This window comes from Ranitomeya imitator, chromosome 6, assembly GCF_032444005.1.
Source record: "Ranitomeya imitator isolate aRanImi1 chromosome 6, aRanImi1.pri, whole genome shotgun sequence".
Classification (NCBI taxonomy): Eukaryota; Metazoa; Chordata; class Amphibia; order Anura; family Dendrobatidae; genus Ranitomeya; species Ranitomeya imitator.
The window spans coordinates 325,727,970-325,797,280 of record NC_091287.1 but is presented as its reverse complement, the minus strand read 5'-3'; the positions used below and the strand labels follow the sequence as shown (position 1 = coordinate 325,797,280).

General features: G+C 43.6%; 1 protein-coding gene across 1 annotated transcript; it reads right to left on the bottom strand.

Moving 5' to 3' along the window:
• Positions 1-20,688: 20,688 nt before the first annotated feature.
• Positions 20,689-50,960, bottom strand: FAM8A1 (family with sequence similarity 8 member A1). Its single transcript, XM_069730836.1, has 5 exons — positions 50,618-50,960; positions 41,024-41,144; positions 37,906-38,029; positions 32,374-32,513; positions 20,689-21,296 (listed from the first exon to the last, which is right to left on the bottom strand). The coding sequence occupies exons 1-5, from the start codon at positions 50,877-50,879 to the stop codon at positions 21,155-21,157; spliced, it is 789 nt and encodes a 262-aa protein (XP_069586937.1). The 5' UTR covers positions 50,880-50,960; the 3' UTR covers positions 20,689-21,154.
• Positions 50,961-69,311: the final 18,351 nt, after the last annotated feature.

The following is a 69,311-nucleotide window of genomic DNA, read 5'->3' as shown; positions in this document are numbered from 1 at the left end:
TAGTAAAAGAAAACATGTACAATAAACTTCACATAAAGCACTGATTATATATCTCACATATTTATAGATATCTTTTAGTAGTTATCCATCTAATCTCTCTCTCTGTATATATATATATATATATATATATATACACATATATATATATATATATATATATATATACACATATATATATATATATATACACATATATATATATATAGCTTGAAGAATATTTCCTTGCTCTGCTGCTCTATGTAAAAGCTCATGTTAAAATCGCATTGCAATCGCATTTAAATATGATGCTTTGTGTTAAAAATCGGATTGTACAAGAAAAAAAACAAAGAAACATACTTTATTCCAGGGATCACCAATAAATGTACACAATTTACAAATTTTATTACAGTCAACATAACACCAAAAAATTAAAAACAATTAAAATAAAATCATATTGTACATACCCCATACTGGGGTCAGTATTCTGGACATGAGAGCACCTGATGCACAACATCTGTGAACCAACAGTGAAATACAGATACTATAAAATTCTATTGCAATAATTCTGGTCACTAATCACTAAGATCTTAACAATGGAATGTATGACTGAAATACACTGTGTGCAGAATTATTAGGCAAGTTGTATTTTAGAGGATTATTTTTATTATTGATCAACAACTATGTTCTCAATCAACCCAAAAGACTCATAAATATCAAAGCTTAATATTTTTAGAAGTTGGATTTTTTTTTTTTTGTTTTTTTTTAGATTTGGCAATTTTAGGAGGATATAGGTTTGTGCAGGTAACTATTACTATGCAGAATTATTAGGCAACTTAATAAAAACCAAATATATTCCCATCTCACTTGTTTATTTTCACCGGTAACCAATATCACTGCACAAAACTTAGAACTAAACATTTCTGACATGCAAAAACAAACCCCCCCAAAATAGTGACCAATATAGCCACCTTTCTTTATGATGACACCCAACAGCCTTCCATCCATAGATTCTGACAGTTGCTTGATCTGTTTACGATCAACATTGTGTGCAGCAGCCACCACAGACTTCCAGACACTGTTCCGAGAGGTGTACTGTTTTCCCTCCCTGGAGATCTCACATTTTTTGAGGGACCACAGGTTCTCTATGTGGTTCAGATCAGGTGAACAAGGGGGCCATGTCATTATGTTTTCTTCTTTGAGACCTTAACTGGCCACCCACGCTGTGGAGTAGTTGGAGGCATGTGATGGAGCATTGTCCTGCATGAAAATCATGTTTTTCTTGAACGATACCAACTTCTTCCTGTACCACTGCTTGAAGAAGTTGTCTTCCAGAAACTGGCAGTAGGTCTGGAAGTTGAGCTTCACTCCATCCTCAACCCGAAAAGGTCCCACAAGTTCATCTTTGATGATACCAGCCCATACCAATACCCCACCTCCACCTTGCTGGCGTCTGAGTCGAAGTGGAGCTCTCTGCCCTTTACTGATCCAGGCTCTGGCCCATCAAGAGTCACTCTCATTTCATCAGTCCATAAAACCTTTGAAAAGTCAGTCTTAAGATATTTCTTGGCCCAGTCTTGACGTTTTAGCTTATGTTTCTTGTTCAAAGGTGGTCGTTTTTCAGCCTTCCTTACCTTTGGCCATGTCCGTGAGTATCGCACACCTTGTGCCTTTTGTTACTCCAGTAACGTTGTAGCTCTGAAATAAGGCAAAACTGGTGGCAAATGGCATCTTCACGCTTGATTTTCCTCAATTCATGGGCAGTTATTTTTGGCCTTTTTTGCCTAATAAGCTTCTTGCGACCCTGTTGGCTATTTGCCATGAAACGCTTGATTGTTCGGTGATCACTAGTGATGAGCGAATATACTCGTTACTCGATATTTCCCGAGCACGCTCGGGTGTCGTCCTAGTATTTTTTAGTGCTCGGAGATTCAGTTTTCTTTGCTGCAGCTGAATGATTTACATCTGTTAGCCAGCATAAGTACATGAGGGGGTTGCCTGGTTGTTAGGGAATCCCCACATGTAATTAAGCTGGCTAACAGATGTAAATCATTCAGCTGCGGCGAAGAAAACTAAATCTCTCAGCACTAAAAAATACTCGGAGGACACCCGAGCGTGCTTGTGAAATCTCGAGTAACGAGTATATTCGCTCATCACTAGTGATCACACTTCAAGTTTGGCAATTTCAAGACATCTCACAATTTTGGACTTTTCAGAGCCCGTCAAATCTCTGTTCTGACCCATTTTGCCAATGGAAAGGAAGTTGCCTAATAATTAAGCACACCTTACATAGGGTTTTGATGTCATTAGACAACACCCCTTCACAATACAGAGATGCACATCACCCGATTTACTTAATTGGTAGTTGGCTCTCAAGCCTGAACAGCTTGGAGTAGGACAATATGTATAAAAAGTATGTGATCAAAATACAACTTGCCTAATAATTCTGCACACAGTGTAGAACCAAACCATAAAGAAATGTGTACAATATTACTCGTGACATGTCAATACAGGGATAGAGAAGGGTATCAACAATATGGTAATAACAATGATTATAATATTCACCTTATGTATTGCCAACGGAACATGTAATGGTATGTTTCCACCTGCCGGATTACATTAGGATTTGCTACGGATTGGACGCTGCGTACAGCCGCTGCGTCCAATCCGCAGCATCCAGATGTTACAGCATAGTGGAGGGGATTTTATGAAATCCCGTCCCCACTATGTGCACAGGGCCGCATCTGGCGGCCCTGCGTAACTGGACATGCAGCGCGTCTTTATAGACTGCAGCATGTCTATTTATCTTGTGGAGTCAATGAATACGATGCGGTGATTCCGCATGTGCTCAATGAACACATCCTGAATCACGTGTACAACAGGGAGCGGCACTTTGGGCGGAGCGGGGGTATCCGAAGCGTCCAAAGCGCTAGTTTTCCTGAATATGAAAACATACCCTGTGAAAATACTCTTTCAAATATGTACAAAACCAATCGCAAATGAGGCATAGAATGTGCCTAAATTGTCATACACAAAGGGCTACTAGTGGCCTATAGCTGTCACACCTAAATGCACAGGTTCCCAAAGGCCTTAAGTGAAGACAGAGACCTGGTGAAAAAAAATACACTATAAGCTAACCACTAAGGTAAAATGGCAATATCTCTATGTAATCTTAACATCTAAATAACAATAAGACAGAAGTCAGAAAGCAGAAAGTAATTCACAACTTATTGAAGCCATAAGTGGATCAAAAACAGGTTCCCAACCGATTTACATGCAGACTGAACCTGGCTGTTAGACGCTGTGAGTGACCATAAACAGCGGAATTAGCGGCACCTATAGAACATGACCTGAGTGAGTGCAAACCCATAGTCCAGGAGGTATGAGAAGCCCAACGCATGTCGCCACAAGAGTGGCTTCATCGGGGCAGATGTGGCAATATAATCAAACTTGTAACATATATACCATACAAAATTAGCAGGATCTCCATCAGCTGTGCAATGTGAGCATTGGAGAACCGGAAGTAACAAGGCACTGAGTAAAACGGAAGTCACATGCTCGGAGCAGTAAGTATCCATGGGTAAAGAAAGATGGCGGTTGTAAGGGATCTCACAGGGGAAGGGGGCGTCGTCTTCGTTCACCTCAGAGGAGGGGAGAGAAGGACCCAACAGGGGTTGGCTCTCTGACAACACCACTTGCCTCAGGTCAGTCAGGGAACTGCACCAAAGGCAAATAGTCGCCGGAAATGCCTCCCTTATAGGTACAAGTTAGTGAGGCGCTCCAAATGAGGGGGAATATATATCTCCAGTCCAGCCTGGGGATGTATATCTAAACCTCCCAGCCGTCACTGCCAGAGCGCCTCACTAAAACAGTATGGTATTCTGCCACCAGTTCATCATTTAAAACAAGCCGTGTCCGACAGCAGGCTTATATCGGGTCAGGAACCAACTCTGGGGTAGCGCATAATATGACCAACAGAGCGTGCGGATGTGGGGATTCGAGATAAAAGAGCAGCCCAAGATTAATTTTATATTTAATCGCCGAAGAGGCGCACTAGAAACTACAGCTATGCATACAAGAGCAAATATTTAGTCAGGAGTGTAGTACAAGGATAGGGTATAGATAGCTTGCAATTACCACTCTACTCTCAACATCGCATCTCACCACCTGTGCACTTGACCAGATCCCTTCTCACTTCATCCCAAACCTCGCCAGTCTTCATCCCAACCCTAACCCATTTCTTCAACCTATCACTAACAACTAGTGTTTTCCCCTCAAGCTTTAAACATGCCTCAATCACACATATCCTCAAAAAGCCCTCTCTTGACCCATCCTTTGTATCTAGCTCCCTATTCGACCTCTTACAATCAGACTTCCGGTCACACCACTCCACTGAAACAGCCCTAAGGTCACCAATGACTTATTAACTGCCAAGAGCAAGCGACACTACTCTATCCTCCTCCTCCTCCTCCTGGACTTGTCCTCTGCCTTTGACACAGTGGACCATTCCCTGTTGCTGCGGACCCTCTCATCCCTTGGCATCACAGACTTGGCCCTATCCTGGATCTCGTCATACCTAACTAACAGGACATTCAGTGTCCTCACTCACATACCACCTCCTCCTCACCTTGCCCCCGATCTGTTGGAATCCCGCAAGGTTCAGTTCTAGGGCCCCTGCTCTTCTCCATTTACACTTTCGGCCTGGGACAGCTCCTAGAATCTCCCCCCCCCCCCAAATGAACCTATCCATTACAGTAAATGGCCACTCTCCCCAGTCCCACAAGCTCGCTGTCTCGGGGTAATCCTTGACACTGATCTCTCCTTCAAACCACATATCCAAGCCCTTTCCACTTCCTGCCGCCTTCAACTCAAAAATATTTCACGGATCCGTACATTCCTAAACCAAGAATCTGCAAAAACCCTAGTCCATGCCCTCATCATCTCCCGCCTCGACTACTGTAACCTCCTGCTATGTGGCCTCCCCTCTAACACTCTTGCATCCCTCCAATCTATTCTAAACTCAGCTGCCCGACTAATCCACCTGTCCCCCGCTATTCCCCGGCCTCTCCCCTATCAATCCCTTCACTGGCTCCCCATTAACCAGAGACTCCAGTACAAAAGCCTAACCACGACATACAAAGCCATCCACAAGCTGTCTCCTCCATACATCTGTGACCTCGTCTCCCGGTACTTTCCTGCATGCAACCTCCGATACTCACAAGATCTCCTTCTCTACTCCCCTCTTCCCACAATCGCATGCAAGATTTCTCTCGCGCATCACCCCTACTCTGGAACTCTCTACCACAACATATCAGACTCTCACCTACCATCGAAACCTTCAAAAAGAACCTGAAGACCCACCTCTTCCGACAAGCCTACAACCTGCAGTAACCACCGATCAACCAAACCACCACACGACCAGCTCTATCCTCACCTACTGTATCCTCACCCATCCCTTGTAGATTGTGAGCCCTCGCGGGCAGGGTCCTCTCCTCCTGTACCAGTTGTGACTTGTATTGTTCAAGATTATTGTACTTGTTTTTATGTATACCCCTCCTCACATGTAAAGCGCCATGGAATAAATGGCACTATAATAAGTAATAATAATTTTGCACGTGACCAAATGGAGGCGCTGATGGATAACAGGTCCAAATCTTAGTCACAGGCTTTCCAGGCTACATCAGCAAATGTATCCTCCAGCCATCAGAAAACTCAGACCAAAATGAGGGGCTGCCTTATATCTCCTAGGCTGCTACCTCACACATCTGCTCCCACCCCTGGGTGGTGCAGCCTCTCTCCTCCCATGTCTGAGAATGATTTTGTGCCTAGAACTGTGATTGGCCCATATCTTTGCGCCCAAAGCTCTGGTTTGGTTGTACTGGATTCCGCTGGATTTTATCTGTGCAGAGACTAGATATGACTACCGTACGTAATTATTGGTAGCTATGCTTTAGAACTCCATAATCCTGAGTTCTACAGGTGGTTAACTAATATGTGCACGTGGGAAAAGGAACGCTGATTTAGAATATGTGCTATGTTCATCTGAGACATATTGCATTGTTATTATAAGTCATTTTCCATATTCAACACCTCATAGCCTTGCTGAGCCATGTGCTTGGTCACACAAAGAGGTTCAGGTTGCTATAGCTGCAGAAGAGTTTGCACTCTTGTGTTAACAGCTTCAAAAGAGCTTCTCCTAGCTTGTTTAATTAAAAGAAAATAATGAGCTTGTGGAATCCCAAGGGTGGGGGCACATTTCAGGAGGGAAGATGTCCTGAACTTAAAATCCAAAATGGATTCTCACCTTGTACCTCACAGCTGTATATCAGTGAACAGCGCATGCGTGCATGCCAGATGTCACACATCAAGTACACCATGGGAGGAAAAAGAGGAGGCAACAAAGGATGGCACGTGTGCCAAGCATGAATGCACACAAAGAATGCGAATTAAAAAAACATACTGCGCTTGTACAAGTGGCCACAAAAACAAATAATTGCTGTGATGTGGTCCCTAAAAAAAAAAAAAAAAATCACTGGTCAACCCTTATAACTTCCTATAAAAAAATAGTTGCAAAAAACTGGTGGTGGGGATGATAAAGGTATCCCCCGCATGAACCGTGACATAGGGTTCTTTTTATTTTGCCATTGGAGTGGTGTCGCTAAGTTCCCTGCCCCTATTATTATACTCACCAGCTGCTGTCTTCATCTGTTATCGGAACCTCTATGGGATTCTTTATGGGGTTAAGGTCAGATGAGTTTGCTGGCCAATCAAGCACAGTCATACTGTTATTTTTAAACCAGGTATTGGTACTTTTGGCAGTGAACAGGTACCAAATCCTGCTGAAGAATTAAATTTCCATCTCCAAAAAGCTTGTAGACAGAGGGAAGCATGAAGTGCTCTAAAATTTCCTGGCAGACGGCTGTGCTGACTTTGGTCTTGATAAAACACAGTGGACCTACACCTGCTGATGACTTGGCTCTCAAAACCAATTGATTGTGGATAGTTCACACTAGACCTTGGAAATCAAGATCCCAGAGTCTGGATGAACAGTGGAGAGACAGACAATCCAAGCTCCTTGATGACTAGGGTGAAATTTCCACAATCAGTGATGGTTTGTTGAGCCATGTCATCTGCTGGTGTAGGTCCACTGTGTTTTATCAAGACCAAAGTCAGCGCAGTCGTCTACCAGGACATTTTTGATGACTTCAATCTGCCGACAAGTTTTTTGGAGATGTAAATTTAATTCTCCAGCAGGACTTGGTACCTGTCCACACTGCCAAAAGTACCAATACCTTATTTAAAAACAACAGTATCACTGTGCTTGATTGGCCAGCAAACTCACCTGACCTTAACCCCATAGAGAATCTATGGGGTATTGTCAAGAGGAAAATGAGACACCAGACCCAACAATTCAGACAAGCTGAAGGCTGCTATCAAAGCAACCTGGGCTTCCATAACACCTCAGCAGTGCCACAGACTGATCGCCTCCATGCCACACCACATTGATGCAGTAATTGATGCAAAAGGAGCCCCGACCAAGTATTGAGTGCAGTTGCTGAACATACATTTCAGTAGGCAAACATTTGGGATGTTAAAATAATTTTTTCAAGCTGGTATGATAAAGTATTCTAATTTACTGGGATGACTTTTGTGTTTTCATTGACTGTAAGCCATAATCATCAACATTAACAAAAATAAACACTTGAAATACACCACTCTGTTTGTATGGACTCTATGTAATATGTGAGTTTCACTTTTTGTATTGAAGAATTGAAATAAATTAACTTTTTGATATTCTAATTTTGTGAGATGCACCTGTATGTGGACTAAAGATAGAAAATGAAGGGGAGGGACTAGAAGGTACGACTAATAGTGGATATAAAAGAGTAAATCAATGAAATTGTACTTGTGGCCTCTTGCTCATCCACAACCTGGAAGATTTGACATCTGTCCACCATAGGATTTAAAAAAATAAATGGATAAATGGTCTTTGATTTTGTTTTGTCTGCAGTGACCATCTATATAGAAAAGTGCATTGTATTGTATTTTCCTACATAGTTAAGCAACAAGAATACAGATGCATGCCAGCCTGACCAAGGCCAAAAGGACATATTTTCAGTCTCCATTTGCATAGGGGCCTATTGGCCTATTAATAGGGTGTGACTGGTTGTGTAGCCGCTACATCACAGAGTAATTCAGGTGAAAGGGGAGCGTCGCCACAAAGTCACAAAATGACAGAACCAGTTGGATGTTATGTGACCTGCTTATCAAGTAATATAGCGACCCCATTACACTGATGTAGCAGTACATAGTGGTCTTTTGCTGCACAATCTGGGTGCGGTCAAAATCACTGCCTAACGGCAGCCTAAAGTACACCGTGGGTGTTTATCCTGACGCATGCTTTTGGCTGTGTACACCTTGTCTGGGGCCAAAGCAATAGGAAACAAGGCAGTTTTTGGTCTTGGGGTGGGGGGAAAAAAAAATAAGCAGGAGCTGCTCCTCTTCCGAATCTGATTCAATATCACATTAACCAGTCTAGACACCTAAACACATCAAAGAGACAAAAGGATTTAACGCTTTTATTTCAGTTTGAGAGGAGAAATTACAAACTCTGCTAAAATGTATAAATGTGTCCAATAGTACATGGATTGTCTTATACCAAAATACTGCACGTGGCAATACCATAAAAACTACTTAATGCTGAACAATCTCATTTACTCAACATCATGGAATATTCATGCAAATAAATCGAGACTCATGAAGGAACTGCAGCCTGCATTAAGAGAAAAACTGGGCAAATACTTGTAGACCTGGCAAGCGGAAGCCAGCACAGTTCTGTGTGGCTTTATAGGATGGCAGGTTTTATGTAATATGTGCTGGTACCGGGTTTCCCAAAAAATAAGACAGGTTCTGATATTTTTTTTTGGTCTGAAAAGTATGCTAGATCTTATTTTCAAAGGATGTCTTATTTTTCCATGAACAACAATTCACTTTTATTTTTTAGCAAAATTTCAACATTTCAAATTTAATCAGGTTATCACATTCAGGAGCATCATCATAACTAGTGATGGGCGAATCTTTGGATGTTCGGGTCTGGCAGGTTCAGCTGAACAGTTAAAGTTCGGTTCGGGCACCAGAAAAGTACTCGAACTCAGACCCCAGTCAGATGAATGGGGGTGCCTGAACATCCATTGTTTGCCACACTGTCATCTACATGACAGTGGCAAACACTGTCTCTGATTGGTGGTTAGCTTATTACCACCGGTCAGAGAGCTGTGGCTCCCAAGCTGTCAGAGGACAGCATGAGCCAGCAGCTGAGACCAGAGGTAAAAAGTCTACCTCTGGTCACAGGCGTTGGCTGATGGGACTACTACTTCCATTAGCCTACACCTGCATTATTAATAAGTAAATAAAAAAAAAACAGCATGGGTTCCCCTCTATTTTTGATAACCAGACTGGCAAAACTGACAGCTGCGGACTGCAACCCTCAGCTGTCAGCTTTATCATGGCTGGTCATCAAGAATAGGAGTCCCCACGTGTTTTTTTCCCCAACCATTGACTTTCCAGCTGTTGTGCAGAACTACAGCTTTGAGCATGGTCTGACAACTGCAGGCTGCTAATGCAAGCTGGAAGTTGTAGTTTTGAGATCATAGAAGACGATTAGAACATTTTAAGATTCAGAGAAGCCATTCTTAGAACATTGGCTAGAACTGCAGATTTCATGTAACTTTTTGGCCAGCACCGACGAGTATTTTCCACCTTATCACAGTATTTCTCAAAAGCATTTGGAGAAATTTGCTAAATATAAGTACAGGTGTATCTCACAAAATTAGAATATCATCAAAAAGTTAATTTATTTCAGTTCTTCAATACAAAAACCGAAACTCATTATACAGAGTCATTACAAACGGAGTGATTTATTTCTAGTGTTTATTTCTGTTAATGTTGATGATTATGGCTTACAGCCAATGAAAATCTAAAAGTAATTATCCCAGAAATTTAGAATACTTTATAATACCAGCTTGAAAAAATGATTTTAAAATCCGAAATGTTGCCCTACTGAAATATATATTCAGTAAATGCACTCAATACTTGGTCAGGGCTCCTTTGGCATCGATTACGTCATCAATGTGGCGTGGCATGGAGGCGATCAGCGCACTGCTGAGGTGTTATGGAGGCCCAGGTTGCTTTGATAGCAGCCTTCAGTTTGTCTGCATTGTGGGGTCTGGTGTTGCTCATCTTCCTCTTTACAATATTCCAAAGATGATTATGGGGTTAAGGTCAGGCGAGTTTGCTGGCCAATCAAGCACAGTGATATTGTTGTTTTTAAACCAGGTATTGGTACTTTTGGCAGTGTGGACAGGTGCCTAGTCCTTCTGGAAATTGAAATTTCCATCTCCAAAAATCTTGTCTGCAGAGGGAAGCAGCATGAAGTGCTCTAAAATTTCCTGGTAGACGGCTGTGCTGACTTTGGCCTTGATAAAACACAGTGTACCGATACCAGCAGATGACATAGCTCCTCAAACCATCACTGATTGTGGAAACTTCACAATAGACCTCAAGCAGCTTGGATTGTCTGTCTCTCCATCCTTCCTCTAGACCAGTGTTCCCCAAGTCCGGTCCTCAAGAGCCACCAACAGGTCATGTTTTCAGGATATCCTTAGTATTGCACAGGTGATAATTGCATCACCTGCACAGGCAAGCATTCACTGACCTGTGTAATACTAAAGAAAACCTCAAACCATGACCTGTTGGTGGTTCTTGAGGACCAGAGTTGGGGAACACTGCTCTAGACTCTGGGACCTTGATTTCCAAGGTCTAGTGTGAACTATCCACAATCAATGATGGTTTCGGGAGCCATGTCATCTGCTGGTGTAGGTCCACTGTGTTTTTTCAAGACCAAAGTCAGCGCGGCCGTCTACCAGGAAATTTTAGAGCACTTCATGCTTCCCTCTGCCGACAAGCTTTTTGGAGATGGAAATTTCATTCTCCAGCAGGACTTGGCACCTGTCCACACAGCCAAAAGTACCAATTCTTGGTTTAAAAACAACAGTATCACTGTGCTTGATTGTCCAGCAAACTCGACTGACCTTAACCTCAGAGAATCTATGGGGTATTGTCAAGAGGAAGATGAGAGACACTAGACCCAACAACGCAGACGAGCTGAAGGCTGCTATCAAAGCAACCTGGGCTTCCATAACACCTCAGCAGTGCCACAGGCTGATCGTCTCCATGCCACGCTGCATTAATGCAGTAATTCAAGTACTGAGTGCATTTACTGAACATACATTTCAGTAGGCCAACATTTCATATTTTAAAATCATTTATTCATTATGGTGTCAAAGTATTCTAACTTTCTGAGATAATGACTTTGGGGTTTTCATTGGATGTAAGCCATAATCATCAACATTAACAGAAATAAACACTTGAAATAGATCACTATGTTTATAATGACTATATAATATATTGTATAAGTTTCACTTTTTGTATTGAAGGACTGAAAAAAGTTAACTTTTTGATGATATTCTAATTTTGTGAGGTGCACCTGTACATGGGTAAAATAAAATATATAACAAATCGTTGAAATTTTGCGCTGCACAATGTTTGCGTGGGTTTTCTCCAGGTACTCTAGTTTCCTCTTACACTCCAAAGACATTCTGGTACGGAATTTAGGTTGTGAGTCTCAATGGAGACAGTGATAATGGTGTCTGTAAAGCGCTGTGGACATTACTGGTGCTATGTGAGCGAGTGAAAAAAAAAAAATGAACTGGATAGAGAAAAAGTTGAATTTAAGATAATTTTAGAAAATTTACTCTTAATTTGAAAAATTGATATAGGCAAGTTTATCATTGCTGCAGGTAATTAATATAAGGGCTCAACTTATGACACTGATTTATAGGTACCTGGATGGGTGGAGTGTTGGGCCGCTACTACCATAATATGCAAATATCACAATGTTGGCTGGACCTCTGAATATAATGGGGAGATTTACTCATACAAATTATTATTTTTTCATTATATAACATCTAACATTTACTGTATAAATGGAAAGTGTCCCCCTTTCATAAAGAAAAAGGCTAAATAGTCTGTGGTACGGTATTGTATAATTTGACAAGGTTCTCCCCCTCTTCCTCTCTTTATACACTCAGAGCTTTTATTTTTCCTGAAGTGGCCGCTTGACATTGTGTACTGCTGGAACCAAACCGATAACAAGAACGTGTGAATAGAGCGGTAGTTAATCATACACACTGCCGCACCTTTCATTAGTGGGACTGCCAGAGAGAGCAAAGCGCTTCGCTCAGCACTAGTGATGAGTTCAAGTGCTTGTTATTCTAGTTTGCCTAGGGTGCTCGGGTATGCACAGAGTATCGCTGGTGCTCAAGTGACATGTTCAAGTCCCCGCGCCCACATTTTTCCTGGCTGTTGGACAGCCACAAAAATTGCAGGAATTGCTTGACAAACACCGGCAATCCTTGCATGTTTTGTGGTTGTTTAACAGCCACAAAACATGTCGCCACAGAGACTCCAAACACGTCACTTGAGCACCCACGATACTCGGTGCATATCCAAGCACCCTAGGCAAACTAGAATAACAAGCACTTGAACTCAGCAGTACTCAGCACATCTTTGGCACACACATAAGAGTGAATGGGTCTCGGGATCAATGGGGTTCCCAGCAGTAGGACTCAGTGATTGGAAAGTTATCTCCTATACCATGACTAGGGAATAATTTCCAAAGGTATGAATGTCCCTCTAAGCTGTGCTTCTGTACATATGATGTACTCGGTTCTGCCTCACTACAGGTTTATCAGGCCCACAATGTGCAGAGGAAATGCTGAATGGGACCAATTCTCATTAGTTCTAGGGGCTGGTTGGAGTTTCAAATAAAGGACTCCACTCATCACAATGACTGTTACATGTCACCAAACTATGGAGTGCAATACAAAATCTAAGCCTACTAAACCAAACCATTCAACTACAAGCATTTTTACAGCCATGACCTCCGAGAACACTTGTGCATCTTTATCATAGCTAAATAATGTATAAGTTGTTAGCATTATGATCATCTGTACCAATGCTGCATTTCTTTAAATCTAAAGATCCTATGGCAAGTCTTTGTATTCTTAATGTTTTATTTAGAGCTGTATCCACCAGGGATGTCTGTGTGCAAAGTGACATACAGGCACAATTTCAGCCAGTTACATAATCTGTCAAATAAAGGCTGATGCAATGAGAGGAAAACCTGAAAGAACAGCAACTGGAGAGCAACATTTCACAGCAATGAACAATTCTCTGATCATCACTGCCCACAGGGGCATGAAAGTGGGAGCTATTAGAAGCAATAAATACTAAAGGGGTTGTCCCATTAAATGGGCAAATCTGCAAAATTATCGTAAAAATAATTACAACTTTCCAAGTTATTAAAAATAATCTCCATTTTCAAGAATGGAGGGATTTTTAATACAGTGTCTTGATCCAAGGTGGCTGATTTCTTAGGCACATTCCACACTGTCAGGTTTCAGCAATCGGCGGTCACAGGGTAGTTACGAAAATTTAGCTGAAGGCCAGAGAACTCCTTTAACGTAAAACCTGTCATATCACCAAACACTTAACCTGCAGGTATAGGGTTAATCTGCAGGTTCCAGTGTGGTCCCGTCACCTTTCTAAGGGCCCCTTTCCACTTGTGTGAGAAAAAAACGGTCCGATTTACGGACCGAAAAAACTGATGTAACGTCTGCGAGTGCCATGAGAGCGTCATGCGATTTTTTTATCGCAACATCCGTATGACATCCGTATTGCTGTCCGATTTTTACGCACGGGTCTCCTTTGAAAAGCCGGTAATTCAGCGCAGAGTACCGTAAAATCACAGTGACAGGTTAGATTAGAGTAGATATATATACATAGAATAGGTATATATACATATATATATATGTCAGGGAGACACCTATATATATATATATTTATATTTAATGCAGCGCTAGATAGCTTTAAAGCTGGTAATTCAATTACCGGCTTTTGCTTTCTCCTTCACAAACCCGACATGATATGAGACCTGGTTTACATACAGTAAACCATCTCATATCACCATTTTTTTTGCATATTCCACACTACTAATGTTAGTAGTGTGTATATGCAAAATTTGGGCGTTCTAGCTATTATATTTAAGGGTTAAATGGCGGAAAAAATTGGCGTGGGCTCCCGCACAATTTTCTCCGCCAGAGTAGTAAAGCCACGATCTATGAACAGCCAGCAGAGGGCGCCTCACCGCAAATGAAGCTAAATATAGCTCATTGATCTATATTTAGACTCATTCCCCGGGGTTTTGCAGCGAGGAGTAGCATTGCATTAGCAAAGCTCCTGGCTGCAAAATGTTTTAACCCCTTCAGAAGGATTTACATCGTTGGACTTTACAGATCTGTGGAAGGTAAGTATATTGTTGGTTTATTATTTTTTTTTTGTCACAGAACGAGGGTCTTCACTGAGTGGATTGGGCGTTAAATAAAAAATTACAACAACCTTTGTTTTTATTTCATTAAAATAATTTTTAATAATGTGTGTGTATTTTTTTAACCCTTTCTTTCAATTGGATTAATAATGGATAGGTGTCATAATTGACGCCTCTCCATTATTAATTAGGCTTAATGTCACCTTACAATTGCAAGGTGGCATTAACCCTTCATTACCCCATATCCCACCGCTACACGGGAATGGGAAGAGAGTGGCCAAGTGCCAGAATAGGCGCATCTTCCAGATGTGCCTTTTCTGGGGTGGCTGGGGGCAGGTGTTTTTAGCCAGGGGGGGGCCAATAACCATGGACCCTCTCCAGGCTATTAATATCTGCCCTCAGTCACTGGCTTTACTACTCTGGCGGAGAAAATTGTGCGGGAGCCCACGCCAATTTTTTCCGCCATTTAACCCTTAAATATAATAGCTAGAACGCCCAAATTTTGCATATACACACTACTAACATTAGTAGTGTGGAATATGCAAAAAAAATGGTGATATGAGATGGTTTACTGTATGTAAACCAGGTCTCATATCATGTCGGGTTTGTGAAGGAGAAAGCAAAAGCCGGTAATTGAATTACCAGCTTTAAAGCTATCTCGCGCTGCATTAAATATAAATATATATACAGTGGGGCAAAAAAGTATTTAGTCAGTCAGCAATAGTGCAAGTTCCACCACTTAAAAAGATGAGAGGCGTCTGTAATTTACATCATAGGTAGACCTCAACTATGGGAGACAAACTGAGAAAAAAAAATCCAGAAAATCACATTGTCTGTTTTTTTAACATTTTATTTAGTTTGCATCTCGGCTTTGGGAAAATGGCCGCCGCGATCTCTAATGCGCACGCGCGGCATCCCGCGGCCATTTTCCTGAAGCCCCGTGCAGCAGAGCACTCGATCTGCGCACGCGCGGCCCCAGGAAGATGGCCGCCCCCACCGATGCAAGGGATTACAGCGCAGATCGCGCGCTGCTTGTTCACCACTACGCCACCAACGTAAAGCTGAGGAAGAACCACCGATGTCACCACGCCCTCCCGACCTGACCAGCCTGATTGACAGGCGAAAACGGCGACTTTGGTAAGTTATTTCTCAGCATACATGGGGAATCGGGGTACACTACATACACTATAGGAACACACAGCGCAGGCCCTATTTAACAGTATTTATAGCTCAATCTCAAAAAACGGGGTGACAGGTTCCCTTTAACATTTTATTTGCATATTATGGTGGAAAATAAGTATTTGGTCAGAAACAAACAATCAAGATTTCTGGCTCTCACAGACCTGTAACTTCTTCTTTAAGAGTCTCCTCTCTCCTCCACTCATTACCTGTAGTAATGGCACCTGTTTAAACTTGTTATCAGTATAAAAAGACACCTGTGCACACCCTCAAACAGTCTGACTCCAAACTCCACTATGGTGAAGACCAAAGAGCTGTCAAAGGACACCAGAAACAAAATTGTAGCCCTGCACCAGGCTGGGAAGACTGAATCTGCAATAGCCAACCAGCTTGGAGTGAAGAAATCAACAGTGGGAGCAATAATTAGAAAATGGAAGACATACAAGACCACTGATAATCTCCCTCGATCTGGGGCTCCACGCAAAATCCCACCCCGTGGGGTCAGAATGATCACAAGAACGGTGAGCAAAAATCCCAGAACCACGCGGGGGGACCTAGTGAATGAACTGCAGAGAGCTGGGACCAATGTAACAAGGCCTACCATAAGTAACACAATATGCCACCATGGACTCAGATCCTGCAGTGCCAGACGTGTCCCACTGCTTAAGCCAGTACATGTCCGGGCCCGTCTGAAGTTTGCTAGAGAGCATTTGGATGATCCAGAGGAGTTTTGGGAGAATGTCCTATGGTCTGATGAAACCAAACTGGAACTGTTTGGTAGAAACACAACTTGTGTTTGGAGGAAAAAGAATACTGAGTTGCATCCATCAAACACCATACCTACTGTAAAGCATGGTGGTGGAAACATCATGCTTTGGGGCTGTTTCTCTGCAAAGGGGCCAGGACGACTGATCCGGGTACATGAAAGAATGAATGGGGCCATGTATCGTGAGATTTTGAGTGCAAACCTCCTTCCATCAGCAAGGGCATTGAAGATGAAACGTGGCTGGGTCTTTCAACATGACAATGATCCAAAGCACACCGCCAGGGCAACGAAGGAGAGGCTTCGTAAGAAGCATTTCAAGGTCCTGGAGTGGCCTAGCCAGTCTCCAGATCTCAACCCTATAGAAAATCTTTGGAGGGAGTTGAAAGTCCGTGTTGCCAAGCGAAAAGCCAAAAACATCACTGCTCTAGAGGAGATCTGCATGGAGGAATGGGCCAACATACCAACAACAGTGTGTGGCAACCTTGTGAAGACTTACAGAAAACGTTTGACCTCTGTCATTGCCAACAAAGGATATATTACAAAGTATTGAGATGAAATTTTGTTTCTGACCAAATACTTATTTTCCACCATAATATGCAAATAAAATGTTAAAAAAACAATGTGACAATGTGATTTTCTGGATTTTTTTTCCTCAGTTTGTCTCCCATAGTTGAGGTCTACCTATGATGTAAATTACAGACACCTCTCATCTTTTTAAGTGGTGGAACTTGCACTATTGCTGACTGACTAAATACTTTTTTGCCACACTGTATTTTCCCGAGGGTAACAGGAGAAATTGGACCCCAAAATTTGTTGTCCAATTTGTCCCGAGTACGCTGATACCCCATATGTTGGGGGGAACCACCGTTTGGGCGCATGGAAGGGCTCGGAAGGGAAGGAGTGCCATTTGGAATGCAGACTTAAGGTACCGTCACACTTAGCGACGCTGCAGCGATACCGACAACGATCCGGATCGCTGCAGCGTCGCTGTTTGGTCGCTGGAGAGCTGTCACACAGACAGCTCTCCAGCGACCAACGATCCCGAGGTCCCCGGTAACCAGGGTAAACATCGGGTAACTAAGCGCAGGGCCGCGCTTAGTAACCCGATGTTTACCCTGGTTACCAGCGTAAAAAAACAAACAGTACATACTTACATTCAGCTGTCTGTCCCTTGCCGTCTGGTTCCTGCACTGACTGCTGGCCGTAAAGTGAAAGTGAAAGCACAGCACAGCGATGAGTCACACAGCGGTGACTCACCGCTGTGGCTGTGCTCTGCTTTCACTTTACGGCCAGCAGTCAGTGCAGGAACCAGACGGCAAGGGACAGACAGCTGAATGTAAGTATGTACTGTTTGTTTTTTTACGCTGGTAACCAGGGTAAACATCGGGTTACTAAGCGCGGCCCTGCGCTTAGTTACCCGATGTTTACCCTGGTTACCAGTGAAGACATCGCTGAATCGGTGTCACACACGCCGATTCAGCGATGTCTACGGGGAGTCCAGCGACGAAATAAAGTTCTGGACTTTCTTCCCCGACCAGCGATCTCCCAGCAGGGGCCTGATCGCTGCTGCCTGTCACACTGGACGATATCGCTAGCGAGGACGCTGCAACGTCACGGATCGCTAGCGATATCGTCTGGTGTGACAGTACCTTTAGATGGAATGGTCTGCAGGCGTCACATTGCGTTTGCAGAACCCCTAATGTACCTAAACAGTAGAAACCCCCCACAAGTGACCCCATATTGGAAACTAGACCCCCCAGGGAACTTATCTAGATGTGTTGTGAGAACTTTGAACCCCCAAGTGTTTCACTACAGTTTATAACGCAGAGCCGTAAAAATAAAATCTTTTTTTTTTTCCCACAAAAATTATTTTTTAGCCCCCAGTTTTGTATTTTCCCAAGGGTAACAGGAGAAATTGGACCCCAACAGTTGTTGTCCTATTTGTCCTGAGTACGCTGATACCCCATATGTTGGGGTAAACCCCTGTTTGGGCACACGGGAGAGCTCGAAAGGGAAGAAGCACTGTTTTACTTTTTCAACGCAGAATTGGCTGGAATTGAGATCGGACGCCATGTCGCGTTTGGAGAGCCCCTGATGTGCCTAAACAGTGGAAACTCCCCAATTATAACTGAAACCCTAATCCAAACACACCCCTAACCCTAATTCCAATGGTAACCCTAACCACACCTCTAACCCTGACACACCCCTAACCCTAGTCCCAACTGTAAATGTAATCTAAACCCTAACTGTATCTTTAGCCCCAACCCAAACTGTAACCCTAGCCCTAGCCCTAACCCTAATGGGAAAATGGAAATAAATACATTTTTTTAATTTTTCCCTAACTAAGGGGGTGATGAAGTGGGGTTTGATTTACTTTTATAGTGGGTTTTTTAGCGGATTTTTATGATTGGCAGCCGTCACACACTGAAAGACGCTTTTTATTGCAAAAAATATTTTTTGCGTTACCACATTTTGAGAGCTATAATTTTTCCATATTTTGGTCCACAGAGTCATGTAAGGTCTTATTTTTTGCGGGACGAGTTGACATTTTTATTGGTAACATTTTCGGGCACGTGACATTTTTTGATCGCTTTTTATTCCGATTTTTGTGAGGCAGAATGACCAAAAACCAGCTATTCATGAATTTCTTTTGGGGGAGGCGTTTATACCGTTCCGCGTTTGGTAAAATTGATAAAGCAGTTTTATTCTTCGGGTCAGTTCGATTACAGCGACACCTCATTTATATCATTTTTTTATGTTTTGGCGCTTTTATACGATAAAAACTATTTTATAGAAAAAATAATTATTTTTGCATCGCTTTATTCTCAGGACTATAACTTTTATTTTTTTGCTGATGATGCTGTATGGCGGCTCGTTTTTTGCTGGACAAGATGACGTTTTCAGCGGTACCATGGTTATTTATATCTGTCTTTTTGATCGCGTGTTATTCCACTTTTTGTTCGGCGGTATGATAATAAAGCGTTGTTTTTTGCCTCTTTTTTTTTTCTTACGGTGTTTACTGAAGGGGTTAACTAGTGGGCCAGTTTTATAGGTCGGGCCGTTACGGACGCGGCGATACTAAATATGTGTACTTTTATTGTTTTTTTTAATTTATTTAGATAAAGAAATGTATTTATGGGAATAATATATATATTTTTTTCATTATTTAGGAATATTTTTTTTTTTTTTTTTTTTTTTTTACACATTTGGAAATTTTTTTTTTTACTTTTTTACTTTGTACCAGGGGGGGACATCACAGATCGGTGATCTGACAGTGTGCACAGCACTCTGTCAGATCACTGATCTCACTTAGAGCAGTACAGCCTTCACAGTGCCTGCTCTGAGCAGGCGCTGTGAAGCCACCTCCCTCCCTGCAGGACCCGGATCCGCGGCCATCTTGGATCCAGGTCTGGAGCAGGCAGGGAGGGAGGTAAGACCCTCGCAGCAACGCGATCACATCGCGTTGCTGCGGGGGGCTCAGGGAAGCCCGCAGGGAGCCCCCTCCCTGCGCGATGCTTCCCTGCACTGCCGGCACATCGCGATCATCTTTGATCGCGGTGTGCCAGGGGTTAATGTGCCGGGGGGCGGTCCGTGACCGCTCCTGGCACATAGTGCCGGATGTCAGCTGCGATAGGCAGCTGACACCCGGCCGCGCTCCCCCCGTGAGCGCGGCCGATCGCGCTGGACGTACTATCCCATCCGTGGTCATAGGGGCCCACCCCACCTCGACGGGATAGTACGTCCAATGTCAGAAAGGGGTTAAGAGTGTGTCAGCATTAAATGGCTGTTCAAACCAAGCACAAGCGCTCAGTGCACACTTGGCATGGTCAAACAGTTTCTTGCACCTTCCTCCTCCCTCCTGTAAAGCCAGAGCTGTCAAGGAGATGGATGAAATACATGTAGGCGGAAAGGTGAACTGAACTGTTTGGCTACACCAAGGGTGCGCTGAGCGCCTTTGCTTGGTTTGATCAGTTATTTTGTGTCCCTTTAAAGCAGGGATAGGGAAACTCAGGCCCATTTACGGCCCTCGATGACCTTTCATCAGGCCCCCGAGCAGATTCTCAGGGACCGCATTCTTGGGCAGGGAGGTGAATTTTGATTACAATCAGCTCATTAATTTCTTCTTGCTCTGTTAGCACACACGCAGTGTTCACTACTGAACACTGAAGGTCATGCAATGAAAGATTACGTCCTAAAACCAGTGCGAGAGTCAGAATGTATTTTGTGGGTGGGGTAGTAAAGTTTAAAGACTTGGCCCGACAGCCAACAAGTATTAGAGATGAAAAATAGTGATTTTCCCTGCAGATAAGTTACACACATGTGTTTAAAATAATCTTTATTATTAGATAATTTACACTTAATATTACTGCAATGTGGTGGAGATTACATATGAAATATATGTGCATTATATCGAAAAAAAAAATCAAAAACCATTGAGTTTTTTTTTTTTTTATAACAACAAAATATGCAGTATTTTCTCCTCCATACTACATGCTGTCTGTAAAAACCCTGAGAAGGTCCTTAATGTGAAAGCATTACATGGGTCATATAGTTCATAGTACTTTTCCCACTTCACAATACTGATCATCCGAAGAGATTGGTGACAATGATGAAGATCATTCTTCATGTATTTGTATGAAGATTACCTTGTGTGTGACCAATCAATAACACCGCTGTTAGCAAAGATTTAGAAAAGCCCTTGACAATAATTAGCCTCTCAGAGGAATTCAGCAGTAAATGATCCAATCGTACGTAGTGTTGGGAACACACGTTTTCAATCGTTTGCATCATCTCATGTTCCGTCTTACAACTATGGTGCCTGCTACAATGTCGTAAGCTGTTCTGTTATGCTGAAAGAATAGCAAGGTGATGAACGCAGGGAAGAAGAACGCTATGGAGAAGTTCTTAATCACAGCTCGCACAGTCGACCTACAGAAAAATATAAAATAAAGTCAATTCAAAACCAAGATCTACACCCCAGCATCACAGCTTGGTTAACAAGGAGCAATTAAGAGAAGCATCTATATAATTAATGAGGATGGCCAATTTACATTCCGAACCAAAGTTTACTAATAGCCCCTACATAGAAAAATTAGCAAAACCAGGATCAAAAGTAAAATTCATTTTATTAGACAATCACAAAACAATGCATACATAATACTACTGTGGGATTCAATGATGGGTACAACTACTCAGGAGCCACAGGTCACAGGCAAACGCTATGCAATTTAATCATATTCGCACCCTATATTAACCTTGGAGCGTATATACAGCAGGTCCATAACATAAGGACACAATATCACTGTGCTGGTAAATAACATCCAACAAAAAGAACACCATAAGGGTTAAAAGGGAAACACCAAAGATATTTGCTGCATATTTACCTAGGACCAGCGGCGCCACCACCCCCACGCGCGTTTCAGCGTGCGTGCCTTCTTCCGGGCATGGAAGATTAATTAATTTTAGTTTTGATCCTGGTTATGCAAATTTTTCTATGTAGGGGCAATTGTTTATTGTTTGCATGGGACTTGCTTATTAGTAATTTCCTGTATGGGCACAGACACTATATTGAGGTTGACTGTGCATTGTTATCATAATTGGTTTACAAAGTTTACTAATGTAGATGTGCAAACAAATAATGGACATCAAATATACCTAAAGATTAATCAGAGTAATAACAAAATTGTTGAGTGGACAGGACAATTTTCCATGTTTGACAGTTTTTATTCTTTCTTTAACAAAGCTTAAGGCTACTTTCACACTAGCGAAGGGCCGACGTACCGACGCATCCTGTGACAACGCAGCACAACGGGGGCAGCGGATGCATTATTACAACGCATCCGCTGCCCCATTGTGAGTTGCGGGGAGGAGGGGCGGAGTTCCGGCCGCGCATGCGTGGTCGGAAATGGCGGACACGACGCACAAAAAAACGGTTGCGACGTGTGGCAATGTGTCGCAATGCGTCGCTAATACAAGCCTATGGAGAAAAAAACGCATCCTGCAGACAACTTTGCAGGATGCGTTTTTTTCTTCAAAACGACGCATTGCGACGTGCGTCGTACGACGATAGTGTGAAAGTAGTCTAAATCACTATGATTTTGCTCATTATATAGACAAAAAAATTGCAACTTTCAATCCTCTCACCATTTTCCAAATCTGGGAAAAAACTGGAAGTGCTTAAGTGGGAAAGGTGGAGGGCATTGGCACAGTTATTACTAACTACGAGAGAAAATGGTGCAAATAGGAGCACCGTAATAGGAGCTTTGCAAATCCCTCTCTGTATGAACATACCCTTAAAGTGTAATCTATTCATTACGTTTCCGAAGCTCCAGAAGAATAGACTCCCTTTCTCCAACCTTGTTTACTAGGACAATTGCCATATTTCCAGGTTAGCCAATCCTAGAACTCGACGGCTCTTTCAAAATTCTAATTTCCACAAGGAAGTAAGTGGTTGCAGTGCTTCACATACTTCAGAGACTTTATTATATAAAAACTAGGTTTATTTACTCACTAATGTTTTTTTGTTAATTATTCTAATTTACTGAGATAATGACTTTTGGGTTTTCATTGGCTGTAAGCCATAATCATCAACATTAACAGAAATAAATACTTGAAATTGATCATTCTGTTTGTAATGACTATATAATGTATGAGTTTCATTTTTTGTATTGAAGAACTGAAATTAACTTTTTGATGATATTCTAATTTTGTAAGTTGCACCTGTATGTTCTGAATTTTTCAAATATTCTTTTTTTTACCTCATTTTCTACAAAAAAGGAAGTGGTGATATTAAGATGAGGAAGCGTTTTCGTTAGGTTGGTGAGGTTAGCAACTGAGCGAATAGAGAATATAAACGATTTGCAATCGCCAAACCACACTGGGCCTCAGTAAACGGTTAACGAGTTAACGTAAAATCCATTGAGGACACATTAATTATTGTCTGTTCTAAAGTCCCCCATGCACATTAGACAAAAAGGTGGCCGGACCCAACAATTCCTTGCACATTGGATGACCAGCTAATGTGTATAGGCCTTCCTGACAGATGATGGGGGGATAAGCATTGGGAAGTCTGACTTTAAAGGGAACCTTTTCTCCAGGTTTTTGCCACTTAAAGGGAACCGGACAGCTGATCCATGCGGCCTGACCCACGGTCTGGATGTATCAAGACACTGACTACATAATTTCATCCAGGAATGTTTGACTCTGAAATGCCGAAGAGAAAACCGTTTAAAAGCTGTCGTCGGCTTCTCCTCGCCTGTTGAACTTGAGTGACAGGTCTCTCCCTGGGTACGCCTGTATAGGGAGAGATTGTTGGGGACCTGGCCGGCTAACTCTCTCGCATTTGGCTCGGTCCATGGCGGCTTTTAAAGTGTTTTTCTCTGAAACGCCGCAGCATCTCAAAATCAAACATACCTGGCAGAAATCCTACAGTGTCTGACACATGCTGTCCTTGGATTGGGTTCCCTTTACTATAAGAGCAGAATAATGTAGAGGCAGAGAAACTGATTCCAGTGATATGTCACTCACTCGGCTGCTTGCTGTAGTTTTGATAATATCACTATAACCAAGTATTATTTTCAGAGGATCGGTTGCCATTTACTTTTGCACCAGGTAACCCCTTTGCGACAGGCGCCGTACTAGTACTGCACATGTTGCTTCTCTCCCTTTGAAGTAGGCTCCGGCAGTGAGCCCACATCTTTCCCGGTACATGTCAGCTGTTTTGAACAGCTGACATGTGCCTGGAATAGCAGCGGGTGGAATCGCGATCCACCCGCGTCTATTAACCAGATAAAAGCCGCTGTCAAACTGACAGCAGCATTTAACGTGATCGCGGGTCACCGGTGGGTTGGCATGACAACCAGAAGTCTCCTGCAGACCTCTATGGTTGTCACTGTCGGCTTGCTATGAGCACCACCTGGTGGTTGGCGTTCATATCAAGTGAGCAATTCTACTACATACAGGTGATCTGATCATCGCCTGTATGTAGCAGAGCCGATCGGGTTATGGCAGCTTCTAGTCTCCCATGGAGACTATTAAAGCATGCCAAAAGTAAAAAAAAAAAAAGTTATGGATGGAAGCCCATGTGGCAGCCTTGCAGAGCTGCGAGGCTGATGCCTGTCGGCGAACTGCCCAGGAGGACCCCACCGAACACATCGAGTGTGCCATAATCCTCAGTGGACGTGCCCTACCTCTTAGACGGTAAGCTTCCAGAACGGTGGAACGGATCCATCGAGCAATGGTAGACCGGGGCGCAGGAAGACCCCTTTGTGAACCCTCTGGGAATAAACAGAGAATCTGAGCGCCGGAGAGGCTCAGTTCTGGACAGATAAACACGTAGAGCTCTTACTAGATCCAGTTTGTGAAATGGCTCCTCTCAGGGATGAGACAGAGATGGACAAAAAGACGGAAGCACAATGTCCTCATTCAGATGAAAACTGGAAACCACCTTGGGAAGAAAGGATGGAACCGAACGTAGGACCACCTTGTCCTGGTGAAAAATCATGTAAGGTGAACGACAAGAAAGTGCTGCTAACTCAGATACCCATCTAACTGAAGTGACAGCGACCAGGAAAGCGACCTTCCAGGAAAAGAATGTAGAAGAGATCTCACGCAGTGGTTCAAACAGAGACTGCTGTAATATGTCGAGTACCAAATTAAGGTCCCTGGGATCCACTGGAGGCTGGTAGGGGGGAACGGAGTGAGCAACACCCTGGATGAAAGTTTTGACCTGTCTGAGAATGGCCAAATTCCTTTCGAACAGGAATGACAGAGGCAAAACCTGTCCCTTAATAGTACTATGGGACAGTCCGGACTCCAGACCCGACTGTAGAAAGGACAAGATGAATGGGAAATGAAACGCCATTGGAGCGTTTTGGTGAGCCTCACACCAGTGGAAGTATGCTTTCCATGTTCGGTAGTAAGTTCGGGAAGATGAAGGCTTCCTTGTTTTGATCATAGTTTGGATGACCTAATTGGAGAAACCAGCTGATTTCAAAACCGCGGCTTCAACGACCACGCCGTAGCCAATCCGGGGAGATAAGGATCACAGGAATACCCTCCGCCTTTATCTTTTTGAGTACCTCAGCAGTAGAGGTGGAAACAAGTACGGAAGGGAGAACTGTGCCCAAGATATCGCTAGCGCATCGAATCCGATTGCTAGCGGGTCGCGGGACTGGACACAAACTGGGAACCTTGTGGTTAAGTCTGGACGCCATTAGGTCGACGTCTGGAGTTCCCCATTTGAGGCAGATCCTGTGAAAGACTGACGAGTTCAGTGACCATTCGCCTACGGCTGGAAGTGAAGCCCGTAATGGAAATGATGGAAATGTGCAGGTAGGCATCTTGAATATCCACTGAGCAGAGGAATTCCTCTGGTTCCATGGAGGCCATCACGGATCGGAGGGACTCCATCTTGAAGTAGCGCAGTCGCACATATCTGTTCAGGAGTTTGAGGTCCAGAATGGGACTAACTGAGCCGTCCTTTTTTTGGAACAACAAACAGGTTGGAATAAAAACCTGAGAAGCTTTCTCGTGTGGGGACGGAGACTATGACACTGGTCTGGAGGAGGGAGTCGATAACCTTGAAAAAACCCGGAACTGTCTTTGTGGCCAGACGGGAGACCGGAGGGTCCACCAAAGGAGATGCTGCCCACTTGTTAAGCAGTAAAAATAAACTAGGCACTCAACTTAAAGATGAGTTTTTTGACTTTTAACGTAGTCAAGGCAAAATATTTCGGTCGCATTTGGCCTTTATCAATTACAAACTATACAGGAGTGTCAGGGATTCGTGGAAATCCTGTGGATTTTTAGTAAAGCCCGTCTCGGTATGGTCACTTTCATAAGGGTATGGGGCGTTTAAAGAGGAAAAACCCCAATGGTAAACAAGCCAGGGGATCTGAATGTGTGCACGTGCCTGGAGAAAGACGCAGTGTCTTTCATGGAGTATGTGCAAACAGGTGATATTAAGAACCATACTATAAGGTAGATGAAGGAAGAGAGAAATAAGAACAATTAGATAAGCGAGTGGTTGTGGCAGGGCTGCCTAAAAAGACGTTGTTATAGGGCATTCTTAAATTTATAAACACTGGGAGTTAAGCAGCACATGAAAAGTCTTTGAGATGGGAGTGGAGTGGGAAGCTCGAATTAGGATGTCAGGCTTAAATTATTAGCTGAAGGGAAGGCACAGGTAGGATGTTAGATGAACATGAGCGAGGAGATAGGTTTATGTTACATTATTGAGCAGATGGGCAACAAACATAATGAATAGTACAGGGTGGAGGCATCAGTCTAGCAGCTTAACAGAAAGATAAGACTACTGCATTCAGGCTGGACTGATGAGGGAAGATTTTATTGAAAGGTAGACCAACTAGTAGTTAGTTGCAGTAGTCCAGATGAGAATGAATGAAAGAGACAGTAAGCGTATAAGCGGTTTCAACCTTAAGAAAATGTTAGATTCTGGAGATGTTTTTGATGTGAAAGTGACAGGGGCAAGCGAGTGATTGAATATAGGGAGGGAAAGAAGGATCTACAGTTGTGGCCAAAAGTATTGACACCCCTGCAATCCTGCAATTCTGTCAGATAATACTCAGTTTCTTCCTGAAAATGATTGCAATCACAAATTCTTTGGTATTATTATCTTCATTTAATTTGTCTTAAATGAAAAAACACAAAAGAGAATGAAGCAAAACATTGATCATTTCACACAAAACTCCAAAAATGGGCCAGACAAAAGTATTGGCACCCTCAACCTAATACTTGGTTGCACAACCTTTAGCCAAAAGAACTGCGACCAACCGCTTCCGGTAACCATCAATGAGTTTCCTACAATGCTCTGCTGGAATTTTAGACCATTCTTCTTTGGCAAACTGTTCCAGGTCCCTGATATTTGAAGGGTGCCTTCTCGAAAATGCCATTTTTAGATCTCTCCACAGGTGTTCTATCGGAATCAGGTCTGGACTTATTGCTGGCCACCTTAGAAGTCTCCAGTGCTTTCTCTCAAACCATTTTCTAGTGCTTTTTGAAGTGTGTTTTGGGTCATTGTCCTGCTGGAAGACCCATGACCTCTGAGGGAGACCCAGCTTTCTCACACTGGGCCCTACATTATGCTGCAAAATTTGTTGGTAGTCTTCAGACTTCATAATGCCATGCACATGGTCAAGAAGTCCAGTGCCAGAGGCAGCAAAGCAACCCCAAAACATCAGGGAACCTCTGCCATGTTTGACTGTAGGGACCGTGTCCTTTTCTTTGAATGCCTCTTTTTTTCTCCTGTAAACTCTATGTTGATGCATTTGCCCAAAAAGCTCTACTTTTGTCTCATCTGACCAGAGAACATTCTTCCAAAACGTTTTAGGCTTTTTCAGGTAAGTTTTGGCAAACTCCAGCCTGGCTTTTTTATGTCTCGGGGTAAGAAGTGGGGTCTTCCTGGGTCTCCTACCATACAGTCCCTTTTCATTCAGACGCCGACGGATCGTACGGGTTGACACTGTTGTACCCTCGGATTGCAGGGCAGCTTGAATTTTTTTGGATGTTAGTCGAGGTTCTTTATCCAACATCCGCACAATTTTGCGTTGAAATCTCTTGTCAATTTTTCTTTTCCGTCCACATCTAGGGAGGTTAGCCACAGTGCCATTGGCTTTAAACTTCTTGATGACACTGCGCACGGTAGACACAGGAACATTCAGGTCTTTGGAGATGGACTTGTAGCCTTGAGATTGCTCATACTTCCTCACAATTTGGTTTCTCACGTCCTCAGACAGTTCTTTGGTCTTCTTTCCTTTCTCCATGCTCAATGTGGTACACACAAGGACACAGGACAGAGGTTGAGTCAACTTTAATCCATGTAAATTGGCTGCAAGTGTGATTTAGTTATTGCCAACACCCGTTAGGTGCCACAGGTAAGTTACAGGTGCTGTTAATTACACAAATTAGAGAAGCATCACATGATTTTTCGAACAGTGCCAATACTTTTGTCCACCCCCTTTTTTATGTTTGGTGTGGAATTATATCCAATGTGGCTTTAGGACAATTCTTTTTGTGTTTTTTTTTTCATTTAAGAATAATTAAATGAAGATGATAATAACAAAGAATTTGTGTTTGCAATCATTTTCAGGAAGAAACTGAGTATTATTTGACAAAATTGCAGGGGTGTCAATACTTTTGGCCACAACTGTACAGTGGTGTGAATAAATGGTTGCCCCTGTCCTGATTTCCTATTCTTTTGCATGTTTGTCACACTTAACTGTTTCAGAACATCAACAAAATTTCAATATTAGACAAAGATAACATAAGTAAACAAAATGCAGTTTTTAAATTAAGGTCTTTATTATTAAAGGAAAAAGAAATCCAAACCTACAGGGCCTTGTGTGAAAAAGTGATTGCTCCCCCACCCCCTTAAAACAAAAAAATAACTGTGGTTTATCACATCTTTAGAAAGAGGAGCTCAAATTCCCTAGCCACACTCAGACCTAATTACTGCCACACATGTTCTCAAACAAAAAATCACTTAAATAGGACCTGCCTGACAAAGTAAAGTAGACCAAAAGTTCCTCAAAAGTAAGGCCAATGAAATTCAGGAAAAAATGAGAAACAAAGTAATTGAGATCTATCAGTCTGAAATTGGTTATGGAGCCATTTCTAGAGCTTTGGGACTAACGAATCACAGTGAGGAGCCATTATCCACAAACAGCAAAAACATGAAACAGTTGTGAACATTCTCAGGAGTGGAGGGCAGACCAAAATTACCTCAAGAGCGCAGCGATGACTCATCCAAGAGGTCACAAAAGACCCCACAACAACATCCAAAGAACATCAGGCCTCACTTTCCTCAGTTAAAGTCAGTGTTCATGACTAGGGTTGAGCGAAACGGATCGTTCATTTTCAAAAGTTCCCGACTTTTGGCAAAGTCGGGTTTCATGAAACCCGACCCAATCCCTGTGTGGGGTCGGCCATGCGGTACGTGACTTTCGCACCAAAGTCGCGTTTCGTATGACGCGCTTGGCGCCATTTTTTCAGCCAATGAAGGAGCGTGGGCAGAGTGATGACATAGGTCTTAGGGGCGTGGACGCCTATCGTCATCTTGTCGCTTGTGCGCTGTAGCTATTTGCAATGTGTAACACTAGCTTTTCTGTAGAGAGAGAGAGAGAGAGAAAAAAAAATCCCATTGACTTTGCATTGGGTTTCGTGTTTCGGTCGATCCCCGACTTTTCGCCATAATCGGCCGATTTCACTCAACTCGACTTTTGAGATGGTCGGGCTTCGCGAAACCCGACTCGACCCTAAAAAAGTAAAGGTCGCTCAACCCTATCCATGACTTCACCATAAGAGACTGGGCAAAAATAGCCTGCATGGCAGAGTTCCAAGATGAAAACCACTGCTGAGCAAAAAGAAAGGCTCGTCTTAATTTTGCCAGAAAACATCTTGATGATCCCTAAGACTATTGGGAGAATACTCTGTGGACTGACAAGACAAAAGTTGAATTTTTCGGAAAGTGTATGTCCCATAACACCCTGAGTAGAAGTAACACAGCATTTCAGAAAAGGAACATCTTGCCATCAGTAAAATATTGTGGTGGTAGTGTGATGGTCTGGAGCGGTTTTGCTGCTTCAGGACCTGGAAGACTTGCTGTGGTATATGGAACCATGAATTCTGCAGTCTACCAAAAAATCCTGAAGGAGAATGTCTGGCAATCTGTTTGTGACCTCAAAGTGACGCGCATTTTGGTTATGAAGCGGAACAATGATCCAAAACACACCAGCAAGTCCACCTCTGAATAGGAGACTTTGGAGTGGCCAAGTCAAAGTCCTGACCTTAATCGGATTGAGATCCTGTTGCATGACCTTAAAAAGGCGGTTTTGTTTTTACTTGTGCTATCTTTGTCTAATATTTAAATTAGTTTGGTGATCAGAAACATTTCAGTGTGACAAACATGCTAAAGAATACTACTGTATGTCAAATATAACCCCAAGACAGAAGGCAGGCTGCCTGGAAGTTAATAATAATAATCTTTATTTTTATATAGCGCTAACATATTCCACAGCGCTTTACAGTTTACACACATTATCATCGCTGTCCCCGATGGGGCTCACAATCTAAATTCCGTATCAGTATGTCTTTGGACGTTATGTTTATATCACACAAAGAAATGGAAATATCAGGTTTAGATAGGTTATAAGAGGGCGATAATACAAGTTGTTCAGTTTTGGGAAGATTAATTTTCAGATGGAAGGAGAACATGATGTTAGAGACAGCAGACCATCACTGATATTTTGTAGTAGTTAATTAGCCAAGAGATGCTACTGAAAGCCAAATCTGAGTTTAATCATTAGGGGCTGGGTACAGAGAAAGAGGAAGGGATCTAGGACTGAACTCTGAGGAACCTCGAAAGTAAGGAGAAGAGGAGAGAAGAAAGAGCAAATGAAACACCGAAGGAGAGGTCAGACAGGTAGGAAGAGAGAATGGTACCCTTCTGATGAAGTGGAGCAAAGTGAGGAGGAGTTGGCAATCCACAGTGTCAAAAGCTGCAGAGAAATAAATAAGGTTTAGAAGTAGGGACCCGCTGATATTGACAAGTTCAGCCGAAGATCTAATGTGTAGGGGGCCCCCGGACAACTGATGGTCAGGAGAGCTGTCGATCACACATGTCCGATTTCCGACTGTCCACAGTATGGTGCTCCCTAAGATGAAAGTCGGCCAATGTGTCAGTCAGCACCTTTCTCATTGAGAGCGAGTGCTCGGCCGAGCAAATGCTACGGTATATGAGACAGTTGGCTAAAATACCGTAGTTGTCAGCCATCTAGTGTGTATGGACAGTTTTAGATTTAGCTGTAAGTAGACAGTTAAAGACTTTGGTAAGAATAGTTTCTGTAGAGTTGGAAACCAGATTGTAAATGGCCAAGAAGTGAGCTATCAGAAATACTGCCTACTAGGCAAGTGTAGACCAAGTGATCAAGGAGTATGAAGGGGAGATTAGAATATGGATGAAAGATGCTCAAAGAATGATTAGATTTTTTTTTTAGTAGTGGGGATATGTAGTTGATGTCAAGTAATAAGAGGGAAAGTTACCAGCAAATAAAGGTTAAATATTTTACTTAGGTGGGTTGTGACTGCCAGGGAGAAAGATAGACTTCATAATGCGTGAAGGAAGAAGATCACTAGATGTTGAACACTGTCCCAGAATGGAACAGTTCATGGTGTTCTGCCGGCTCTCAATAAGGAGTATGAAACTATTGCAAATGACAATCTTGAATACATTCTACTAGAGCATTTGCAGATATCTGCATCAAGCAGCAAACGTCTTTCCACATATTTAACAAGTGTACTCTACTCTGACAGATACAGTCCCCCATACCAGAACAACTGACAGAAATGGGAAAGAAGCGGTCACTATATTTCTAATACTCTCCAGGACCTTTGCCAATCAGTGGCGCTATTGTGGGTTTTCTAATACTGAAAGCTTGGCAACAGGCAGCGATTCACTTAATCTGAGCTGCTTACTAGGTTTAACCAAAATCCTGCTCCTTATAAACAGCAGTGTGGATTGAGGAGGGTTTATACACAAGACCTCCTTTTAGCTCATAGGTTCACGATATAAAGAAATGTTTTAGAAGTCCAACCTGAATTTCAACCACAGTCACTAGACAAAGGACCATTAAATGGTCACTGTAAGCTAAAAGAGGAATGGATAAATGGTTAAATCTTCAAATTTGTACACATTATAGGGGAACATTTCCAAAATGCAGTGCACTCTTCATAGGGATGGCTGAATCTCTGTTATAAGTCTGTCAAACAAAAGCGTACCCTGTATATACTAGAAGTAAAGATGCCACTGAACAACTTACCTCACATGTGGTGACATTTACCTCATGCCACTGGTTTCACTCAAGGCGTTACTCAACAAACTAGTAGTAGTCACTCCACCTCAATACACGTTTTGTCTGTTGGCAAAACCTTTCAGGCAACTGCACATCAGTTTAAGGTTGAAAGATAATAAATCCAAGCAAGTACTTACGCAGTCATATTTACATTTGTAGATGGGATCACTAAAACTCGGTTTGGTGCAACCAGCACTGAGCTATCACAGGTCACAACTCGAAGACCAAGAAGGAACTTTCCAGGAGTTGCTCCTCCGGCTCCCCAAATGCAAATTATCTTACAAATGAAGAGAAAAAAAATATCTTACAAGATTTGTTTCTCAGTAGCATAAATCTATTAAGAAGAACTGCCTAAGGCCAGATTCACATTAATACAGTGCATTCCAGGGGACACATGCTTGAGTTGCAGACATCAGTATTCAGACCTATATGGAGGTGTACCCATAGACTAAAATGAGCAAGCCATTGTCTAGATTTAGGCAGATGTATGTTGAAGTACGGTACACATTCGCTTACGTTTTTACCATACTGAACCGATACACGTCATATATACAAATGTGAACCTTCATTAGTAAAACTGGTCTCCAGTCTAATCTAACCATTCACAAAATGCACTATAGTAATGACTGATGTGCTAGAAAGGTCAGCAAACTGGTGTTAATACCAGGTCATTTTATTAATGCCAATGACTTATAATGGTATGATACCAGAGCACAGACTTTAAACAAACAAACATTCTTTGGCTGTGTGCACACGATGCAGATTTGGTGCAGAATTTTCTGCATAAAATCTGCATCTCCTGGCAGAATCCGCAGGTGCGTTTTTTGTGCGTTTTTTACCAATGGATTTCTATTATGGAGGGGTGCAGAAATGCTGCAGAACTGCACAAAAGAAGTGACATGCACTTCTTTGAAATCTGCAGCGTTTCTGCGCAGATTTTTCTGCACCATGTGCACAGCTTTATTTTTCACATTGATTTACATTGTACTGTAAATCACAGTGCAGTTCTGCAGCGTTTCTGCTGCAGAAAAATCTGCTACAGTTCTGCACTAAATCTGCATCGTGTGCACATACCCTTTGACTTTTTTTTCAATATAATCTGACAAACTAGTTTGCGTGTTCATGAAAATATTGAAGAATGGCACAACAAAAAGATCTGAATATAGTCAATAAAGCTGCCCCATACACATGCAGCAGGAGTGGAACAGTACTAAATCTACTAACAAATTAGACATTGAATCCACAACTTAATTGCCATTAAATCCATGTCAGGAGAACCTTTAAGGTATGTGCACATAACGTTTTGCAGGGACCAGCTTGGATCCTGTCTGAAAAAGTATTAAAAAAATAAGCCAAAAAGGATGAACGTATACACAACATTGCTGAAATGACTTGCAACGCACATGTTCAGTCTTCTGAACCTTTCGTTAACCACTTCAAGCTTTGACATCCGTGAAGCAGCTTAAAAGTAACCAATCTATTCTTCTGACAACGACGTCATACATTGGTTTAAAAAAATAAAAACGAAAAATATCCCCAACGTTTATCTGAAACATCATCTCCTTCGAAGACAATGCGGATATGCTGGCATCTACACTGTGTGCAGAATTATTAGGCAAGTTGTATTTTAGAGGATTATTTTTATTATTGATCAACAACTATGTTCTCAATCAACCCAAAAGACTCAAATATCAAAGCTTAATATTTTTGGAAGTTAGAGTAGGTTTTTTTTTTTTAGATTTGACTATCTTAGGAGGATATCTGTTTGTGCAGGTAACTATTACTGTGCAGAATTATTAGGCAACTTAATAAAAACCAGATATATTGCCATCTCACTTGTTTATTTTCACCAGGTAAACCAATATCACTGCACAAAATTTAGAAATAAACATTAGTGACCAATATAGCCACCGTTCTTTATAATGAAGCTCAACAGCCTTCCATCCATAGATTCTGTCAGTTGCTTGATCTGTTTACGATCAACATTGTGTGCAGCAGCCACCACAGCCTCCCAGACACAGTTCCGAGAGGTGGACTGTTTTCCCTCCTTGGAGATCTCACATTTTATGAGGGACCACAGGTTCTCTATGGGGTTCAGATCAGGTGAACAAGGGAGCCATGTCATTATTTTTTCTTACTGGCCAGCCATGCTGTGGAGTAGTTGGAGGCATGTGATGGAGCATTGTCCTGCATGAAAATCATGATACCGACTTCTTCCTGTACCACTGCTTGAAGTTGTCTTCCAGAAACTGGCAGTAGGTCTGGGAGTTGAGCTTCACTCCATTCTTAACCCGAAAAGGTTCCACAAGTTCATCTTTGATGATACCAGCCCATACCACTACCCCACCTCCAACTTGCTGGCGTCGGAGTGGAGCTCTCTGCCCTTTACTGATCCAGCCTCTGGCCCATCAAGAGTCACTCCTTTCATCAGTCCATAAAACCTTTGAAAAGTCAGTCTTAAGATATTTCTTGGCCCAGTCTTGACGTTTTATCTTATGTTTATTGTTCAAAGGTGTTCGTCGTTTTTCAGCCTTCCTTACGTTGGCCATGTCCCTCAGTTATTTTGCACCTTTTTTGTCCAACACGCTTCTTGCGACCCTGTTGGCCATTTGCCATGAAACGCTTGATTGTTCGGTGATCACGCTTCAAAAGTTTGGCAATTTCAAGACTGCTGCATCCCTCTGCAAGACATCTCACAATTTTGGACTTTTTAGAGCCCGTCAAATTTCTCTTCTGACCCATTTTGCCAAAGGAAAGGAAGTTGCCTAATAATTAAGCACACCTTATATAGGGTTTTGATATCATTAAACAACACCCCTCCTCATTACAGAGATGCACATCACTTGATTTACTTAATTGGTATTTGGCTCTCAAACCTGAACAGCTTGGAGTAGGACAACATGTATAAAAAGTATCAAGTGATCAAAATACCGCTTGCCTAACAATTCTGCACACAGTGTAAAAGATGCGGTGTACACATACCCCAAGGGTATGTGCACATATTGCAGACTTCCTGCAGATCTGCAGCGTTTTTTTTTCCGCGCAGAAACGCTGCAGACCCACAAGTAATTTACAGAACAATGTAAATCAATGGCAAAAAAAATGCTGTGCTAATGGTGCAGAAAAATCTGCACGGAAAACGCAGTGGGTTCAAAAAAGGACCATGTCAATTAGTTTTGCAGATCTGCTGCATTTCTGCACCCATTCCATAACAGAAATCAACAGGGGTAAAAAAAAGGAAGAAATCCGCACAAAAATCTGCAATGTGTGCACATACCAAAAAAACGCGCAGATTCTGACATGAGTTTTCTGCCAAGAATTGCAGAATCTGCACAGAAAATTCCACAGTCAAATCGGCAACGTGTGCATATAGTCACAAAGATATTCTTAGTAAGAAGGAACATAAACCAGCTCACCCGTGATTCAGCAACCAAACCTCGGGAGCACGGACCCGCTGTGTCCAGGCGTGCAAGATCCAAAAAAAGAAAGAAATGTCCAGCTTCACCGAGTCCGTAAAAAAGCGTTTTCTGTATTCACAAACTTTAAACATGGAGGATACAGACTTCAGCACAACCATATGGGTAAGAATCTCAACGCGTTTCTGGAGACTAGGCTAGGTTGTCATGATTAAGGGAGCCTGGTCTCCAGAAACGCGTTGAGATTCTTACCCATATGGTTGTGCTGAAGTCTGTATCCTCCATGTTTAAAGTTTGTGAATAAAGAAAACGCTTTTTTACGGACTCGGTGAAGCTGGACATTTCTTTCTTTTTTTACAAAGATATTCTCCATGAATGAGATTAAATGGAGTCCTTGACGTCCTGGTCATGTGTCAGAACAGCTGCAGACTAAAGTACAGCTCCCGAGACCTGCGTCTCAACTGATAAGAGCTGTATCATACATACCTCAGTCATCAGCTGGGAGCATGGCTGCCATACGCGAATATATATCTTCCTAGCTGAACACAAAGAGGGTTATCTCCAGCTTCATACTCCTCCATGTTTATTTATTTTCCAATAAACAAATAATAATAAATCTCTGTGCACTGCTATAAAGTTGTCAGATTGAAAGAGGAGGAGCAGGAAGATCTCGGTGCCGAACACAATGTGAGTAAAAACATAATTCTTCACAAATTGCAGTAGTGCTCCTAGCCGCTGACTACGTTATGTGTGATATAGCTATGTCAGTTGAGACGCAGCTCTTGGAACCGTATGGCTTCAGTCTGCAGCTTGTACAGTCATGTGACTACGATGGGCTGCAGTCTGAATTATAACAGTGTCACAATTTTATCTTCCCGTATTTTTCAGACTATAACAGGCACCGGACCATAAGACGCACATTTTCAGAAGGAAAATAGGGAAAAAAAATAATGTGTCAAATGGGGGTCCATCAGGACGAGATCTGAATCTGAGCATGCGCCACCCCCGGCCCGGCGGCTATCTTCCCGGAGGCCACGCAACCTGGCAGCAACGGATGTGCGGGGGCCTCTGGCTTTGACGAAATGCCAGCGGAGCCCCCCATGGAGCACAGAGAGCCGCTGCAACTGCCCCGGAGCACAGCCTGCCACCACCACACCACAGAGCCCCGCCGCACAGCCACAGCTGCAGGATTTGTAAGTATATTGCGACAATAATACGCACCCCTAATTTTCCCCCAAAATTTTTTGGGAAAAAAGTGCGTCTTATGGTCCGAAAAATACAGTATTTTTGGAAAACCTCTTTAAGGTGCGCTTAAGCATTTTACTCACATTTAGATTCTTATACTTTGTACGTTTGATTGTTACAGATAATTTGTAAGGATACCGTCACACTATAACATTTCGATCGCTACGACGGTACGATTCGTGACGTTCCAGCGATATCGTTACGATATCGCTGTGTCTGACACGCAGCAGCGATCAGGGATCCTGCTGAGAATCGTACGTCGTAGCAGATCGTTTAGAACTTTCTTTCATCGCTGGATCTCCCGCTGTCATCGCTAGATCGGTGTGTGTGACACCGATCTAGCGATCTAGCGATGCGATCCAGCGATGCGTTCGCTTGTAACCAGGGTAAACATCGGGTAACTAAGCGCAGGACCGCGCTTAGTTACCCGATGTTTACCCTGGTTACAAGCGTTAAACTAAAAAAAAACAAACAGCACATACTTACATTCTGGTGTCCGTCAGGTCCCTTGCCGTCTGCTTCCCGCACTGTGACTGCCGGCCGTAAAGTGAAAGCAGAGCACAGCGGCTGTGCTTTCACTTTCACTTTACGGCCGGCAGTCACTGAGTGCGGGAAGCAGACTGCAAGGGACCTGACGGACACCAGAATGTAAGTATGTGCTGTTTGTTTTTTTTTAGTTTAACGCTTGTAACCAGGGTAAACATCGGGTAACTAAGCGCGGTCCTGTGCTTAGTTATCCGATGTTTACCCTGGTTACCCAGGGACCTCGGCATCGTTGGTCGCTGGAGAGCTGTCTGTGTGACAGCTCTTCAGCGACCACACTACGATTTACCTACGATCACGGCCAGGTCATATCGCTGGTCGTGATCGTAGGTAAATCGTATAGTGTGACGGTACCCTAACACGCCGGTACTTTATAGCTCAGTGATGGGTCAGCTAATATCGCAAATTATCCTATTCAAGCTTTCCATACGAGTAAAGACGTAAGAAACTGTATAGGTTACTCACCTCATAAAAGCAGACCAGAAGCCTATAGATGAGAGCTACGACCATCATTTTCTGCAAGTCTTCCATTGATGTGTCCTCATCGACTTCCTCAATTATATAGTGCATTGCAAACTTAGAAATATCTCTGAGGGTTTCAATAGAAGAAAGGATTACATTACCAAGGTGAAAAAAAAACAACTGGTTACATGAGTTAGATTAAAAGGGGTGTTCTACATTGGACAATATTTATTAAAGGTATACCTTAACTATCCTGCTGCTGCCACCCCCAGTAATCTGTGAAGGAGCAAGCAGCAAATGTTCATTTTTCCAGCAGTGTCATTGCAGGTGCAAACATCATTACAGTTATAAATTAAATGTTTCAAAATGGCAGGCCAGTGTTTGGCTACATGGGTAGATGGGCACCTCATTTGTGCAACATAATTAACAATGACTAGTTTTGACGGCATTCTCTCAATTCTTTTCCGATCTCTGAATATCTTTTTATTGGCATGTCTGTTTGAATCAGAGCCACTTGCATACACATGACCATATTTTAGAGGTCCGTGCTATGGCTGCAATACTCAGCTATATGTCGGATTGTGACACCAAGAATTACATTTTTTTTTTGTAGCACATGGCACCAGTAAGATATAAAAAATAAATAAATAAAAAAATCAATCAGCACGTACTTACGGTATCCACTGATCCCCCACTGCAGTTTTGCACCGCTGGCCGGGTCCCCATAAAATATCCCCTCCTACTCCTCCAGTGTCATTAGTGCCTTAAATCTGCAACTGTGATGAAATGCTCGCAGCTAATTCCTGAATGGCTAAAGTGGTCTCACATTGATAATGTCAGAGAAAAAAAAAAAAAAGAGTTGAGACCAATGGGGACCCAGCCAGCAAAATAGAGGAGCAGTGGGGAATCAGTAGGCAACTATGTGCCGTGTACTAATTTTAGAGCCCAATCAGGCATATGTAAAATGAAACAGAGGGCTGGAACACCCCTTTAATAATATTTTTTGGAGAAATGCAAAAATAAAAAATAGTCACACTCCGCCTTGATCTAAACAGTTAATACCCCCGTCTTAGTGTACAGGTTATTGGCTAAGCATACATAGCTAATAGGAAGGCTTCACCCAGCAGCTATTTCACCATTGGATACTGCATGTCAGAGGAGAATAATCTACTAATTCTCTATGTGCCTGACATTGGGTTGCACACCCTCCACTAACAGATGGTGCACGTGTTGGCATAAATGCCCAGAATATTTATTAGTTAAGTGATTCTGAGGCATGGCTTGTTAGCGGCTTATAGAGCGGGGGGCTTTCTCCATGATGTCCATATGTTCGAAGAAGGCACATGAAAGGCTCACTAAGACGAGACAACCATTTCAGGTACAGAACACTGATGGCAAAGAACTGTATATAATTTGCTCAAAATGTTAAAAAAAAAAGGAACAGAAGAATCTAATAGCATGATTGCTGAAGGAACGTGGGTCAGATACAAACTGATGGCAAAATCTGTTAATCGCTTCATGATTGGGGATTTTCAGTTTTTCTGTGTTCGTTTTTCGCTCCCCTCCTTCCCAGAGCCATAACTTTTTTATTTTTCCATCAATATCGCCATGTGAGGGCTTATTTTTTGCGAAACAAGTTGTACTTTTGAACGACATCATTGGTTTTAGCATGTCGTGTACTAGAAAACGGGAAAAAAATTCCAAGTGCGGTGAAATTGCAAAAAAAGTGCAGTCCCACACTTGTTTTTTGTTTGGCTTTTTTGCAAGGTTCACTGAATGCTAAAACTGACCTACCACTATGATTCTCCAGGTCAGTACGAGTTCATAGACACCTAACATCACTAGGTTATTTTTTATCTAAGTGGTGAAAAAAAATTCCAACTTTGCTAAAGAAAAAAAAAATTGCGCAATTTTCCGATACCCGTAGCGTCTTCATTTTTCATGATCTGGGGTCGGTTGAGGGCTTATTTTTTGCGTGCCAAGCTGGCGTTTTTAATTATACCATTTTGGTGCAGATACGTTCTTTTGATCGCCCGTTATTGCATTTTAATGCAATGTCGCGGCGACCATAAAAACGCAATTCTGGCGTTTCAAATTTTTTTCTCGCCACGCTGTTTAGCGATCAGGTTATTGGCACCACAAGAGTAGGTTTGCCATTATGTGGAGTCGCTAGGCCAAACCACCAACTCAGACTCCTCAGCACTGGTCACCACTGAGCGTGTGCATAAAGTGCAGCACAGATTCATCTCAAGTAAAAGCAGAGATCCTTAAATCAGGAACAGAACCGACATTTATAGGACATTTCATAACTTTCCCAAATTCTCATGAAAACATTAAGGCTGTGTGCACACGTTCCGGATTTTTCATGTTTTTTCGCTATAAAAACGCATCCATTAAGCATCCTATTAATAGAATGCAATCCGCAATTTTTGTGCAGATGTTGCGTTTTTTTTTCCACGAAAAAAAAACGCATGGCGGTAAAAAAAAAGCAGCATGTTCATTAATTTTGCGGATTTTCCGCTATTTAATGCATTGGGAAGCTCCGGAAAAAAACGTGAAAAATCCGCACAAAAAAACGCATGAAAGAAACGCATGCGGATTTCCTGCAGAAAAAGTCCAGTTTTGTTCAGGAAATTTCTGCAAAGAATCCTGACGTGTGCACATAGCCCTACAGCACATCCTGCATTGTACTTATGTGCCTAATGTATTCTATATTTTAGGAGTCAGTCCATTTTATACCGACTCCACCAAGATGGACTCCACAGTCCTGCTAGTAAGGGCCTTTTAAATATGGCCATTAGAGAGCAATAAAAGTTGCACTGGTACGTTTACCACCACTGGCGAGTTTTAACACGTGCAGCAATTACACCATCAGAGAGAATTGCAAGTTTGTCTTTGACACAATCTTTTAAGATGGCATAGAAAACATTATTTCATCACGTATAAATGTACATTTGCTAACTGTTAGCAGATAGAACGAGGAGAATGGACAAGTGATCGAGAGGACAAAATATATATTATATTGATATGTATAAATGAATATCTCTCAATTAATAAGTTGCTATATCATTGATTGGTGCTCGATTTTACCGTTGTATTACTGCCTATAAAATATACTTACTTGATGCCACTGAAGTGCATTATGGTTAATATAACAGCTGCTTTGATGAAAAACAGAATGAAGAAATCTACCATTTCCGCTCTAAACCTTTGTGCCAAGGATGGGATGATATATTCGCGTCCTACATTGAGAGAGTAATAGTTAGACAAAGCGGTACCTTACTAACAATGTCCACACACATGCAAATTGTATTTTAAGCAAAACGTTACAGGAATGTCACAAAAAACAGACCTTTATGACAATAGACAATAACTTACTGATTACTGGTGATCCCACTCCTGGCACTTCCGCTAATCGGAAGAATGGGCTCTGAAAGGCCCCAATGCAATGGAGTACCCCGATATCTTTGGCAGTCCCACAAACTGCTCCATTCTAGCTGAGCATTTCAGAGCCCGTTTTTGGGAGAGGTGCAGGTCCTAGCAATAGCAGGCTATCACCTGTCTTACTAATTCCCATTCAGATGATTAAAAGATTTTCAACAGCAATATTTTGGGGGAAAAAAATCTACATCGTGTGAATTCATTCTTAGGGTAACTAAAACACCCTACAATTTAAAAAAGGAAATTACATCTTAAACACTTATGGAACCTCCACAAGATAACACGAATGTGGAAAACGTGGCTAATCAGTTATTCAGTTACATAAACCCGGCACAGCACAGCTGTCATGAACTGAAAATGGCATTCACAGCAATGCCAAGATGTCCCAGAACTAGAACTTATTTGATCCAATGCACATTTGCTTCAGTTTTTTAGATTTTAAAGGGCATCTGTCAGTAAGATCAACTCTCCTAAGCTGTCTATATGGGCATGTAGGTCTTGGGAAGCTGAATAAAATGATACCTTGATATCTGCGAATTGATGTCTTATTCCAGAGAAATACATTATTCTGTGTAAATGAGCTGTTAGGATCGATGGGCTGGACACTGATCTACATGAGAATCTGCCTCCAGAGATTTTACAAGAAAGGGAGTTACCAGTGTGTGCCATGTAGATCAAGAGAGCAGACTGTCCGTCATTACATGTCTCACACTGGTAACACTCCCTTTTCATCTAAAATAATCTCTCGAGATTGATCTGCATGAGAATCTGTGTCCGGCCCATAGATCTCAGCTTATTTACACAGAAGAAAATCGTGGATTTCTCTGGAATAAGACATCAGATCGCAGATATCAAGGTATCATTTTATTCAGCTTCCTATGACGTACATGCCCATACAGACGGCTCAGGAGGATTGGTCATACTGATAGATTCCCTTTAATTGCACAATTCTAGTTCTCCAGTTCACAGAATAAACACAACTCTGACTTTTCCTTAAAATGGCATCTCACAATGCAATACTTCGAGAAGTGGATTCCCTTCATCAAGTGTGATGACATGAGGGAACAGTGGGTTTTAAACACTGATGTTACATAAATGGATTGTCCACTACTTAGTCAATTCAGGGCCCATAGAAAATAAAAACAATGTACCATATATACTCGAGTATAAGCCGTCCCGAGTATAAGTCGACCCCCCTAATTTTGCCACAAAAAAAACTGGGAAAACTTAATGACTTGAGTATAAGCCTAGGGTGGGAAATGCAGCAGCTACTGGTACATTTCAAAAGTAAAAATAGATACCAATAAAAGTAAAATTAATTGAGACATCAGTAGGTTAAGTGTTTTTGAATATCCATATTGAATATCCCCCCCTCCCCCCCCGTCGACCATGACTCGAGTATAAGCCGAGAGGGGTACTTTCAGCCCATTTTTTGGGGCTGAAAATCTCGGCTTATACTCGAGTATATACGGTATACTCTTTTCCCAAAACAGCACTGTTCTGGCGATATTGGCATCATTTTTCCAAGTGGGTTACGTAACACTATTGTGTCAATAACCACTATAGCCAATCAGCGGAGGCTGATGAGCTGCAGCCTTTACTATTTTGTCAGAATGAAATATTGATGAGTTGCAGCCAATAAGCATCCACTGATCAGCTCCAGAGGTCACATTACACAATAGCGTCACGTCAATCGTTGGAAACAAAGCTAGTACAGGAAGTGAGTATGAATTGGTTTCACTTTCTAGGGGGTCCTGAATTGATTAAGGAATCGTGGTCGAGTATTTAAAAAAAAAATCTGACTCCCCCCCCCCCCTCCCGGGACACACATGACCTATTAATATGGGCATACAGGTAATAGAAATGTTACACTAGTCCCATCTTTATGCTTCATATTAACGGTCTTGTTGCGGACAGTTATATTCTTTCTTTATGTTAATGATTTCTTCCAGGCTCCGGGGTGTGGGGTGCCTGAAACATATCCCTGCCTCCTATCCTCATTACAATACTACCCCCTCCCATCAGCGTCAGTTAGGGACCCAGAATTCCACGCCTGCACCCTGCACTCCCTCAGAAATACATACCTCCCCCTCCTTTCAGTGGGCACTGCCTTCAGTGATCTTCTTCGCAGGTGCCGGAGACTCACTGTGATCTCCGGTGTGAGCGCCGATAATATGCTCTCCCCACTATCTTCCTGCACAGTCATTGATGAGAACCATGTGTACATGGCGATAACTATACAGGGAGGAAGTGGGGAGAGCATATTATCGGTGTGTGCACCGGAGGTCACTGGAGCAGAAGTCGCTGGCGCCTGTGCAGAAGATCCCTGAATAAAGTGCCCACAGAAGGGAGGATGAGGTATATATTTCTGAGGGAGGGCAGGGTGCAGGCGTGGGATTCTAGGTCCCTAACTGACGCTGATGGGAGGGGGGTAGTATTACAATGAAGACAGGAGGCAGGGATTTCTGACAGCATCGCATGCCCCGAAGACTGGTAGAAATCATTAACATGAAGAAAGAATATAAGATTTCTCAGCAACAAGACTATTAATACAAGGCAAACAGGTAGGGCCAGTGTAACATTTCTATTACCTGTATGCCCATATTAATAGGTCATATACATCACGGGGGGGTGACAGATTCTCTTTAACAACCCATATAACTACTCTGCACTGTTACCTTATATAACTTAAGAATACACACAGTATGTCTGATAGGAAAAGCAAGTCAAATATTTAAGATGTGAATGTTAATTTAAGGAGAATGCGTAGTCAGAGAATGACATTATTTAAATCAGGTTTTTGTGTAGTAAAAATGTATTAAAGAGGACATTTCACCAAATTTTTCAAGTTGAACTGTACATACAATGCAATAGTGGCGGCAGAGAGGAAAAAAACTTTTTTGCTGTTTTTTCTTTTTTACTTTGGCCCTTTGTTAAGGAGATATTAGCAATCAAAGTATTGACACGTAATGAGTTAATTTTTGCTAAAGGGAACCTGTCGGGTCCTCCATGCCGTCCAACCCCTGCAGCATTGACATATATGTGACTAAATTTCCTACCTAACCATCCCTGTGTATAATGCTATTCAATTAAATGTTTAAAGAAAGTAGTTTTAACCTCCGTGCCCAGTGGGCGTGATAACATGAATTGCAGGAGCCAATGTCATTGTCAGCTCTGCAAATTTTGTGCATGTGTGGGGCTCATTTTGGCAGCGTTACTGCGCCTCTGTAGCCGAGTGTACACTTCCTAGCTTCAGAGGCGCACTGCACATGACCGGAAGTGCAGAAGACGGCTCACGGCCATGCGCAGTGCACCCCCTTGAAGCCACAGGGGTGTGATAACATGGAAACCTAATCTGGGGAATAAGGCCCTGTCGACTAGTCAAAACCCTAATTAGCATTAGAAAAGCGGAGGTTAACCCTGCTGTTCTGGTCATAGTTACCCGAACAGACTTTTTGCGGCCCTGTAGATTTTTTTCTGTAAGTCTCTAAAACTTGAGACTCCTTGACTTTTCCTCATTTGGGGGGCCTACCTATGAATTTTTTTTTTTTTCGTTTACTTTTTGCTACACGCAAAAAGTTACACTTGTTGTGTTCAGGTCATAGTGACCCGACATCGTTTTTTACAGCTGTGAGGCCATATTTTCAGTGAAATAAAGGAGTTATAACCTCAGTTGGGTCTATTTATTGCATCTACTATTGTATATCAATTGATTTCTTTCCTAAATTATTTCAATGGGGTCGTACACGCGCTCTACCGGGGGTATGCATTGAGATCTGCGCACCATAAAAATGGCTTTATATTGATTATTTTTGGTGCGCAGTCTATTCTAAAATGTAGAGTGCATCCGGAGAGATCACTAGGTGTGCACTACACGTGTATATTATGCGCAGAACGGACTGCTCAGAACGCGCTGTCTAAGACGTGTAATCATGTGTATTGCTTTTCATGTATTTTTCTATTTTCGTTTTGCTCATTGATCTGTTTTTTCATAATAAAAACAAAAAAAAAAAAAAAAAGATTTCTAGTTCATTTTTCTTTTTTTACTACCAAACATGTTCACAAACAGTCTAGTAAGCGAAAAGTATAAAAAAATGGAGTTAGAGTGTTTAAAATCAAGGTTTAATAAGCCGGGTCATAGTGACCCGGAACACTACAAGTGTATAATAAATGTGAACAAAACAGCAGGGTTAAAAACATAGATTTTAGTGAATAGCATTATACAGTGATGGTAACGCAGGGAACTTAGACAAGCTTCACACTAGCGTTCGGCAGGGCTGCGGACGGCAGCCTACTTCCTGTGAAACCCCACCCACTGCCGCGCCTCTTCCTTCAGCTCCGCCTACGTCTGCATGTGTCCTGCGTACCCTATCTTTAAGATTGGGTATGCGGGCCATGCAGATGCCTCCGCATGCGTCGTTTTGAAGCTGTGCTGACTGCAACAAAATCCTAACATGTTGCGTTTGACGCAGGTGAGCGCAGCATCAAGACGACGCATGCGGAGGCATCTGCATACATCCGCATGGCCCAGGTACCAATGTTAAAGATAGGGTACACAGGACTAATGCTGATGTAGGCGGAGCTGAAGGAAGAGGCGCAGCAATGGGCGGGGCTTCACAGAGGAAGAAGGCTTTCATCTGCAGCCCTGCCAAACGCTAGTGTGAAGCCTGCCTTAGTCATGTATGTTAATGCTACTGGGTTGGAAGCATGGAGGACCTGACAGGTTCCCTTTAAGTCTAAGCTGGTATTCTAGTTTTCACTGGAGGCATGTGCTTCTGCTCCCTCTTAGTTGCCCAATCATTAACAAGCAGTAAAACCGCAGACACAGAACAGACATTTCTAGGACATTTTATAACTTTCCCATATTCTTATGAAAATATTTACAGCACATCCTGCATTGTACTACTGAACCCAATTTAGTCTGTCCATTTTATACCGACTCCACTAAAATGGAGACGGACTCAGACACCACAGCCCTTAATACAGCGCTGATCTCCTGGTATAACCTCATGCGTGAACATAAAGTGCTGGGTGAGTAGAGCACAGATGACTAACACCTTTCAGATAAGGTCACTGTGTGGGGAGGGCCAGTGCCGCTGAGTTTGGCAGTGTCACATTACAAACCTTACTATCTGCTCTCCACCTCTCATAACACTGTCAGCGCTGCTATACTGCCCCACCCCCACTGTCAGTCTAGAGATGAGTTTGTTGTGCTCACAGCATCTCGTAATCTCGTTGTACCAAGAGCTCAACAAGGTACTGATGTGTGAGATTTAATTACAACATGCGTTGCTTTCATGCCAGAGGGATTACAAGATACTGTGAGCATAACACATTAGTGTGACTCATCAACTGGTAGTGCCAGGGAGATGCAGTACAGCAGAGCAGACAGTGCTATCAGAAGAGGAGTGCAGTACAGCAGAGCAGACAGTGCTATGAGGAGAGCAGTACAGCAGAGCAGACAGTGCTATGAGAGGAGTGCAGTACAGCAGAGCCGACAGTGCTATGAGAGGAGTGCAGTACAGCAGAGCCGACAGTGCTATGAGAGGAGTGCAGTACAGCAGAGCAGACAGTGCTATCAGAAGAGGAGTGCAGTACAGCAGAGCAGACAGTGCTATGAGGAGAGCAGTACAGCAGAGCAGACAGTGCTATGAGAGGAGTGCAGTACAGCAGAGCCGACAGTGCTATGAGAGGAGTGCAGTACAGCAGAGCAGACAGTGCTATGAGGAGAGGCCTGTAGTACAGCAGAGCAGACAGGGCTATGAGGAGTGCAGTACAGCAGAGCAGACAGTGCTATGAGAAGAGGAGTGCAGTACAGCAGAGCAGATAGGGCTATGAGGAGTGCAGTACAGCAGAACAGACAGGGCTATGAGAAGGAGTGCAGTACAGCAGAGCAGACAGTGCTATGAGAGGAGTGCAGTACAGCAGAGCAGACAGTGCTATGAGGAGAGGCCTGTAGTACAGCAGAGCAGACAGGGCAATGAGTGCAGTACAGCAGAGCAGACAGTGCTATGAGAAGAGGAGTGCAGTACAGCAGAGCAGATAGGGCTATGAGAAGGAGTGCAGTACAGCAGAGCAGACAGTGCTATGAGAAGAGGCGTGCAGTACAGCAGAGCAGACAGGGCTATGAGAAGGAGTGGAATACAGCAGAGCAGACAGGGCTATGAGAAGGAGTGCAGTACAGCAGAGCAAACAGGGCTATGAGGAGTGCAGTACAGCAGAGCAGACAGGGCTATGAGGAGTGCAGTACAGCAGAGCAGATAGGGCTATGAGGAGTGCAGTACAGCAGAGCAGACAGTGCTATGAGGAGTGCAGTACAGCAGAGCAGACAGGGCTATGAGGAGTGCAGTACAGCAGAGCAGACAGGGCTATGAGAAGAGGAGTGCAGTACAGCAGATCAGACAGGGCTATGAGGAGTGCAGTACAGCAGAGCAGATAGGGCTATGAGGAGTGCAGTACAGCAGAGCAGACAGTGCTATGAGGAGAGGAGTGCAGTACAGCAGAGCAGACAGGGCTATGAGAAGAGGAGTGCAGTACAGCAGAGCAGACAGGGCTATGAGAAGAGGAGTGCAGTACAGCAGAGCAGACAGGGCTATGAGAAGAGGAGTGCAGTACAGCAGAGCAGACAGGGCTATGAGGAGTGCAGTACAGCAGAGCAGACAGGGCTATGAGAAGAGGAGTGCAGTACAGCAGAGCAGACAGGGCTATGAGGAGTGCAGTACAGCAGAGCAGACAGGGCTATGAGGAGTGCAGTACAGCAGAGCAGACAGGGCTATGAGAAGAGGAGTGCAGTACAGCAGAGCAGACAGGGCTATGAGAAGAGGAGTGCAGTACAGCAGAGCAAACAGGGCTATGAGGAGTGCAGTACAGCAGAGCAGACAGGGCTATGAGGAGTGCAGTACAGCAGAGCAGATAGGGCTATGAGGAGTGCAGTACAGCAGAGCAGACAGTGCTATGAGGAGTGCAGTACAGCAGAGCAGACAGGGCTATGAGGAGTGCAGTACAGCAGAGCAGACAGGGCTATGAGAAGAGGAGTGCAGTACAGCAGATCAGACAGGGCTATGAGGAGTGCAGTACAGCAGAGCAGATAGGGCTATGAGGAGTGCAGTACAGCAGAGCAGACAGTGCTATGAGGAGAGGAGTGCAGTACAGCAGAGCAGACAGGGCTATGAGAAGAGGAGTGCAGTACAGCAGAGCAGACAGGGCTATGAGAAGAGGAGTGCAGTACAGCAGAGCAGACAGGGCTATGAGAAGAGGAGTGCAGTACAGCAGAGCAGACAGGGCTATGAGGAGTGCAGTACAGCAGAGCAGACAGGGCTATGAGAAGAGGAGTGCAGTACAGCAGAGCAGACAGGGCTATGAGGAGTGCAGTACAGCAGAGCAGACAGGGCTATGAGGAGTGCAGTACAGCAGAGCAGACAGGGCTATGAGAAGAGGAGTGCAGTACAGCAGAGCAGACAGGGCTATGAGAAGAGGAGTGCAGTACAGCAGAGCAGACAGGGCTATGAGAAGAGGAGTGCAGTACAGCAGAGCGGACAGGGCTATGAGAAGAGGAGTGCAGTACAGCAGAGCGGACATGGCTATGAGAAGGAGTGGAGTACAGCAGAGCGGACAGGGCTATGAGAAGAGGAGTGCAGTACAGCAGAGCAGACAGGGCTATGAGAAGAGGAGTGCAGTACAGCAGAGCAGACAGTGCTATGAGAAGAGGAGTGCAGTACAGCAGAGCAGACAGGGCTATGAGAAGAGGAGTGCAGTACAGCAGAGCAGACAGTGCTATGAGAAGAGGAGTGCAGTACAGCAGAGCAGACAGTGCTATGGGAGAAGAGCTGACAGATGGGTTTGTAATATGACACCTAAACAGTTGCATTTTCTAATCATGCAGGATGTTAGACCAGGAGATCAGGGAGGTATTATTACTTCTCACACACTGAAAAACCTACGTTCAGGGGGAGGGGAGGTTGGGGGGTTGAGTGCTCTTTTTCTGCCTGCTTATAATTGGGCACCTCATACAGGGAGAAGTACACACCCCAAATGAAAACATTCTAATAACACCATTTTGCAGCCACAATTACATTGTGTTCAATATGAAATATTTGGTGAAGGGTCCTCTTTAAACATTGGTACAAAAATGTCATATCACAAGAGAAAATAAAAAAGCAGCACTCTTGCAACTAGTGCATTTTAAGATTGATACTTCCTGTCCTTTTAGCAGTTTCATTATCAAATTATATTGACAGGTGACACTTTTATACACAGCCGATAACATACGATCCACCAATTGCAAAAGGTAACGTCTAACCTGGCCCTACTCCCTCTAGTTTCAGCAACCTTTGCACACATTTATTAAATACCATGCAAAAAAATAGGTCATTTTCTGAGAAATTCTCTTTTATTGGGCTCAGACAATAATCGCCTCATTGCAAAACTAACAGGAAGTTTTTACTAAGCTGCCAACTGAATCATAGACAGTATAAAAGAAAAAAAAACACCCAAAAAGGTAAGGTGACCGTATCAGTGGGCAAGTAGATCTTACTGACAGATTCCCCTTGAAGGAATGTTTTTGCTACCTCATCTGAGAGCACCATAATGTAGGGGCAGAAAACCTGATTCCAGCGATGCATCACTTATTGAGCTGCTTGCTGTTGGCAGATCCACCAGTTTTCTGAATGCTGAACTCTATTGATAAAATCCAAAGATCAAAACTACAGCAAGCAGCCCAGCTGGTGACAGATTTCCTTCACTATTACCTCAGCTAATGACCATCTATATAGTCACATTGCCACAACCTGACAGTTGGCAGAAACCCAACCTTGCTGGCTTGTTGGGCAATGGGCACATCTGTGATCTTAACCTTATACGGTCACATATCGCGGTGTAGCCGGAGCCTTATATTGTCACATCATACAGAGAGTCGCTTATTGCAGAAACTTCAGAATTCCAGCAAAATCTTACGTCTATGGTCGGCTAGTAGTTACCCATCTCCAACGGAATAGTCTATGGAGGGGCAGTCAGACCCCTGTGGCAGAACAAAAGGAAAATCACAAATGTGAACCCTCAAGAGAACCTACTGCCACACAATGCCATCATCTCTCTACGGCTACTGATTGATCAGCACACCCCTTCCTCCCCAGAGCCAAAAATAACAGCGCCCCTAAAATGCCCAGGAAATACTGCCCTACAGTGCAGCCACCAGTGCGCCTGGTCCTCCTCAGTGCAGCCAGTCACGACCTGCCCCAACCACCCTGCCTTGTGTGCCGTGTGTGGAGGGCATCACCTGCAGCCGGCGGGGCAGTGGGCGCAGAGTTGGCATTGCTGGGGGCACCTCTGACAGTCGTGCCGCTGCCCATCCTCTGCTCCCCGCTGTTGCCTGCAGTCATCATGACGAGAGCCGCCGCGGTAGCGCAGCTGTTGTGCCAGCACAGAGAGCCGCAGTAACACTGCCAGAGCCATTCCTGGAGCCGCCGGGAGTACTCCGCCGCGCTCATGCTGGGACTTGTAGTGTGCAGCTCTGCAGCGGCTTGTGGAGCCTCCGCCATGACTCTGCTCAGTCTGCTGCTAGACAGAAGCCATCAACAGCAGCGTCTGCAGCGCGGACCGGGAGCTGTGAGCGCACGGTGATGACGTCAGCAGAGGCGAGGACTGCAGCAGCCTGCCGCCTCCTCCACCCTGACTAGTCACACAGGGGAAGGTCACACGGAGGGTTCCAGGTGGATTAACCATCTTCCTACAAAAATGACATTAAATAATGTTTTTGGCGTGTTTTTTTAAGGCCATGTTCACACTAGCAGTATTTGGTCAGTATTTTACCTCAGTAGTTGTAGCCAAAACCAGGAGTGGGTGATAAATACAGAAGTGGTGAGGTGTTTCTAATATACTTTTCCTCCTGGCTTAGGCTTACGGATACTGAGGTAAAATACTGACCAAATACTGAACGTGTGAACGAGGCCTAATTTGTTTTTAATGGGGCGGTTTTCGGCTTCTATTGATTTATCGGTCACATTTTTTCTTTTTAAGCAAAAGCTCCTAAGAACTGACACATTTGGTCTCGTTCATTATTGCATTTGTGCCTTTTCTTTGGGACGTACTAAAAAAAATGAAGAAAAGGAATAAATAAAAAGAATGAGCATAATAACTTTTAGGTCCATAGAGATGGAGAGGTGTTATAGCTTTCTTATACATCTTGGATATGAACTGAACGTGAATTATATGTAGGCAACTAGGAAATCAACACAGATCCCATAAAAACAGGTGTATATTATATTCCCTGAGACTGATAGGTGGGGAATGAACATGAAATATATGTAGACTAGATGGTGGCCCGATTCTAACACATCGGGTATTCTAGTTGTAACCAAAAAACAATACATACAGGGTATAATTTGAAGGTATAACCAGAGAACTGAAAAAACCCTTTAAAATATAACTTTTAATAAATGCTGAGTAAAAAATACCCATAAAACCAGGTCAGGAGACAGTAACACCTTAATCTATCTTAACACAGACAATGAAAGGATAGAGACTAAACGGTGGGGGGGGGGCGTGATCTTTCCCTCACTCACCCTACCTCACGCGGAGGTTGGCACCCTAAAATCGATGTGGCGCCCCCACTCGTCGACGGCTCTCCCTTATGACCCTACAGGATCTTATCCAAAATGAAACCACCACCACACCATAACTTAATATAAAGTGTACAAATACTTATAAGGTGTAAAAAGATAGTTTTAAAGATCTAATGTGGGATAGTTTCCACAAGAAGAGGGTCCTGTAGACTGTAACCCTTCTATTGATCTTTATATAAGAAAGGTGCACAAGGTGTCTAATGTATAGAGGCAAAATAATCAATTGCAATATACAGTAATCATAGGCCTTTTATCAACACCTCATGGTATACCCTAATCATAGGCACAGTGTATTCACAGGAGTATACCTTGTGTTAGCAGATGTACTACAGAGACAATCTTATGCCAACATAACAAACACTAGGACCTCTCAGATAATAAGACAATGGTCAAAAAATAAATAAAGGATGTACTCATCCATATGCTGCCGCCCATCCCAACGCGTTTCCCCCCAGGTAAATACACCAGGGTTCATCAGGGGAAGGAGTGGGGCCTCTAGCGGACCGGGGAAGCTATAATAAGCTGCGTCCCGAAGTAACCGCTCAGCAAATCCGGGGCAACTGTAATGAGCTGCGTCCCGGAATGACCGCTCTCAGTGAAGGGCTGCACGTGTCTTACCAGAAGGGCTTTCTTATACACCGCCATTCCAGAGCGTCCGACGAAACCGGAAGTGGCGCTTAATCTATGACGCCAGAGTACTTCCGTTCTGTGGAGCACATAGCGTTCCACGCTGGTCTATCTAACTTGTACCAAGCCTCATACAAGCTTGCTGGCCTGCATGATCAGGACATACTCGGCCAATAGAGCTCACCGCATTGTAAACTGGTCAGAAAAAACAGAAGGCGGTACCAGGCATTGTATATCATACCGCAAATGTACACGAGCTCAAATAATACAAAACTTTTAATAAAATAATGACCTAAACCAAAAAGAATATATATATAACGGGGAAGGTAATGTTTTGTGAAAAAAATGACCGTGCAGCAAAAATAAAATCAGTGAGAGGGTCCACAACTGACCATCATACAAAATGAGTATGATTACATTTTAGAAAGACCTATTAGTTATGTTCACACCATAAGGTACTGAACAAATTGGTGGTCACTAAAAGGACCTATACCAATAAACAGTTTTCATCTTTTAAACCAAAATGAACACTACTTTAACCCCTTCAAGACCCAGCCTATTTTGACCTTAAAGACCTTGCCGTTTTTTGCAATTCTGACCAATGTCCCTTTATGAGGTAATAACTCAGGAACGCTTCAACGGATCCTAGCGGTTCTGAGATTGTTTTTTCGTGACATATTGGGCTTCATGTTAGTGGTAAATTTAGGTCAATAAATTCTGCATTTATTTGTGATAAACACGGAAATTTGGCGAAAATTTTGAAAATTTCGCAATTTTCACATTTTGAATTTTTATTCTGTTAAACCAGAGAGATATGTGACACAAAATAGTTAATAAATAACATTTCCCACATGTTTACTTTACATCAGCACAATTTTGGAAACAAAATTTTTTTTTGTTAGGAAGTTATAAGGGTTAAAATTCGACCAGCGATTTGTCATTTTTACAACGAAATTTACAAAACCATTTTTTTTAGGGACCACCTCACATTTGAAGTCAGTTTGAGGGGTCTATATGGCTGAAAATACCCAAAAGTGACACCATTCTAAAAACTGCACCCCTCAAGGTACTCAAAACCACATTCAAGAAGTTTATTAACCCTTCAGGTGCTTCACAGCAGCAGAAGCAACATGGAAGGAAAAAATGAACATTTAACTTTTTAGTCACAAAAATTATCTTTTAGCAACAATTTTTTTATTTTCCCAATGGTAAAAGGAGAAACTGAACCACGAAAGTTGTTGTCCAATTTGTCCTGAGTACGCTGATACCTCATATGTGGGGGTAAACCACTGTTTTGGCGCACGGCAGGGCTTGGAAGGGAAGGAGCGCCATTTGACTTTTTGAATCAAAAATTGGCTCCACTCTTTAGCGGACACCATGTCACGTTTGGAGAGCCCCCGTGTGCCTAAAAATTGGAGCTCCCCCACAAGTGACCCCATTTTGGAAACTAGACGCCCCAAGGAACTTATCTAGATGCATAGTGAGCACTTTGAACCCCCAGGTGCTTCACAAATTGATCCGTAAAAATGAAAAAGTACTTTTTTTTCACAAAAAAATTCTTTTAGCCTCAATTTTTTCATTTTCACATGGGCAACAGGATAAAATGGATCCTAAAATGTGTTGGGCAATTTCTCCTGAGTACACCAATACCTCACATGTGGAGGTAAACCACTGTTTGGGCACATGGTAAGGCTCGGAAGGGAAGGAGCGCCATTTGACTTTTTGAATGAAAAATTATTTCCATCGTTAGCGGACACCATGTCGCGTTTGGATAGCTCCTGTGTGCCTAAACATTGGCGCTCCCCCACAAGTGACCCCATTTTGGAAACTAGACCCCCCAAGGAACTAATTTAGATGCCTAGTGAGCACTTTAAACCCTCAGGTGCTTCACAAATTGATCTGTAAAAATGAAAAAGTAATTTTTTTTCACAAAAAAATTCTTTTCGCCTCAATTTTTTCATTTTCACATGGGCAGTAGGATAAAATGGATCATAAAATTTGTTGGGCAATTTCTCCCGAGTACGCCGATACCTCATATGTGGGGGTAAACCACTGTTTGGGCACTCGGCAGGGCTCGGAAGAGAAGGCGCGCCATTTGACTTTTTGAATGGAAAATTAGCTCCAATTGTTAGCGGACACCATGTCGTGTTTGGAGAGCCCCTGTGTGCCTAAACATTGGAGCTCCCGCACAAGTGACCCCATTTTGGAAACTAGACCCCCCAAGGAACTTATCTAGATGCATATTGAGCACTTTAAACCCCCAGGTGCTTCACAGAAGTTTATAACGCAGAGCCATGAAAATAAAAAATAATTTTTCTTTCCTCAAAAATGATTTTTTAGCCTGGAATTTCCTATTTTGCCAAGGATAATAGGAGAAATTGGACCCCAAATATTGTTGTCCAGTTTGTCCTGAGTACGCTGATACCCCATATGTGGGGGTAAACCACTGTTTGGGCGCACGGCAGGGCTCGGAAGGGATGGCACGCCATTTGGCTTTTTAAATGGAAAATTAGCTCCAATCATTAGCGGACACCATGTCACGTTTGGAGAGCCCCTGTGTGCCTAAACATTGGAGATCCCCCAGAAATGACACCATTTTAGAAACTAGACCCCCAAAGGAACTAATCTAGATGTGTGGTGAGGACTTTGAACCCCCAAGTGCTTCACAGAAGTTTATAACGCAGAGCCATGAAAATAAAAAAAAAAATTATTTTCTCAAAAATGATCTTTTAGCCTGCAATTTTTTATTTTCCCAAGGGTAACAGGAGAAATTTGACCCCAAAAGTTGTTGTCCAGTTTCTCCAGAGTACGCTGATACCCGATATGTGGGGGTAAATCACTGTTTGGGCACATGCCGGGGCTCGGAAGTGAAGTAGTGACGTTTTGAAATGCAGACTTTGATGGAATGCTCTGTGGGCATCACGTTGCGTTTGCAGAGCCCCTGATGTGGCTTAACAGTAGAAACCCCCCACAAGTGACCCCATTTTGGAAACTAGACCCCCAAAGGAACTTATCTAGATGTGTGGTGAGCACTTTGAACCCCCAAGTGCTTCATAGAAGTTTATAATGCAGAGCCGTGAAAATAATAAATACGTTTTCTTTCCTCAAAAATAATTATTTAGCCCAGAATTTTTTAATTTTCCCAAGGGTAACAGGAGAAATTTGACCCCAATATTTGTTGTCCAGTTTCTCCTGAGTACGGTGATACCCCATATGTGGGGGTAAACTACTGTTTGGGCACATGCCGGGGCTTGGAATTGAAGTAGTGACGTTTTGAAATGGAGACTTTGATGGAATGCTCTGCGGGCGTCACGTTGCGTTTGCAGAGCCCCTGATGTGCCTAAACAGTAGAAACCCCCCACAAGTGACCCCATTTTGGAAACTAGACCCTGAAAGGAACTTATCTAGATGTGTGGTGAGCACTTTGAACCCCCAAGTGCTTCATAGAAGTTTATAATGCAGAGCCGTGAAAATAATAAATACGTTTTCTTTCCTCAAAAATAATTATTTAGCCCAGAATTTTTTATTTTCCCAAGGGTTACAGGAGAAATTGGACCCCAAAAGTTGTTGTCCAGTTTCTCCTGAGTACGCTGATACCCCATATGTGGGGGTAAACCACTGTTTGGGCACACGTCGGGGCTCAGAAGGGAAGTAGTGACTTTTGAAATGCAGACTTTGATGGAATGGTCTGCGGGTGTCACGTTGCGTTTGCAGAGCCCCTGGTGTGCCTAAACAGTAGAAACCCCCCACAAGTGACCCCATTTTAGAAACTAGACCCCCCAAGGAACTTATCTAGATATGTGGTGAGCACTTTGAACCCCCAAGTGCTTCACAGACGTTTACAACGCAGAGCCGTGAAAATAAAAAATCATTTTTCTTTCCTCAAAAATTATGTTTTAGCAAGCATTTTTTTAGATTCACAAGGGCAACAGGAGAAATTGGACCCCAGTAATTGTTGCGCAGTTTGTCCTGAGTATGCTGGTACCCCATATGTGGGGGTAAACCACTGTTTGGGCACACGTCAGGGCTCGGAAGTGAGGGAGCACCATTTGACTTTTTGAATACGAGATTGGCTGGAATCAATGGTGGCGCCATGTTGCGTTTGGAGACCCCTGATGTGCCTAAACAGTGGTAACCCCTCAATTCTAACTCCAACACTAACCCCAACACACCCCTAACCCTAATCCCAACTGTAGCCATAATCCTAATCACAACCCTAACCCCAACACACCCCTAACCACAACACTAACCCCAACACACCCCTAACCCTAACCACAACCCTAATCCCAACCCTAACCCTAAGGCTATGTGCCCACGTTGCGGATTCGTGTGAGATATTTCCGCACCATTTTTGAAAAATCTGCGGGTAAAAGGCACTGTGTTTTACCTGCGGATTTTCCGCGGATTTCCAGTGTTTTTTGTGCGGATTTCACCTGCGGATTCCTATTGAGGAACAGGTGTAAAACGCTGCGGAATCCGCACAAAGAATTGACATGCTGCGGAAAATACAACGCAGCGTTCCCGCGCGGTATTTTCCGCACCATGGGCACAGCGGATTTGGTTTTTCATATGTTTACATGGTACTGTAAACCTGATGGAACACTGCTGCGAATCCGCAGCCAAATCCGCACCGTGTGCACATAGCCTAATTCTAAAGGTATGTGCACACGCTGCGGAAAACGCTGCGGATCCGCAGCAGTTTCCCATGAGTGTACAGTTCAATGTAAACCTATGGGAAACAAAAATCGCTGTACACATGCTGCGGAAAAACTGCACGGAAACGCAGCGGTTTACATTCCGCAGCATGTCACTTCTTTGTGCGGATTCCGCAGCGGTTTTACAACTGCTCCAATAGAAAATCGCAATTGTAAAACCGCAGTGAAATGCGCAGAAAAAAACGCGGTAAATCCGCCATAAATCCGCAGCGGTTTAGCACTGCGGATTTATCAAATCCGCAGCGGAAAAATCCGCAGAGGACCAGAATACGTGTGCACATTCCTAACCCTAACCCTAGCCCTAACCCTAGCCCTAACCCTACCCCTACCCCTAACCCTACCCCTAGCCCTAACCCTACCCCTAACCCTACCCCTAACCCTAACCCTACCCCTAACCCTAACCCTATTCTAACATTAGTGGAAAAAAAAAATTTCTTTATTTTTTTATTGTCCCTACCTATGGGGGTGACAAAGGGGGGGGGGGGGTCATTTATTATTTTTTTTATTTTGATCACTGAGATATAATCTATCTCAGTGATCAAAATGCACTTTGGAACGAATCTGCCGGCCGGCAGATTCGGCGGGCGCACTGCGCATGCGCCCGCCATTTTGGAAGATGGCGGCGCCCGGGAGAAGACGGACGGGACCACGGCTGGATCGGTAAGTATGATAGGGTGGGGGGGGACCACGGGGGGGGGGATCGGAGCACGGGGGGGGGGAATCGGAGCGCGGGAGGGGTGGAACGGAGCGCGGGGGGCGTGGAACGGAGCACGGGGGGGCTGGAATGGAGCACGGGGGGGTGGAACGGAGCACGGGGGGGTGGATCGGAGTGCAGGGGGGGTGATTGGAGCACGGGGGGGGGGGGTGATTGGAGCACGGGGGGAGCGGACACGAGCACGGGGGGGAGCGGAGCACTGGACGGAGGGGAGCCGGAGCAGTGTACCGGCCAGATCGGGGGGGTGGGGGGGGGCGATCGGAGGGGTGGGGTGGGGGCACACTAGTATTTCCAGCCATGGCCGATGATATTTCAGCATCGGCCATGGCTGGATTGTAATATTTCACCCGTTATAATGGGTGAAATATTACAAATCGCTCTGATTGGCAGTTTCACTTTCAACAGCCAATCAGAGCGATCGTAGCCACGAGGGGGTGAAGCCACCCCCCCTGGGCTAAACTACCACTCCCCCTGTCCCTGCAGATCGGGTGAAATGGGAGTTAACCCTTTCACCCGGTCTGCAGGGACGCGATCTTTCCATGACGCCGCATAGGCGTCATGGGTCGGATTGGCACCGACTTTCATGACGCCTACGTGGCGTCAAAGGTCGGGAAGGGGTTAAATAAAACAGGTAAAGCTAAGTTGCTCGTTTAATCCCAAAGGGGACATGGAGTCAAGGAGGTAAATCCACCTAGTTTCTCGTTGTAATATCTTTCGATCCCAATCGCCTAGCCTGACAGATTGAGGGACGGTCTCGATCACTTGAAAGTAAAAAGATGTTAGGTCACCTTTATGCTTCTCCACCATATGTCGTGCCAACGGGGTATCCCTTTTATGTTTAATGTCCCCTATGTGTTCACTTATCCTTATTTTTAACTGCCTTTTTGTTTTTCCCACATAATTTAAAGGACAGCTACAGGTACACAGGTAGACAACCCCCGCCGTTACACAACTAGCAAAATCTCTATTTTTGAAAATTCGTCCTGTTGTGGCACTAGTAAAGGTATTAGATTGTTTAACATATTGGCACACTTTACATCCCCTACATTTAAAGGTACCTATACCCCTCTGTTCTAACCACGTACCACCTGTTTTCTGAGGTTGGAGATGACTATGAACGACACGATCCCGTATCGACTTTCCTCTCCTATATGTCACCGAAGGAATCTTAGGGATATAATCCACTATATCAGGGTCAGCCCTCAGGACATTCCAATACCTTCCCAGTATACTCATCATTTTAGGATTTTGATCATCATAAGTAGCAATCAAACGGGTAACATTACCCTCTTCCTTTTTTGGTCTAGGTGTAAGTAATTGCAGACGATTAGAATTCCTTGCAATCTCATATCCTTTTTCTATCACATGTTCGGGGTACCCTCTGTCTTTAAATCTCTTTTTTAGAATATGAGCTTGATGATCAAAATCCTGTAATGAGGAACAATTACGCCGAAGTCTAAAAAATTGGCCTTTTGGGATCCCTTTCTTTAAACTAGTGGGATGATAGCTCTCCCATCGTAGAAGACTATTAGTTGCCGTTTTTTTACGAAAGATGGTGCTATTGATGGTACCCAACTCTCCTCTCCACAACCGTACGTCCAGGAATGAGATAGAATCACCCCCTACTTCATGGGTGAATCTAAGGCCCAAATTATTGACATTTAAATGTGCCACAAATTCCTTAAATGTACCTTCATCACCCGACCAAATAACCAAAATATCATCGATAAAGCGTCCCCAAAAAACAATATGGGGACACCACTCGTCATCATCTTCTCTGAACACCATCGTCTCCTCCCACCAGCCCAGGAGCAAATTAGCGTAAGTTGGGGCACATGGACTCCCCATCGCTGTGCCCCTGAGCTGGTGGAAGACCCTCCCATCAAAAAGAAAAAAATTATGTGTTAATACATATCTAAGCAATCTCATCAAGAAATCATTATGCTGGAGACAGTGATTACCCCTTGCTCTAAGATAATACTCAACAGCTTCCAAGCCTTTGTTATGTGGTATGCTGCTATATAAGTTTTCAACATCTATAGATGCCATGATGGTGTTGTGGTCAAGGTGAACACCATCTAACTTTGTAAGTAAGTCAGAGGTGTCTCTAATAAACGATGGTAAAGAATACACAAAGGGACGTAATATCTGGTCAAGGTATACACTTGAATTTTGACACAATGCATCTATACCTGCCACAATCGGGCGCCCTTTCAATGGATCCAATCCCTTATGTGTCTTGGGTAGGGAATAAAAAGTCGCTAATGTAGGACATTTTGGATACATATAATCAAATTCACTCCTGGATACAAGACCGTCTTCCAAAGCTTCTGTCAGTAATCCATTTAATTCTGCTTGGTAGGGCAATGTGGGGTCTTTTTTAAGTATCTCATAGGTTGTAACATCAGATAGGATATTTTTACACATAGTTAGATACTGTGACCTATCTAAGACCACCACATTGCCCCCCTTGTCAGACGGCTTAACAACAATGTTATGATCCTTCTCTAAGGAGGCAAGTGCCTCCCATTCATGCGTCTCCAGATTGGGTTCTGGCGTACCTAACCTTGGTTTTATTTTCTTAATTTCATCAGTGACCAAGGTCAAGAACATATCGATGTTACCATAATTTCCAATAGGGGGTGCTCTTTTGCTTTTGGGTTTAAGCTCTGAGTATGGACCCTCTCCACTGTGTCGTGCACCTTCCTCAGTTAAACCAGCCAGTAACCTCACATCCTCCAGTGAGTCAGATGATATACCCAATTGCTGACACTGTAAACTATCTTTTTGAGAAAAGAAGTTCTTCCATTTTAACTTTCTTACAAAAAGATTAAGATCTTTTATCCATATGAACGGATCAAATTTAGTAGTTGGAACAAATGACAAGCCATGGCTCAATACCATTTTTTCTGAAGAAGACAAGGTATGAGAAGAGAGATTAATAATACGTTCTGCTCCCCCATCCTCTATATTACCATTTATCTTCTCTGATTTTGAGGAAATCGTGTGCGTAAATCGTATGAGGGAATTTCTCTCCGCTCTAAAAAAGTAAGAGAAGAGGAAGCAGAGGAGGAGGAGGCTGAGCCATTTGATGGACCAGCTCCCGGGGCGGTCTGATAGTTTTGCCCTGGTCTTCTTTCCTTCTGACCACCTCTTGACCATTTTTTATATGCTCCTCTCCTGTTATACTGCCCCCTCCCTCGACCACTGCTTTGGTGGTATTGTTGCCTAACTTCAGTATCCGACAAATCAATGTCTGAGGACGAGATATCTCTAATGGGGGCAGTGTTACCCTCTAAAAATGCATAAGCCTGCTTATCTTTAAAGTCTGCAAGATCTCTTAGAAACCGTTTATGTTTCCTTTCTTTAAGAATATTTTGATACCGCTCCACTGATGTTTTTAGAGTGGATTCTTTATTAGAAAAATCAGGATCTGATTTAAATTTGAGGGCTTCCCCTATTAGTTCCTCGAGCCTCTTTGTCGTATGTTCCAATGTAAGCTTTTCCTCCTCCAGCAACAATTTCATAAACCGTATTGAGGAGGCTATGGACTCTTTTTCCCACTTAGTTAAGAGTGTGGGTGTCTGGCATCTAATCGCAGGGACTACCTGTGTACCTGTAGCTGTCCTTTAAATTATGTGGGAAAAACAAAAAGGCAGTTAAAAATAAGGATAAGTGAACACATAGGGGACATTAAACATAAAAGGGATACCCCGTTGGCACGACATATGGTGGAGAAGCATAAAGGTGACCTAACATCTTTTTACTTTCAAGTGATCAAGACCGTCCCTCAATCTGTCAGGCTAGGTGATTGGGATCGAAAGATATTACAATGAGAAACTAGGTGGATTTACCTCCTTGACTCCATGTCCCCTTTGGGATTAAACGAGCAACTTAGCTTTACCTGTTTTATTTAAAGTAGTGTTCATTTTGGTTTAAAAGATGAAAACTGTTTATTGGTATAGGTCCTTTTAGTGACCACCAATTTGTTCAGTACCTTATGGTGTGAACATAACTAATAGGTCTTTCTAAAATGTAATCATACTTATTTTGTATGATGGTCAGTTGTGGACCATCTCACTGATTTTATTTTTGCTGCACGGTCATTTTTTTCACAAAACATTACCTTCCCCGTTATATATATATTCTTTTTGGTTTAGGTCATTATTTTATTAAAAGTTTTGTATTATTTGAGCTCGTGTACATTTGCGGTATGATATACAATGCCTGGTACCGCCTTCTGTTTTTTCTGACCAGTTTACAATGCGGTGAGCTCTATTGGCCGAGTATGTCCTGATCATGCAGGCCAGCAAGCTTGTATGAGGCTTGGTACAAGTTAGATAGACCAGCGTGGAACGCTATGTGCTCCACAGAACGGAAGTACTCTGGCGTCATAGATTAAGCGCCACTTCCGGTTTCGTCGGACGCTCTGGAATGGCGGTGTATAAGAAAGCCCTTCTGGTAAGACACGTGCAGCCCTTCACTGAGAGCGGTCATTCCGGGACGCAGCTCATTACAGTTGCCCCGGATTTGCTGAGCGGTTACTTCGGGACGCAGCTTATTATAGCTTCCCCGGTCGCTAGAGGCCCCACTCCTTCCCCTGATGAACCCTGGTGTATTTACCTGGGGGGAAACGCGTCGGGATGGGCGGCAGCATATGGATGAGTACATCCTTTATTTATTTTTTGACCATTGTCTTATTATCTGAGAGGTGCTAGTGTTTGTTATGTTGGCATAAGATTGTCTCTGTAGTACATCTGCTAACACAAGGTATACTCCTGTGAATACACTGTGCCTATGATTAGGGTATACCATGAGGTGTTGATAAAAGGCCTATGATTACTGTATATTGCAATTGATTATTTTGTCTCTATACATTAGACACCTTGTGCACCTTTCTTATATAAAGATCAATAGAAGGGTTACAGTCTACAGGACCCTCTTCTTGTGGAAACTATCCCACATTAGATCTTTAAAACTATCTTTTTACACCTTATAAGTATTTGTACACTTTATATTAAGTTATGGTGTGGTGGTGGTTTCATTTTGGATAAGATCCTGTAGGGTCATAAGGGAGAGCCGTCGACGAGTGGGGGCGCCACATCGATTTTAGGGTGCCAACCTCCGCATGAGGTAGGGTGAGTGAGGGAAAGATCACGCCCCCCCCACCGTTTAGTCTCTATCCTTTCATTGTCTGTGTTAAGATAGATTAAGGTGTTACTGTCTCCTGACCTGGTTTTATGGGTATTTTTTACTCAGCATTTATTAAAAGTTATATTTTAAAGGGTTTTTTCAGTTCTCTGGTTATACCAACATCGGGTATTCTAGACTATGCATGTCCACGTATATTGCACAGCCCACGTAGTATATTGCCCAGCCACGTAGTATGCAGCACAGAGCCACGTAGTATATTGCCCAGTTACGTAGTACAGGGGTCCCCAACTCCAGTCCTCAAGGCCCACCAACAGGTCATGTTTTCAGGATTTCCTTTGCATTGCACAGGTGATGCAATTATTACCTGGGCAAGACTAAGGAAATCCTGAAAACATGACATGTTGGTGGGCCTTGAGGACTGGAGTTGGGGACCCCTGACGTAGTATATTGCCAAGTGACGTAGTATATTGCCCAGCCACGTAGTATATTGCCCAGTGACATAGTATACAGCACAGAGCCACATAGTATATTGCCCAGCCACGTAGTATATTGCCCAGCTACGTAGTATACAGCACAGAGCCACGTAGTATATTGCCCAGTTACGTAGTATATTGCCAAGTGACGTAGTATATTGCCCAGCCACGTAGTATATTGCCCAGCAGGGCCGCCTGCAGTTTTTTGTGGGCCCCGGGCAAAAGAGTCTCAGTGGGCCCACGTACCACGATTCATGATGCACAGATACGGAGGAGAAATATAGATATACTACACAGGGCCTAGCCTTCCCCCTCATCCTTCACATAGGCAGATCTGCACACACAAAATATACGCAGACACACACACACACACACACTACGCTGACATGTACACATACAATATGTAAACATACACGTACATACAGTACGCAGACATGCACAAACATACAATAAGCAGACATGCACACACATACAGTACTCAGACATACACACATACAGTACTCAGACATGCACACACAAACAGAACTCAGACATACACACATACAGTACTCAGACATACACACACTTACAGTACTTAGACATGCACACACATACAGTACTCAGACATGCACACACATACAGTACTCAGACATGCACACACATACAGTACTCAGACATACACACATACAGTACTCAGACATACACACACTTACGGTACTTAGACATGCACACACATACAGTATGCAGACATGCACAATACAGTAAGCAGACAGGCGTCAGGAGCAGGCCCAGAGGTCACCAGACCACAGTAGCTAATACCGAGAGGGACGGCTCAGAAGGAGGGAAGGGAATGCGACAAAAAACAAAGAAAGTACTGGGGACGGTAATACTGGAACCAGGACGACTGGAACAACTGCAACGGAAAACACATGCTCAAAGGTACAGGAAAACAGGGAAGCTGGAACGAAGGCGGATCTGTATGGAAGAGAGAGAGATGATTAAGGGAAACGAATGATGGGAAATGCTAACAGAGGCAGAGGAGAGCACGGACAAGGGATAACGCAGGACGACGTGAATAGCACGGGTATGCCAGACACTAGAGAACAGAGAGGCCAGAGACATAAGCGAAAAGCAAATGACGTTCAGGTGCCACCATGCAGGGGAGACGGCCTGATATACCAGATACCTCGCCCGGATTGGCTGTAGGAGATCACCGGATTCAGGTATCCAACAGCAGAAGGATTGTAGTGCGTGCACTGTTATGAGAGGCAATTCAGTACTACAATGGACATAGCGGTCAGAGCACATACAGTGATCTGACAATAACCCAAAATCAAAGAACGAGCTCAGAGACGTGGGAACTCTGCAGACCGCAATCCCTAATCCTCTCCAAACAACACTAGAGGCAGCCGTGGATTGCGCCTAACTCTGCCTATGCAACTCGGCACAGCCTGAGAAACTAACTAGCCTGAAGATAGAAAATAAGCCTACCTTGCCTCAGAGAAATACCCCAAAGGAAAAGGCAGCCCCCCACATATAATGACTGTGAGTTAAGATGAAAAGACAAACGTAGAGATGAAATAGATTCAGCAAAGTGAGGCCCGACTTTCTTAACAGATCGAGGATAGAAAAGGTAACTTTGCGGTCTACACAAAACCCTAAAGAAAAGCACGCAAAGGGGGCAAAAAGACCCTCCGTACCGAACTAACGGCACGGAGGTACACCCTTTGCGTCCCAGAGCTTCCAGCAACAAATTAGACAAGCTGGACAGAAAAAAATAGCAAACAAATAGCAAAGAAGAACTTAGCTATGCAGAGCAGCAGGCCACAGGAATGATCCAGGGAAAAGCAAGTCCAACACTGGAACATTGACAGGAAGCCAGGATCAAAGCATTAGGTGGAGTTAAGTAGAGAAGCACCTAACGACCTCACCAGATCACCTGAGGGAGGAAACTCAGAAGCCGCAGTACCACTTCCCTCCACCAACAGAAGCTCACAGAGAGAATCAGCCGAAGTACCACTTGTGACCACAGGAGGGAGCTCTGCCACAGAATTCACAACAGTACCCCCCCCTTGAGGAGGGGTCACCGAACCCTCACCAGAGCCCCCAGGCCGACCAGGATGAGCCACATGAAAGGCACGAACAAGATCGGGAGCATGGACATCAGAGGCAAAAACCCAGGAATTATCTTCCTGAGCATAACCCTTCCATTTAACCAGATACTGGAGTTTCCGTCTAGAAACACGAGAATCCAAAATCTTCTCCACAATATACTCCAATTCCCCCTCCACCAAAACCGGGGCAGGAGGATCAACAGATGGAACCATAGGTGCCACGTATCTCCGCAACAATGACCTATGGAATACGTTATGTATGGAAAAAGAATCTGGAAGGGTCAGACGAAAAGACACAGGATTAAGAACCTCAGAAATCCTATATGGACCAATGAAACGAGGTTTAAACTTAGGAGAGGAAACCTTCATAGGAATATGACGAGAAGATAACCAAACCAGATCCCCAACACGAAGTCGGGGACCCACACGGCGTCTGCGATTAGCGAAACGTTGAGCCTTCTCCTGGGACAAGGTCAAATTGTCCACTACATGAGTCCAAATCTGCTGCAACCTGTCCACCACAGTATCCACACCAAGACAGTCCGAAGACTCAACCTGTCCTGAAGAGAAACGAGGATGGAACCCAGAATTGCAGAAAAATGGCGAAACCAAGGTAGCCGAGCTGGCCCGATTATTAAGGGCGAACTCAGCCAAAGGCAAAAAGGACACCCAGTCATCCTGATCGGCAGAAACAAAGCATCTCAGATATGTTTCCAAGGTCTGATTGGTTCGTTCGGTCTGGCCATTAGTCTGAGGATGGAAAGCCGAGGAAAAAGACAAGTCAATGCCCATCCTACCACAAAAGGCTCGCCAAAACCTTGAAACAAACTGGGAATCTCTGTCAGAAACGATATTCTCTGGAATGCCATGTAAACGAACCACATGCTGGAAGAACAATGGCACCAAATCAGAGGAGGAAGGCAATTTAGACAATGGTACCAGATGGACCATCTTAGAAAAGCGATCACAGACCACCCAAATGACTGACATCTTTTGAGAAACGGGAAGATCAGAAATAAAATCCATAGAGATATGTGTCCAAGGCCTCTTCGGGACCGGCAAGGGCAAAAGCAACCCACTGGCACGAGAACAGCAGGGCTTAGCCCGAGCACAAATCCCACAGGACTGCACAAAAACACGCACATCCCGCGATAGAGACGGCCACCAAAAGGATCTAGCCACCAACTCTCTGGTACCAAAGATTCCAGGATGACCAGCCAACACCGAACAATGAACCTCAGAGATAACTTGGTCCACCTATCAGGGACAAACAGTCTCTCCGCTGGACAACGATCAGGTTTATTAGCCTGAAATTTTTGCAGCACCCGCCGCAAATCAGGGGAGATGGCAGACACAATTACTCCTTCCTTGAGGATACCCGCCGGCTCAGACAAACCCGGAGAGTCGGGCACAAAACTCCTAGACAGAGCATCCGCCTTCACATTTTTAGAGCCCGGAAGGTACGAAATCACAAAGTCAAAACGGGCAAAAAACAGCGACCAACGAGCCTGTCTAGGATTCAACCGCTTAGCAGACTCAAGATAAGTCAAGTTCTTATGATCGGTCAATACCACCACGCGATGCTTAGCTCCTTCAAGCCAATGACGCCACTCCTCGAATGCCCACTTCATGGCCAGCAACTCTCGGTTGCCCACATCATAATTTCGCTCAGCAGGCGAAAACTTCCTGGAAAAAAAAAGCGCATGGTTTCATCACTGAGCAATCAGAACCTCTCTGCGACAAAACAGCCCCTGCTCCAATCTCAGAAGCATCAACCTCGACCTGGAACGGAAGAGAAACATCTGGTTGACACAAAACAGGGGCAGAAGAAAAACGACGCTTCAAGTCTTGAAAAGCTTCCACAGCAGCAGAAGACCAATTGACCAAATCAGCACCCTTCTTGGTCAAATCGGTCAATGGTTTGGTAATACTAGAAAAATTGCAGATGAAGCGACGATAAAAATTAGCAAAGCCCAGGAACTTTTGCAGACTTTTCAGAGATGTCGGCTGAGTCCAATCATGGATGGCTTGGACCTTAACAAGATCCATCTCGATAGTAGAAGGGGAAAAGATGAACCCCAAAAATGAAACCTTCTGCACACCAAAGAGACACTTTGATCCCTTCACAAACAAAGAATTAGCACGCAGGACCTGAAAAACTGTTCTGACCTGCTTCATATGAGACTCCCAATCATCCGAGAAGATCAAAATGTCATCCAAGTACACAATCAGGAATTTATCCAGGTACTCTCGGAAGATGTCATGCATAAAGGACTGAAACACTGATGGAGCATTGGCAAGTCCGAATGGCATCACTAGATACTCAAAATGACCCTCGGGCGTATTAAATGCAGTTTTCCATTCATCTCCTCGCCTGATTCGCACCAGATTATACGCACCACGAAGATCTATCTTGGTGAACCAACTAGCCCCCTTAATCCGAGCAAACAAATCAGATAACAATGGCAAGGGGTACTGAAATTTAACCGTGATCTTATTTAGAAGGCGGTAATCTATACAAGGTCTCAGCGAACCATCCTTCTTGGCTACAAAAAAGAACCCTGCTCCTAATGGTGACGATGACGGGCGAATATGCCCCTTCTCCAGGGATTCCTTCACATAACTGCGCATAGCGGCGTGCTCAGGCACGGATAAATTAAACAGTCGACCTTTTGGGAACTTACTACCAGGAATCAAATTGATAGCACAATCACAATCCCTATGCGGAGGTAGGGCATCGGACTTGGGCTCATCAAATACATCCCGGTAATCAGACAAGAACTCTGGAACCTCAGAAGGGGTGGATGACGAAATTGACAGAAATGGAACATCACCATGTACCCCCTGACAACCCCAGCTGGACACCGACATGGATTTCCAATCTAATACTGGATTATGGGCTTGTAGCCATGGCAACCCCAACATGACCACATCATGCAGATTATGCAACACCAGAAAGCGAATAACCTCCTGATGTGCAGGAGCCATGCACATGGTCAGCTGGGTCCAGTATTGAGGCTTATTCTTGGCCAAAGGCGTGGCATCAATTCCTCTCAATGGAATAGGACACTGCAAGGGCTCTAAGAGAAACCCACAACGCTTAGCACTCCAAGTCCAACAAATTCAGGGCAGCGCCTGAATCCACAAATGCCATGACAGAATACGATGACAAAGAGCAGATCAAGGTAACGGACAGAAGAAATTTTGACTGTACCGTACCAATGGTGGCAGACCTAGCGAACCGCTTAGTGCGCTTAGGACAATCAGAGATAGCATGAGTGGAATCACCACAGTAGAAACACAGCCCATTCAGACGTCTGTGTTCTTGCCGTTTAACTCTGGTCAAAGTCCTATCGCACTGCATAGGCTCAGGTTTAAGCTCAGGTAATACCGCCAAATGGTGCACAGATTTACGCTCACGCAAGCGTCGACCGATCTGAATGGCCAAAGACATAGACTCATTCAAACCAGCAGGCATAGGAAATCCCACCATGACATCCTTAAGGGCTTCAAAGAGACCCTTTCTGAACATAGCTGCCAGCGCAGATTCATTCCATTGAGTGAGCACGGAC

Excerpts from the sequence above, each read along its gene's own strand:
- FAM8A1 (XM_069730836.1), bottom strand. The coding sequence starts at position 50,879 with ATGGCGGAGGCTCCACAAGCCGCTGCAGAGCTGCACACTACAAGTCCC. Across the intron at positions 38,030-41,023 it reads ATGCACTTCAGTGGCATCAA|AGATATTTCTAAGTTTGCAA; the intron begins GTAAGTATATTT and ends TGAAACCCTCAG. Across the intron at positions 32,514-37,905 it reads TTCTGGTCTGCTTTTATGAG|ATAATTTGCATTTGGGGAGC; the intron begins GTGAGTAACCTA and ends TTCATTTGTAAG.